General features: G+C 44.7%; 1 long non-coding RNA gene across 1 annotated transcript; it reads left to right on the top strand.

The window, feature by feature from the left end:
- The first annotated feature begins 40,666 nt into the window (after positions 1 to 40,666).
- LOC118160918 lies at positions 40,667 to 46,543 on the top strand. The gene is made up of 2 exons (XR_004747755.1): positions 40,667 to 42,047; positions 45,330 to 46,543. It is a non-coding gene; the product is annotated as an uncharacterized LOC118160918 (long non-coding RNA).
- The last annotated feature ends 25,546 nt before the right edge of the window (positions 46,544 to 72,089 follow it).

Here is a 72,089-nt window from a genome sequence, read left to right as displayed (position 1 = left end):
GGGTTGAACCTGAGAAGGAAACAAGGCTTGCAGGGAACTGGAGAAGCAGCATGCACCACTGTGGGTGCTGGCTTCCTCGGCTGGGGGATGAGCCTGCCAGAGGTCTGTGATGGTAGTTCAGTGCTGGCTGAGCTGTAGCCACTGAAAGGTAAGGGCACGCAGGAACCTGCAGGATGGAGGTAGCAGGGAAGTCAGACTCCCGCACAACTGTATTGATTGCATCAGGGCTAAATTTCCTCCTTTAAGTGCTGAAAATGCATCATGATTATTATTAGACACTGCTTCTTTTCTTGTCGCGAATGGCTGCATACATTAATACTCCTAAGAACTGGACAAAATTACTTGCCCACAGCTTTTTATAATATCTAGAGTTTAAAAAAGCATGAGGTGCTTTTAGCCAGATTGTAACATTTTTTGTCTCACACAGCTGATAGGATGTCTGCTCTACATCCATCCATTTTCCGCTTAAAAGGTCATGTTTAATTTTCTAAATGAGCCCACCTCCCCAAGCGCTCGGCTCTGCAATGTCTTTCCTCTCTCTATGGCAAGACATCACTGCATTTTTCCTTTGCTACTGTGCCGAAAGGGTGTTCCTCCTTACGAAGCTTCTGTGCAGTGATGGAGAAAAAACATCTGCCACCAGTGACTTCCTAGACATGGTATATTTACAAACCTTGTTAGTTGCCATGAATACGTCATGGCTGGTTGATGCCCTTATGGGCAAAGTAAAATTCTACGAAGGGTATTCTCTCTTCTCCTCCAAGGAAAAAGGGCCTCATTTTGTAAAGGTAGCACATAGGTGTAAGAGCCCCAGGGGATGGGGAAGAACATCCTGTAATTCACTTAAGCAAAAACAGTCGGCCAGCTTTAAAAGTTCTGTCACAGCTAGATGACTGCAGGCTCTCTCCCCAGTCCCACAGCAGCATGGGACCTGACACATGCCAGTTTTGCTCTATGCTCCCGCCTAACAAAGTGTGATGACAGAGGAAAGTTAATAAATATTTTCGGTGGTAGAGCTGTGCATCAGTTAGCCTTCACCAACAGAAGTAATTATCCAATGTCACGGTTGCTCTTAGACACCCTTACCCAAGGAGTACCCCTCCATGCTATCTTCCAAGGCTCTGTCACTGTGAAAGACTCTGTTGGGTACATCTGTAACGTTATAAATCTCCAAATACCAGCTAAGAACAGATATGGAAGGTGCATGAGTCTCCTAAGTATTCTTCTGACTTCTCAAAATGTATATTCTTTTTCATACAGCTTCTTTTTTAATGGGATCTACTTTAACTAGATCCTCTTTCTTTACTGTTTCCAGGAACGATTTCCTTCATTTCCTTCAGCTTATTAATAGCTCCTGACAACATCTATCTGCATTATACATTGCAGTCCAAAACTGCTCCTCTTGTAACTTGGTTCTGAGGACATCACAGAGAAGCAGCTAAGCCTCGGGGTCTCTGCAAGGCTGATTATTTTGTAATGAGGCAGTAGATTATCATTAGAAGTTCATGTAAGCAATAGTTAAACCTTATGTAATAACTCTTACTCAGTCTAAGCAAAACAGACACTGTGAGCTTGATGAACGTGCATGTGTCAGTAGTTAGAGGGCTGGAATCCCTTTTCCATGCCAGCACCTATTTCTGTAACAAGACCTTTATTAATCCTGATTCAATTTCCTCAGTGTTTAGCTGAAGGATTTGGAAATGCTCACAATTGCAAGCATTGGTCAAGTAATCCTCCCATCAAGACCCAAATAGTGAAATTTGGGGTTCACCGAGATTCAGAGAGGTTAAAGAACCATTCAACTGCTATTTTGTTGGATTTCTAAACCTGCAAATCATGCCGTGCCTCTGTTTTTTCAGGTACACCTGATGGTTCCTCTAGCAGCCTTTCTTAAACAATTGCCTCACACTTTAAGAAAACTTACTGCTACCTCCTTGCTGTTATAATACGACAGTAGCAGAGCCATTCATTTGTGGAGACTACTCTCGTAGTCTCACAAAGATTTCAGAATCTCCTCCCATGTGGAACAGGTAGCAGAGACCGACAAAGCAGCAGACCATTGACTTCAGCTTTCCTAGAGGAGCACTTTAGCGATAACGACTCAGACTTTTTCCCCTTGAACTGTGGAGCCAATCTCTGTGTGCCCGCTTGGATATGTAAGTTGCTCTTTGTTTGGCACACCACCTGAATGTCAATGGGCCCAATTACAGTACTTTACAATTCATTGGTACTTTCTGGCGCATCAGCACACAGACACATGCATTATGCTCTGAGCTGTGTTGTGGTCTGCCTCTAAACTTGCATTCCTTTTCCCTCTCATGCTTGAACTCTCAGGTTTGCAAATACTGTCACTCACTCTGTTAAAGAGTGCTTAGTCAGAGACTGCTGCATGTGAGCCCCAGCCCTACTGGCATACAGCACTGTGCAACAGACACAGAAAGCTGAACAAATGCATTTTCCTATCCCGTTTGCCTTTTAAAGGCATGCTAGGGAGCAGGCAGCTACAGCTCAAAGAAAAGCAAATGCTGGGAAATAGTAGCATATTATGGGCCCACTCCCATAAAGTAATGAGCACATTCAGTAATGCCATGTTCCCGAGATCCAGTTCCCAAGGTCCTTGCACAATTTTAGCTTCAGAGCTGAAATGCCTCACTTAAATAAGATGCCATTCTCTGGATTTGCAAGTGAGGAAAGGACCAAGCTTTGGAAACACAGAAGTGCAAACTGCCACAGGTCCATGGGATGGCAAAAAAAAGACACAGCCAGAGCAGAGACAAAGGATGTGATTAAAGCAGCAGTACCAGCAGGTGAAAGGCCACAGCACAAGCAGGGACAGAGTGCACCTCCGTGCAGCTCAAACGAAAAGGACGCTAATAGCAACTGAAAAGAGGCTGGAAAGAGGCTGTTGGTGGCCAGAAGAGAAGATAAATCTATAAGTGGCACAACCCACAGCAAGTCTGTTATCTGGCTGAAGCAGTCAGGCAGCACTCCCTGATAGACAAATTCAGGAGGCAATGACATTAAATAGATGTAAACAAGCTGTCTCAGCACTAAAATTTTGTTACTAACCAATTAAATTCCATCACCAACTCTTAGCTGGCAGCCCTGGCTCACAGCCCCTTTGCTCTCATTGTTTCACAAAGATAAAACATGTTGTATACTATTTCCATCAAAACTGGGAGACGGATGGAAAGCCCTTCCCTTCTCTAATGAGGCTGAAAGACACCTTACCCTACATATCAGAGAATCCTGTCACATTTACATTAATTGATGCTGGGAGTTTTAGGGTTGTTCAGAAAGTTGTTCAGGGCAAAAGAAGGAATGGGAGGCCCATAAAAACGTGGTTAAAATGGATCAGATTATGTATTAGTCTGGCCTGCAATTTTCATATCTAGTGTTCCTTCCTAAGGTTTAACATTCATGCCACACCGAACAGTGTTGTGTGGGGAGCCAGAGGCCCTTTGGCAAGCAGATGTTTCATCTTCCAAGTAGACTATTTTTATTAATGCTGGGAAAATCCACAGAGCAGAAACGTGCTGCTGCTGCTGCTGCTGCAGCTCTCACCTGCCTCATTGTGCCAATGATGTTGTCCACATCAGAGTTTTTGTAACCATGAATGACAATGCTGCTTCTAATTCTTTTATTTCGGCTTATACCTCCTTTCAATGTTCTCAGAGCTAATGATTTCAGCACAACTTTCATTTTGCATCACACTCACCATTTCCTGAAATGGATCTTTCCTGGGGACAATTTCTTCTTTTTATAGCAGATTTTGGATGGAGCTCTTCGTTTCCAGGCATTGTCTGTTGTGTAACGAGTTTTCAGTAAAGTTGAGAAAGAGGGGGAAAAATACTCATTTTTTAGGGAAAGCAGAAACTTCTGAAAAAGTGTAAAGCTTAAGCATTTTGGTGGGCCAAATGTTAATGTTCTTTATCAACAACACCACTAAACACGGAGTGATTCCTATCCAGGCGTGATCGGGGTTTGACCTACATCCTTCCAGTTCACTGTTGCCTGCTGTAAAATGTTGCCTTTAAAACACAGCCACAACCATTGCCACAAAACAGAGAGCTTCTCCTTGACAGAAACACACATAAAGCCACCCGCTAAAGAGAGCACTGCCTGGTTAGGAGGGCGCTCAGCGCTCTCCCACTGCCCTCCCTCTGAAACGGCATTTACTGTGCAGCAGGCAAAGAAAGACGAGGAGGAGGGGGGGGGGTTGTTGCACTAATATTAATCACAGTAATAAAGCCGCCCGGAGACGCTCCAGGCTGCAGCTCGTTATGAAGGAAAGCCAGGCTGCATGCCCGCTGTGCCGCGCTGCGGCCCTCAGCCCCGAGCTTCCCGGCAGGCCCCGGCGGCACAGACATGGGCGGCATTGCCTGGGGGAAGGCTGGGTGGCAGGGCCAGGGGGCCTGCCTGCTCCTCCTGGGCAGGTTAATTAATGGTCACCACAGCTCCTGACAGAGCTGCCATGCCCCCCGTGGCTGCAGGGGCCTAAGCGGGCAAAGGCTGGTGTGAGCGAGGTGCCATTTTGGACGCCTCTGCCCATGGGTGCTGTGCTCCCCCGGCTGGGGCAGCCTCTGTTCCCCCTCCGTGCCAGCCGTGTGGGGTCGTGGCAGGGAGATTTCTCAGGTGGCGACCACAGGTAGCCCTGCATTTTGCACATGGGTTGTTGTTGCACATTTCCCCAGAAATGAATTCACCTTGGCCATTCATCATCACCGCAGGCAATCTAATTACAGCCCTGTCTGGAAAGGAGAGGCTCATTTATAATAGAGACTTTGTTATGAAAGTGTAATACCTCGAACTACATTTTTACAACATTTTTTAAAGGAAAATTAATTAATTGTCTGGTGCATTTTAAAATAACCAGCCTCCTGAGGTTGCCGCAGTGGCACCTCTCAATGTATTCTCTCCCCACCCAGATCGCCTGCCGTGTGACAGTGAAATGCTAAAATTATTTTGGCAGAGAAATAGTCTCAGAGGCTGTTGTTTATTTTCTACGGCAGAGGAATATCTCAGAATGCAGCCTGCACCTCTGCCCTGTGGGACTGTCTCTAATTGCATACGGTGCACTGTAAAAGCATTCAAAATGCACAGTTCAGAAAGCAGAATTAAACGTGGGGGGGCACATTTAGCATGCGCCCAGCTTGCTGTTTAAAAGAGCCAAAGAATACGCTTTTCTGAGAAGCACAAAAAATGGGTAGTGGAATAAGGCAGCTAATCTCTTACTAACATGCATGCAGCAAAATTACAAATGAATCAGTTTAAGAGCTGAGGATCTGGGCCAGCGTGCTTGCCTCCTCCCAGCCTTTCTCCCTCTGCTTCTTGTTCTGTTATTTAGCAGTCTTGTTGATGGGCAGCTCAGGTAACTGCTACTCAGGAGTGGTTTCAGACCCGAGTGGGGCCAACTGCAAAATGGCACGAGGTAGAGAAAAGGTGTGAAACCTCATCACTGCCAAGGATGCATTAGAAAATGCATTGTATGCCCCTCAGCAGCCTTTTAATGTGAGCCAGGTTCCATTCTGAACTGCTGCTGTTGCCCAGATAGATCATTCTGGGTCACTCCAAGAAAAATGTGGATGCAGTGGATGGATGCCTTTAACCTATCTCTGTTTTTCATATCTCCAGGGCTCAGTGGATAGTTGTACCTCTTCTAACCACACTTTTTCACATAGAGAGAGTGAGTATTAGATGAGGCTTTGATGCAAAGGAGCAATCACAAAAATGGTAAGTCAGATCCCCAGGCAGTATCAAAGAAGAACAAACTGCAGGAGAATCTGGTAGGAAGGATACCCTGGAAGCTCAGGAAGGGATCAGCTGTTTTTGGCAGTGAACAGTAGGAAGTAGGCTGTGGAAAAAAGAGAAAGTCTTTGTAAGAAAGAAGGGAACCATATTGCAAGATGGTACCGAGGGAAAGATTTGCCATCTTTCCTTTGCAGTAGAGGACAAATGGACATCTATGGTTCCTGCAACCACAACAGGTAAGAAAGAAAGAAAATTATCTGAGGACAGGGTGAGAGATGGTAGAACTGCTTTTGAAATCTTGTTCATGTGACATTGTTTTTTATCTCTTAGATGGAGTGTTAAAGAAGAGATAGAGCTAGAATAGGGACTATTAAGAATAGGACCTCCCAGAGACAGAAAAATTTGGATGCTTTTGCCAGCTGAAGCTTTATTTTAAGCGTGCTGTACAAAGTGCATTCTATATTAAGGTTGTACACATCTTACACGGCATCACTCTACGTTACACCAAGTCCTTTGTTGCTCCTCATGCTCTCTCAGGTAATGCTTTTAGGGCTAATCTGGTATCTGGACTTGGCCAAGTTTCTTGTTCAGATTGCTTGCAAGAATAAATCTCAAGATACAAAAGATACTACCCCATGCAAGAGCAACAGATTTTCTCAGCATTTTGCCATGTACTGCTCTAGATTCTGCCCCAAACCAAGTGTAGACAGGCACACTCTGCACAGAGCAGCCTAGCCTCCCAGGTGTATGGATGGGTGCTGGCAATCATGGGTTTTCTTTTTGCGAGCCCCACGCTCACCAGCACAAGCCAGCCTGGGCTGGAACTGGCGTAACCGGATTAGTTTGATGCTGGGTCTGAGCTGACTAACCAGGTCAGTGCTTTTCCCAAGAGGTCTGCTTTGGGTACACCTTATGCCCATGCATTCAGTTCAGCGAAGACAAGCAGATGTCTGTACAGGTTGGAGGCCTACACTTGCTGGGAGGACAGGGAATAAATGCATGCACCAAAACAACTGCAATGAAGAGGTTAGAGTGGCTGCACAGCCTTCATCGTTGCAGGACTCTTTTACTCGACTGCTTAATGGTTCTTACTTCACAGGGGGTTCATTGCACATTCGTGCCTACATCTTTGCAGTGCTAACTGTGGAATGCTGCATGCTTTAACCCACAGCTTTGCTGTTTTGATGTTGAGCTACGTTTGGTCTAATTAAGCATTCACACAATGATAAATACTTATTACTTGCACACATTGTACCGAACTTTGCAGGTTTCCCTGGATTTTCTTTTATTTCTTTTGTAATGTTTAAAGCAGGACACAATTTGTTTGAAAGAGAAAAAAACATATATATAAATTTATAATAGAGCCCTGCACAAGCAGAAAAGAACACAGTATTGGAGGATAGCACAGACCTCAAGATCTCTGGACCTTTAGCTAACATCTACTGAAAAGTGTCATGAAGGTCCACTAGCTTTCTGGAGGTTTATAGTAATTTTATGTAGGTCACCCTAGGAGGAACCTGTCACTTGCTCCACTGGAGTTCCAGATCTGCTAAACCAGCCAGGTGCTGTATTATTGTCTGTGAGTTTGGCAGTGGTGGCAGCTGCTTTCCAACGGACCCCAAGAAAAGCAGGATCTTCTTCAGCAAAATGGGGAACGTCACGTATTTGGGGTCTTATGAAAATCTGGACAAAATTTATTGACTCGCTCATTTACTCATATAATTTACTCACCTGGATCGTACTCTGCTGTTTGCATATCACTGGGCTGATCTAAAAGTTACATCATTCGTGGTATCTTCCTGCTTGCCACTCCTTCAGTTAACACTGCTGAAATGTTAATTTATAGCAGTTGGCTTCACTGTTACATGGTGGAAGCTTAAAGGCTAGATGGTAAGACTTCACAAATCCCATTGCATATCCCTATTTTGGCCACCTTGATATGTATGTTTTCACTCCTGCCATGCAAGTTATATCAGCGCTTTAATGGCAAAGCTTCGGGGCTTGATTTCAGTCTCATGTTTTCTGGTATCCATTGACAGTGTTTTCAATAAAATAATAAACATGCAATAATATAAACGTGGTATGAGCTAGAGAAAAGTCAGTCCTACAGTTTTTAGAGGGGAAAAAATTATTCTTGAACTTGATAAAATTTTGAAGCTCAGCGCAGAAACTTACTGTTGTCAGGCTTTATTTGATTGATTTGGTTTTGTTGTTGTTGTGGTTTTGAGGGAAATCCATGGGGACACACACATACAAAACAGCTATGTAAATGGGTTTGTGCAATAAAAAATGGATTCATTTGAAAAAAAGTAATGTAACTGACTGTTACAATATAACATGTAATATAGCCTCAAGCTATATGCCATGCAAAATGAAAGAGCATGCCCAAAATAGTTTGAAAAAATGTATGCTGTGCACTGCATTGTTTATTGTTAGGGTTTTCTGAGCTAGACAAAGGATACTATGTCAAAATGCAAAAGATGATTTTACAACATTTTCCATAAAAAATCATAGATTTTACAAATCTATCTGCCAGTCAAATCTTTCACTTGTTTACACTGTATATACAAGTAAACAGTTTCACATGATACACATTAATGCAAAACCAGGTGCTGCATGTATTGTAAGCCTGGAAAGAAAGAAAGACAAAGATAGAAAGAGGGGCACAGAGCTCTGACAATTTACATTTTAGATTGTATGGTACATGCATTTATTCTAAAACCATCAGGAGAAAGCAGGGAAGCTACAACTAAAGCAACCCTAATCTTTATACCTGTTTCAGCTTGCAAGCCCTCTCTGCCCAGTAGGGCCCTCTTGCCCTGTGTACCAATCAGCCCAGGCATTAACTAGCACCACAAAAGTTGCTAGATTTGCCAGGTGCATTTTTTTATGACAAGTTTGGCAGTATGCTGTGCTTCTTAAAGTTCCAGCTTCTGGATTCATGGTCTTCCTTCAGCTTCGATTTAAAAGACTTGTAGGGAAAAGCTTGAATATGTAGCTTCAGGGTTCCTAGAGAGGTCAGAAAATCAGTGGACCTCCTTGTCACCTCCCAAGTATGGGAAGTTTGATGGTAAATCTGAGAACCCATGGGACCCATGCCTCTGCTATCGTCCTCTCACATCATGGGGCAGAGCATCAGTGGGCTTCATACGCCAGCTTCTAACTAGGTGCTACTGGGGATGCTCTGTACTATGTCTGCTCCACCCAGTTCTCTTTCAAAATATTTCTTATGCTGTGACCCTCACATCTCTTCCCTTTGTTTCATTGTTGTCCGCCATACTCAGTTCTTTTCTCCATGTCTTTCTTTTTCTTCTAGCCCTTCCACATCCTGAGGAACTTTGAGGTTTTGTTAGGGCCAGCTTGGTCTCAAAAGGAGAATTGCACAAGGGAGTAGATGGCTTTCCAGGACAGAAGCCAGGTCAGCACCAGCAATCAGGGAAGCTGTGCAAGTGTAGTGCCTGTATAGTGCTCCTACTGTCATGTGCTTTGTGACACAGCCACATCTGGCTGTGCCTGTAGCCAGGATGGAGAAAACATGCAAACATTTCCTCTCCACAGTTCTTATGGTGCTGAGTTGCTCCAGGACCCTTTCCCCTCAGCTTCCCTCCATGACTGATTTTTGGGTTCTGTCTGTCTCTTTCTACTGAAACTGGAAATATACATGTAAAACTGCCCCATTTCACTTTTGTATTGCAGACTGACAGGTGCCAGGGTAGTAAAAGGCTTTTCTTGTCCAGCAGAGCCTGAATGTTTCAAACTGGGGGAACCTTATAATGTTCACTGGAGGAAGCAAAAAATGGGGTTGGTGTGAGTCACCCAGAGAAGTCAAGCTCTACTTTTAACGTGGTTCAGCTTCAGAACACATTCATTTTTACTTGAATTTCCAGGAAATTAGAGTACACTTTAAAGTTTCAGAGCTAGACAAGCTTTAGCTGGAGCTTCCAAGGCACCTGCATAATCTCTGTGAACACTTTAATCCATCACAGAGATGACGTGTCAGATGTTTGGAAGCACAGAATGATGCTGCACAACAGTTGGGGAGAGGCAGTGAAAAATGCCGTGTTCTGTGGAAGCTGTGAGAAGGAATTAGGTAGACTGAAAGCATTTACTCAGCGGGGACGTGGCTGGGGCATGTGCACCCCTTGTGAAAAATGCTTTAGTAACTTCCTTCAGCAGAAACAGCCAGAGCCCTAGTAATGCATCTCCTTCAGACAATAAGGAGAATAGCACTCTTTTTTGATACCCTGAAGGGAGAACACTGCCTGCTGAATACTTCCAGCAGTCCCTGGCTATTTAGTATTGGTCTCCCATACAGCCTTTACAAAGCCTACACATCTCAGGTGATCCTTGGGGGAGTGTGGGCTTCCGCTGAGCTGTACCAGGTCGACGTGTGTCCTGAAGCATTGTGCTTCTTCCATTGTTGGTTCACAGCTGATCTCCTCTGATTTTGCATCTTTATTGATGTGGATGGTCAATGAACGGAAGTCATGTTGTAGGAGTCCTTATAGCTGCTCATGGGAAGACAGAAGCAGAGAATACCACATGTCCACATCTTTTTTAATGCTAAAAGAGACAGAACATGGAGAGTTTCAGGGGAACTGAGTGTGGGACCAGTGTTGCACTGAAAGAATCCAGGAATAAAAAATAATCAGCTGTTTAAGTTTTAGCTGCCATGGTTGAATTCTTATATTAGAAAACATGAGGTCTATCATAATCCGTGGGCAGGCTGATGAATTTGATTGTGTGAGATTCTTCTCCGACCTGAAACAGATGGACAGGAAGTGATGGTACTATCTGTGCTGCAGAAGCAGACTATAAAATCAAGGGGAGGAAAAGTTCCTGGTAAGCATACTGGTGTAAGAGAAGAAGAAAAAGATTTGCCTCTTGCAGCTTTGTTGTGGTAAGCTTTTCGGTAGAACAGATTGGGGAAAAAATAAATAAATAAATAAAAAGAAAGGATCAGTGGAATGGTCTTCCCTTGATAAAAGTGTTTATGTCAAAGTGTAATTATTCTATAGGAAGTGTCAAAATTTAAAATAGGGAAATGAGAAACAATTATCTTTTGACTTTCTTATTTCACTGTGATAATGTCAAATTGTTTCATTTGTGCAAGTAAAAATGTTGTATTATGATTTCCTTGTCTAGATCTGGACTTTTCTATTGCAACATTTGCTACTGTATATACATATTTCTGTATACATATTCTATACCATAGTGCCTCGGTATTGCAGAAGTACAGATTTTCTGGTTCTGCAGAAATGTTGCTATCTTATTTTTTATTTTCATTTGAAAATATAGTTGTTTTTTTGTTTGTTTGTTTGTTTGTTTTTAAATGGCAGTCTTCCTCTTACCCCCAAGCAGACATGAAGACTTTTGTAGCACCTCTGCTTCTAAAGGAGAATTCATTTTGCCCTCAATTTTGGGTGCAGAGCAAAACCTTCTGATGCCAAGAGGGTACTTCTGCTTTGGATTGGTCACTGTTCTTGGCTCATGTTTGATTCTGAGGAATCAGGTTTGATTTCTTGGTTTCTTTGATTTCAATGTGACTGAGTAGTTGTAAGCAATCCTGGAGTAACTTGTGTCTTCCTAATGCTTTCTAGGGGGATTCAGATTACTTTCAGCTGCTTTCCACACTTTTTTTAGGAGTCCTTCATTTCATGCCCAGTGGTGCCACTGTCAGTTCTACCATGCAGTCAAGTCACAGTCACTGTGCAAATGTATGCCACAGAAAGAGCACCTGTCCAGGAAAAAATGGATTAGCTCTTTCTTACCATTTCAGCACTGTTTCCATGTTGTGAGGCAGGCCGGTGTGCTGTGTGCATCCCTATTTTCTCAGGCTGCAATATTTTTCTTTGTATTCTGTGCACCACTGACTTGTTTTTTGGGTTGCCATTTAAAATGTTGTAATTATTAACAGCAACATTGGGAGGAATTAAACAGTGATCAGAAATCAAGCGTTTTAGGAAATAATTGGTTGTAAATAGCAGTTCTTTTGCCTTGCTTCAAATTCTTTGGCATGAGTCTGCAATTAGGGAAAGGGCAAAAGAGATTCCGGAGATGGAGATGTTTTCCACAAGAGGATGTGTACGTGGAGAGGGGATGAGTGTTTATTGTCCCCCCTCTGCTCCTCGTGTCCAAGCTGACCTGGCAAAGAAATTAAGTGGGATTTAGTGCAGATGTAAACCAGAAAGGCCAGAGTGTGTTTCCCAGCTACCTCCTCATATTTTCCCTCCCCACTGGGACCTTGGGAGGTTGCTGCTGCATTGGTGGAGGATGACTGAAATGTGCATTCATAACAGCAGAAGTCCATTTTGAAAAATCTCACATCAGGTGAACATCAGCATGCTGCTAATCAAATTGAGGGTTGATTGCAAAACTAGAAATGAGGTAAATACTTCGCATAATTTGGTAGACTGCTGCTGCACGTGTATGTGTATGTGTTTGTAGACTCTACCTTAAGCATTGTGAATTGAATTAATCATGGAAAGTGTTCATATTCTTGATGCAGTTCAAGAGCTGTTTTGTCTGTTCTGGCTTGGAGTAAGGAATGTGTTAGGAAATATGGGAGAGGCTGGACCTTGCTCTCAAACTGCTGTATTTGCGGGGAAGGTTTAAAGGCAATTCAATATACTTTGCCTGACTTGAAAAATTCTAGACTGCATTTCATATTTACTGTGCAGAAAGGGAAAGAGCTGCTTTATTTCAGTTTCTAGGAATGCTTACGTTAAATGCCTGTGCCTATTTGGGTAACCACAGCTATTGAAATTAAGCACATGACAGCCGGGATCCAGTTGCAACACCCCAAAAATGCAGCCTTAGTGCTTCTGAGAAGGCCGCACAAATTGCTAGTTCTCATCAAGCATCAGTCAGCGCCCCCAAAGCCAGGCTTATTTACATCAGCCTGGAGTCTGGTCCATGAAATAAATACATGTTCTTTCTTTCACTAAGGCCTCAAAAATTCCCCGGCCCTACCTAAGCCTACAGCAGCTTTCTGTCTCATTTACATTGGTTTGAGTTGGATGAGTTATGATTAGGCAGAGGCACTGGCACAGTAGGGAAGGCGGCCAACCATCTGATGCCGTTCAGTAGGCCACAAATAGGCCGAGCTAACCCCCTTCCTCCCTGTGAAGACTCATGAACAGCATAAACAGCTTTCTGGCAATGCAGAAGGACTGCTCTGTTCAGGCCAGCCCTGTTCCGTTCTGCAAGATGAAGCAAAATGACCACAGCTTATTTGACTACCTCTAGACTCATTGTTTTGACATGCTTTCTCAGTAGCCATCCTGTGCCAGTTACCTGGAGCGCTGGACGGGACCCATCACTTTTGTTGCTTTCCTTCCTGGAGGGAGTTTCTAAAAGGTTCCCTCATTTTCCCCCTGTACTAATCCTGTCCTTCAGGATCTCACTGTCCGGGATCAGGGGAGGGAGCTTTTTCCCCGTGTCATGAGCCTGGGGAGGGACTCATGCTGGGAAGGCCAGAGCCTGCAGTAAGCACGGGACAGCACATGGTCACAGTGATGTGAGCTGCAGAGCACTGAGAAGACACAGGGTGCTGTCAGTCAGTATTTTAGGTGGTCAGAGATGTATTGTTATCAAGGATGTGAGGCATACTTTGGTCACATCTGGTGTAGAATGGCAGCGCCAAGCAATGAAGGCAGACGAGGTTGAGGAGAGTGTTGGATGAGAGAGAAGGGAGGCTTCTGGGCTGCCTGAGCACATTGAAGAGGGCACGCTGAGCTGGTGCTTTCCATCTGGCTGTCATTCCTTCCTTGCTCAACCACTTCTGTCGTTCCCTGACCCAGTCCTCCGCTCCAGGCAGTACTTTGTATTTTTTTCTTTATTTGCCCCTCTCAGCCTCTCATCAAGGTGTAAATAACCCTTCTCCTTCCATGTGGATCTTCAGGGTTCTGCTACTTCCCTGCAGGGCTAAAAAATTTCTGCAGTGAAGCAGTTGCTCTGTAGAATTTGTCTGAGTAGAAGATTAGACTCCTTGAAATGCATGTAAGGGCTAGATCCTCACAACTGGTATAAATCCTCATTTGCAACATAGATCATAGCTATAACCAACGTGTAAATCACAATGCTCCCTTCTGACTTGCAGATCTATGAATCTATGAAAATTGCCGTAATTGCATTGATTTCAGGAGGGCTGCTGTGATTTATGCCAGCTGGGGACACAGCCCAGTGCCCACCCGTCCTGTTGGAACAAACGAGGACCCCTCTGTGGTGTGGAGATTCAGCATCCAAACAGGCTGGGTCAGATCTTCTGCTTCTCCCAGGACCCAGAGGGTAAGAGGACTTTGCTCCCCTCTGAATGCCAACCCTTTGCCTCTCGGTTAGTCCATGTTTAAAAAAATGCTATTGCCCAGCAAAATGCTACGGTGTAGAAAGGTAGGAGTGGCAGTGTTTTGGCCAAGAGAAGCCTGTGGGGGTTTTCATAAACCGATATGTCCTGTCAGACGTAGTTCAGGAAATGCTTTCTTAGAATGCTTCCTGTGCTTCTGCCCATAGACCTCTCTGAAGCTCTCAGTGCTGGTTCCTCAGCATAAAGGATGCTTGCACAATAAACATCAAATCATATTAACAGCAATTGAGTCTTTACAAGAGATCTTGCTTTCTGGATGCTTCATAAGCAGAAGCTGCTGCAAATTAGAAGGGGGTGAAAAAACAGCAAAGGAGAAATATGAAGAAAAATCCCACGCAAGGCATTTTGTTCTGCATGTAATCTTTAAGGAAGCTCAAGATTGCTTACCATTAATTGGGTTTTCATGGGATTGTTTTCAGGTAGAATAGCAATTCACCATATCATCAAGAATCAAAGCAATTAGTCTCATGTAGCATGTACTAAAGCCTTTGTTGATAGTGAAAGTTCAGACTATACTTGCACTTATCTTGCAATGGTTTTCTTGTGCTTAAAATTTCCAGAAAAAAATATTCCTCTGGATCAAATTTTCTATGCTGGCCTTTGCCTGAGGCAAAAATTTGTCGTTTTGGAGAAAAATATATTTATCAAGTTTCTGGAAAAAAAAAAAAAAAAAGAGTAGAAAACAAACTTAGAAAACAAACTTTTATATTATCAAGTTACACTTGGATTAATTTGCATATGATTTAATACTGATGAAATCTGCAAGTTAAAAATACTTAGTTCACGTAATTCTCACTCAGGACTAGAATCAAGGTCAATTGATTTTGGACATGTTCAATGAGCAATTTCCACTGTGCTAGAGTCATGAGAGTGCAAGTCACAATGAATAAATATTGATGGAACTATGCAAGCACAGAAAGTGGCCACATTCGTCTTTTGGCTACAGTTATATCTCTGCAGGGATGTTGATGTTGCATTTGCATATTTTCAAAATCCAGAGTTTGAAGAACTTTCAGGTTTGATTTTGTTTTAAACACTCTGATTGTGGATGTTTAATTTCTCCAAAGATCTGTGTAAATAATAGATCTCATTCTGGTGGCCAGGCTAAAACCTGCAACTCAACCTGTAGTGAATAAATAATAGAGCCATAACATTTCTCCCAGCTCTGTTGCAACAGCCACTTCCAGAGTCCTGAGATGGTATCAGGGGTATGAGTCTGCCACTAGTTTCAGTCATTAGCAAATAAAAGAAACAGTGGCTCTAAATGCAGGGTGTGCATGCTCCTCCTCACTCTTTCTTCCAAACAGAGCTCTTTGGCAGGGAAGGGATGTTTGGTCATCCAGCCTCCCTATCACCTGAACTGCAGTTTGTTACACTTAAGTGTACCATGGAGTTCGTCCCTGTGCTGGACTGCCTAGCATCCCAGCCACCATAGCAAAAGACAGGCCTGTGCTCTAAAGTCTCTTGTAAAAAATAAACCCACTTACATGCCTTTCTGCAGTCTCATCTTCCATTACTTTGGAAGGAAATTCAGCCCGGACACATTTAGGATGAATCTGCAGCTTTTATTGGCGTGTACCACAGCTGGCTCCAACTCAAGTTTCTGTGAGCTAGGTGTGGTCCCAAAAGCCTCCATCCCACTCATGCCAGTCCTGTCCTGGCTTGCTTGCATGAGGAAAAAGAGCTCGTATTTGGTGCAAAAAAACCTCCTATGGGTAGGATCTCGACCTAGCTACAACCAGGAAGAGGATGCCTTGTGAGGCAACGCACTTTTCTGTCCTCCTTTAATCATCTGCTGCTATGCTTTCTCCTCATCTCACTATTAGGGAAACCCTTTTCTTCTGGCAAATGCTGTTCCGATGATGAAACTGTTTATCTGGGACATCCCTGCCTCGTCAGAAACTCTGATTTTGGCAGGCCTCCTGTCTGGCTTGCCTGGGAGGGTGGTGACTCGATTCATTTCCATGTGGGTGAGTAAAATCACTGCTTGGCATCTGTAGCTGTCTGTCTGGGGAGTGGCCGTGCAGCTGGATGTCACCTTCTACCCTCCCAGTGATTTGGGGAATGAACTAACAGGGAAGCTAGGCAGGTCCCTGGCTGCCTCACAAGTTCCCCTGTTGGCTGGTGGAAGGGTGGGCTGGTGCCTGCCACTGAAGCAGGTTGCTCATTGCTGCTTAGTGGTTGCTTTTATTGCAGTGCAAAACGAAGCAAAATATAAAAGCTGGCTGAGACTGTGTTGCGAGGAAATCCTCTGATCTCACTAGCTCTGCTCAGTGCTTAGCCTTTCATCAGGACATGTACTTGTTCATGTTTCAGGCTAAAGACAGAGCTTTGCATGGATGCTTTGCTTTCACTCTTGAAATTCTGTTTGACTTGCAGTTTGTGTCAGAAAGGGCCTGATCACAAAAATAAAAAATGTTAATCCTCTCACCAGAAAAGTTAGCAAGCACTTATGCATCACTCTTCCAAGGATACAGGTGTGTAAGCAGAGGAGTCACACATCTCCCTTTGAATCAGGTTCTCGGAGTATCTGTCTAGATACTAATTATCTTCTGCAGAAGATCTCCAATTTCTTTTATGTCACAGAGAGCTCTAGTTGCCTGGCAATACGCAGAAGCATCCAAGTGCCTCAGAGGACTGGGTGTAAACTGCAACACTGGCGCATTGTAAATGGAAGCAGGCGTATTTCAAGATTTTTACAGAAGAAGAGGTGCACAGAAAAGTTTAAAGAGACAGCTGAAATGAGTTCCTTTTTATTCACAAGATATTTTATTCCTTCTGATAAGCAACTTCTGCTTTTATTAGATAAATTCCAACAAAACCTCCCCCAGCCTTTATCTGATGTTTTATTTTTCTGTTGCTGATCTGCGTGTCACACTCGTGGATCTGTTTCTGCCAACATTTAGACAAGGGGGTGCCTGGCTGGGATATCCAGAGCCTTGCCAAAATGTGCAAGGCAGGACTGAGCAACATGGCCTGAGGTTTCAGCCTCCCATGGTGCAGACTGGGCCATCACGGGGTGTCCCAGGGCTCCCAGCAGGTAAGCATGGGCTCGCATGCTCCATGACAGTGAGCGTGGGCTGTAGGAGCTGATGGGCAGCTTACAGCAGGACCAAATGGCCAGTGTGACAGTTTGTGGCCATGCCTCTGCCCCAGCACAAACTTATTAACTGCTTATTTAAAACAATCCACAAGACTTCGTAATATATTTAATCTCAACTTCCAGACGTGGGAAAGAGGAGAGCACGCTCTGGCAACTCTTCCATCATGTCTGGTCTACTTTATAAGAGGCACTAACCCTGCTCTGTACATTTTCCCTCAATATAGCCCCAACCTAAGCAGTGTAATTGCCTCCACCAAGCTTCTCAGGTCCTGTTTCCAACCGTGAGCCACTCAGGTTGTGCTGCACAACCAGATGGGGTACCTGGAAGACTTCTGTTATGGGAAGACTCAGACTCACCAGGACCAGTCAGAGCATTTAAACTACAATTTATGGTTTAAATCCAGGCTCAGCAGCAGGCAATTGCATGTGCTAGTGCCTGCCTTCAGCGTTGTAGCTCTCTGCTGCAGAAGCAAGAGAAAACTTCAGAAAGAGGCGGCAGAGTGTCAGCTTTGTTTTGTTTTCTGTTCTGTTTGGTATTTCATCTAACTGTCAGGAGAGTATATATATATATATAAATATATATGCATTTGTTACAGGCTTTTTCTTTATAGTACTTCTGAACACAGGCCAGCAAGTAAATGCTGTTCTTACCACATGGCTGGGGAAATGCGTGTTCCAGTCAACTCATAGTTTCCTTTATTAGTAATAGAAATCAGATGTCTGTTTGTGTGTATTAATAAATAAATAAATAAATAAAATCTTGTGCTTTTAAATTCAAAGTTATGTAAAATGGTTGTGTCATGGACAGTGAACCCACCATTCAAGTGGTTTTTGTTGTTGTTGTTGTTTTGTTTTGTTTTTGTTTTTGTTTTTGTTTTCTCTGATTGCAATTCCTCATAGTCTGGGGTAACAGCGTTCCAGAAGATCTGTGATAAAATAATCTCAAGCTCTTTCCTGGGGAAACTGGGTTTCTAAACTGATTTTTTTTTTTTTTTTCTTAACAGACTTAAAGTGGTGTCTGTAGTAGGAAGAGGAGCTGCTGTATCCCAAGTGGAAAGGAGACCCTGATGCTGCCTTTACTGTCCACTGAAGGGCTCATCATTGTGTGAATATTCCATGAGTGCATGAATAACACTTTGGCACCTCTTCACACTTCCCATCATCATTAAAAGGAGCGTGGCCAGCAGGTCAAGGGAGGTGATCCTCCCCCTCTACTCTGCCCTGGCCAGGCCTCACCTGGAGTACTGCATCCAGCGCAGTACAAAAAAGACAGGGATCTCCTGGAAAGAGTCCAGCGGAGGGCCACAAAGATGATACGGGCCTGGAGCATCTTCCCTGTGAAGAAAGGCTGAGAGACCTGGGTCTGTTCAGCCTGGAGAAAAGAATCCTGAGAGGGGATCTCATCAATGTGTATAGATATCTGAGGGGTGGGAGACAGAGGGATTTGGCCAACCTCTTTTCAGTGGTTTGTGGGGACAGGACAAGGGGTAATGGCCGCAAGATAGAGCACAGGAAGTTCCACACCAACATGTGAAAGAACTTCTTCATGGTGAGGGTGACGGAGCACTGGAACAGGCTGCCCAGGGAGGTTGTGGAGTCTCCTTCTCTGGAGATATTCAAGGCCCGTCTGGATGCCTACCTGGGCAGTCTGCTCTGAGGAACCTGCTTTGGCAGGGGGGTTGGACCTGATGATCTTTCGAGGTCCCTTCCAACCCGTACAGTTCTGTGATTCTGTGATTCTGTGATTATCACGAAGGTGATGCTGGGGAAAGAATAACCATTGCATTTTGATTCCAGAAAAGTATAACACAGAGAAGGATGTGCTCTCTCTTCTGTCTCTTTGAATGCCACTGTCAGCACTAGTCTCCCTGCATTCCCTTTCTTTTCCTTAGTATGAGGGAGTGGCTATCAAGAAGATGTTGTGCTCCATGACTCTGGGTGGTACTTGGTAGAAGTCGATGAAAATTGAATTTTCATGGCAAAGTAATTCAACTTGCTCTCATTGCACAGCTCTGCAGGGGCCAGGCTTCAACCTTTCTCTTTGGTGTGGGCGCTATGTCATTTTTGTGGTTAACATTGAATCTCCAAGTTTCTGTCACTTGCTTGTTGTTCTTGCAGTAACCTAAGGAACGAATGCTGTTGATCAACAAGCAGGTAGCTTACATATTAAGAGAAATGTAAGAAAGGTATGCCAGGGTATGGGGACTTCAGTCTGAAATACCTTCCATAAATTAAGGATCATACAATTATTGTACCTTCCCAGCTTTAATTAATTACTTTCCTTGTTTATTTTTTAACCTGCTAATTTAGCTCTATTTTAGGTACAGGTGATGTAAGTGATTTGTAAAATTTACCATAACACTTTTATTAGATTATGAAAATCAGTGTTGACCTCATTGATTAAAAGCAAAAAAAAAAAAAAAACTTACTAGAAGTAATAAGGAAAAAAGCTAGGTTTGTATTTCAGGCTCTCAAAGGCTTATCTCCATGAGAATGTTATATGTAAATCTGAAGCACGTCATCTAGATCGTGCTTAGTCCCAGCATTTGGACTTCAGTTCTCTGGCAAGTGCAAAGTATCTCTCCAAGGCTGAAGTGGAATGAGCTCCCTTGGAGTTGCTGAAGGTGTGCAGGGTCAGCCTCAAACAGGCTAATGTCCTGTATGTCTTGCTCCATCTCATCTTGCAGCAACTCTGTGTACCTTCAGTTAATAATTTTGCTTGTAATTAGACTGTTGGATAAATTAGGATAGTTAAGACTGTTACTAAACAGGTGGTGCTGCGAAGAAAGCAGCATTGTGCTGCTTGATGTGAAGCCTGTTGCAAATCTTTTCAGTCCTTCACCTTTCCTCTTCCTAACAAGTTAGCTGTCCAGTCTACGCAGGAAACATTGATTACAAAATTCTCTAGTACACAAGTCTACTGAAGCCTCCCTGCCAGGTGTACTCTTGGCTACTGTGTCTGAGCCAGCTGCTTGATCCTTTGTGCTTTTAAGTACCCACCCATTGGTCTGAAGTGGCCACTGCACTCTTATATTTGCTTCTTCTTGCACACACTTTACAGAAACGAGACTACAGAGCTGCACTGATCCTAGAAATCACACCCATTTCCTTCAACTCTGCCAGAATTTTGGAGTGGCATAACCTCATGTTTTGTTAGATCTCTATTCACATTTCTTATCATAAATATTAGAAGCCAAGTTTTTCTTTAGTAATATGATCAATAAGCTAAGGTAGACAAAGGTGTGGGTCATCAGTTCTGTTTCCTGCCTGCTTTCTTTAGCATTCTCAAATGCTCTTTGAGTTATGATCAGTTTATAATAGCTGAAGCTATGGCCTTATACACAATCACAAAAAATGTTTAAATGGTTTTCCAAAGTACTCTTTTTTAATAGCTCACCTTTTTCCTCAGAATAATTGAGAACTTTTTTTTTTTTTTTTTTTTTTTTCCCACAAAAAAATACATTGTCATGATTGCAACGTGAGAACTTCCATGGATGTAAATTTTCACGAGGAAGGAGACACTGTTGTTGCACTGAAGCTGATTCTGTACTGCCCCATGTATTGTGCAACCATTCCTACCTTTTCTATATTGGGCATGAGACATCCTTGGCTTAGAACAGTAGAGACTTAAAGTCACTTAGCGTGGGTCTGAACTACTATGTAAATTGCAAGAGGCAGATAATTAGATTCTGTACCTAGAAATTTTATCAAACCAGCTGCTTGTCAAATTTCATTTTTGCTTGATTTGATCATTAGATATTACTGGGAGAAAACTGTACATTCTGCTCTGGGTTCTTCTGGTGTAAATCTGGAATAAGAGCCTAATTCGTATCTCCTTTGGACAGGTATCAGTGGAAATCAGTTCTGGTGAAATTTCGATTTAAGCTACTATATTTGTAGCATAACATGGTCATTGTGGTTCTTAAAACAGATGCATGGAAATGTCTGTAGTTGTAAAATGATCCAGGTTAGCTGATTTCACGTCATACTCTATGCTGTACTGCATTGTGTTGCACAACTCTGAGCATTGGACATAAAATTGGCTGGCTTTTGAGCTACCTATACTCAAAAAGAATAGAAATTGTTACTGGCACATACTGAGTCAACTATCAGGCTTCCAGGGAGAGGCAAAACTGCTAACTGTTGCAATTGCACCTGACGCACAGGTGTGGCTAAGCTAGCAGGTATCTACCACTCAAACAGTGATCAGCTTCCACCTTGACGTCTTGGAAAAGCCTCTTCATGTGTTATATAATTCCTTCCTCACACTTTTCCTGCAAATTCATCCTGGGAACAGAGAGGGTAGAAGGGTGATGTGCCCCGGTCAGTTGATCTTCGGTGTGGCTGAGCCCATTGTAAAACAGCAGAAGAGGTGCTTGAGATCAAAGGTGAGAGTCAGCAGCTGCGAGCAGTGGGGACAGGAGCAGCCGTGGGAAATGCTGGAGCAGGGCAGGTTGTGCACAGATTGAAATGAAGCCCTGTTTCTCCACAAGAAAGCGCTTTGTGTAACAGGGGAGAGGCATAAGTTATCTTAGAACAGACACATACTATGCACACACGGAGCAATGCCGGTGCCTTTTAACACAAGAGATTGTAATGCTGCCATGGATGAGGGGCAGAGGATCTGCCCGACAGGGAATTTACCCAAAGTGGTGCCATTTGGCTTCTTCCTGGCACTTCCCACATAAAAAAGCATTCAGAGAAGGACATCTAGCTAAAGGGTGTTAGCTCTCCAATTACCCTTGCCTCATATAATGGTTCCCAGAGGCCCATTCTTTGCTGCTATAAATTAGAATAACCCTTAAGGTTGACTAATTTGTCCGTGCCCTTTACCAGGGATGAGGGTGATACACAGGAGATGGAGAGCTGCCTTCTCCCCCATAGCCTCGGGGCTCTCTTATCCCAGCCGACAGTGAGGATCAGTGATAATCCTGACTTGTAAGAAGAAGCTGCCTAGGCAGGGATGTCACACGGGCCACATGAAATCCCTGCAGGAGCGCAGTGCCGTTCTCTGCCACGGGAAACCTGCACAGCACCGCGTGCAGCCTCACTGCTCCACCCTCAGCACCTCGCTGCCTCCCTCCCCATTAATCCCGCATTTCCCCACACACACCTCCTTACTGATGTGCTCCAGGCCTGGGGGGGACCATTTTAAACTGAGTTTTCGTGGTCGGCTGACAGGTATCACGGCAGGGCAGGTGTGAGCAGGCAGCAGTGGCGAGGCAGGTCTGTGTTTAGGGAGGCCCGTGCTCCCACACGATGCGGGGCAGCTGCACGGAGGCACTGCTGATCGCACCGCATTCGCAGCCCGTAGAGAAGGCAAAGTGAGCCTTGCTGTCCTCCAGCTGCAGCAGAACGGCCCAGAGGGGGTTTACACAAGCTGTGAGCATGGCGTCCCCTGTGTACAAGTGACAGTCTGGTCTGTGGCGCGGGTAAAAAGGTTTGTTTTCTTTTTAGTTGCAAACAGGATTACCTCAGCTTTCCTGAAGCTGCATTTTCAGCATGGAGAGATGCTGTCGGGAGCCAAGTGCTGATCCACATGTATAACTTACAAGAAAAAGAAAGGACCTTGGGTGAGGAAACCTCCACCTTAAAGGAACTGTTTAATTCTTGTTAATCTCTGTTGTCTGATCGACCCTTTCTGGAGATAAGCTCGGAGCACCGCTGCTGTACCTTTGAAGCCAGGCAGCAGAGGTCATTCCTCCTGGAAATGCTAATTTTGACAAAGTGCTGGAGGTGAACATGCAAGACAGGGATATAACCCCTGCCTACAAGTTCCTTTAACTCTAAATTAGCTCAGATTTAAAATGAAGTCCCAGAAGGGCCCTTGCAGCCACCACCGCTTGCCAATGGAAGATGGCACATTCATTTTGATGTGGCAGAGCCAGGAATGGGGGTGCCTACATTGGGTTTCATGTAGGCACCTCACTCACCAGGCTTTGTTAAGCTGTGGTTTGGTACAGCTGAAGATCCTCGGGGTTTCCTGTCCCCTCCTTTGCACTCTCCCCGCAGCAGTGTGATCCATCCCGGAGAAACGAACCCCTCAAAGAGTGACCTTGGGAGGCTGGGGGGAAGCTGAGTTATTTTTCAGGCAGATCAGACCCACTTCAGTCCAGTCCATCGGCTCCCCATGCCACCTCCTATGCAGCAGAGCAAGCATTTGTCCCAGCACTACAGGGAGGGAAGAGGGGAGAGATTAAGCTTGCTAAACTAGCACTGCTACCAAATAAATGTACTAATCTGTCGGCGTTCCCCATACAGAAAGGTGCCTTTTCATGGGGTGACAGGGAACAGGAGCCAAGCTTAGAGAAGCAAATTTATTTCAGTTAAACCTAAAAGAAGCCAGATATTCTTTTGTTTACGTTCACCCGGCCAAGCCACTGTCAGCTGCCCCATTTCTCTTTGAATTATCTCTGACTTTGCTGCAATGCCTTGAATTTACTCTGGTAAATACAGAACTGAGCTCTGGAGGTTTCGTTTCCTGTGTTTTCTGAAGCAAACGAGCCCATGACATGGGGAGCCCCGCGTGTTACCTGCTGACTTAGTCATAAGGTAAGTGAAAAGGTCTGAGTGCTTGCACCCAAGTGCTTGCAGTGACTGTCATCTGCAGGCTGAAAGGGCAGGCGTGATGGCAGGCAGGAAGGGAGGCTGAGGGACAAGGAGACTGAACCCCCTTCGGGTGACACCAGTGTTTATCAAGGACTTCTCTGGCGTTATTGTAATTACCCTAGAGTAAACTGAGCAAACAGAAGATTCAGGCCGAAGTTCGAACCAGCCTGGTCCTACGTGCATTCACCTGGTATGACTGCTCTCACCCCTTGCACCACAAGTTTTATGTCACAGCCATCGCTGCAGAACACCTCCTCTAGCAGGCCTGCACCCCAGCCAGACCTCAGCTTCCTCCTCTCCCCTCCCAACCCTCTCTCACACACACCTCTTCTAGGGCCTGCAGGAGCTGCAGAGAGACAGCAGTTAGGGGAACACACTGATGAACACAAGGCTCATTTTTTGCTCTCAACTGTACCACTTAAAACAAACCTTTTATTTTTTTATTTTTTATTTTTATTTTCTCGCAGCCTGTTTCCTCCTGTTGCTACATCAAGGCAATAAGCAAGCCCTGGCCCTCACAGCGGCTCTGCCAGAACACAAGTGTACTCAGCCACCCTCAAACCTTGTCCACAACTTCAATAAGGTGTGATCGGGTTTCACGGCAGGAAAACAGCCTGCACCTCTCTCTGAAGATGTGGAACTGCTTAAGGGAACGTGATGAACAAGAATGTTTTCCTTTCTCACCATGTCTTCTGAAATCCCACCGGACAATTTGTGGGACGAGGAAAACTCTCCCCTAATTCTCTGAATGTTGTGGCCCATCCCAAACCTTATCTCTCATTAAGAGATTAAAGAGCAGGGGAGGTATTTCTCCACCAAAGGTTTCCTAAAACCCTGTGTAGAAAGCCTCTGCCCCTGTCACTCTCACCAGCTGGGAACCAGCAGTGAAGCAGGAACCCCTAACTGCAGCAGGTTGGATCAGTTCTCCTTCCCACCCCTCCCTGCCCTGGGGCTGCCACCTCTTTCCCCAGCAAGGCAGACTTTCTCCAGCCCTGCCTCGGGTGTCTCGGGTCTGCATTTGCTGGTGCTCCCAGTTCCTGGAGAGTGCTGTAAGGCACTGGGGCTGACCTGCAGAAGAAGCCAGCAGAGGTGGGACACATCCCATGCACCTGGCCTGATGCCGTGCTCCAGATTGGTATAACTCGGTGAGGCTGCTCTTTATCTTCTTTCTTGAAATTTAAGGGGGAAAATGGAGTCTAGAGACCCCCCAGTGCCTTACCAGCAGATGCATCTTCAGCGGGTGCAGGTCTCCAGGATGTCATTGGAATTAATTCCAGCCAAGAGCCTGGCCTCCCACTCTTTAAATGGAAGCAATACTCAAAAGCAGCATAGAAAATAAATGTCCTCTCTTTAGATGTAACAAATGACTGCCCCTTTGGAGATGCTAATGCTGTTTAATTCTTTTGCTCAGTGTCCTGCCAAGGAGTGCAGTACTGGATAATACAAATAAAAAACATTCCTACCCTGAAGGGCTGACAGCTCGAGAGATAGACATACTGCAGACTGGTTTTGTCTGGCAATAAAGAGGTGAGAATGGTTTCACTGGTTTCACGTTCAGTACTTTTACCCGTGACAAAGTGCAGGACAGATTCGGAAATGACTAAGTCCAAGAGAGTTTCTTTTCTGATTTGTTTGTGGAAAAATTATGCCATCCAGTGAATTTAGGAGAGTTCAAATGGGGAAGTAGCTAGAAAGCAGTACTTGGCAAGTGAGAGGAAGACAAACTGTTCAAATCTCCCCACAGGAGGAAAATAACCTTAGAAATTCCCTGTTAAATAGATCAGCAGGTTTTTTTTTCTTTTTTTTTTTTTTTTCCCAAGTGATCCCATTTAAACCACGTGTGCTGCAAACTGCCTAATTTGTTACCCCTGTAACTAAACTCACATAGTTGAACCACATTTTCTAATTTAACCAGAGTATCTGGGAGCAAAGGGCCATTCAACAACTTAAGTACACTTCTGAGGTCAGAGACAATTGACCAAAACATACCTTGCTCTTCTGGCTATGTGAAGCCTGTATTTCTGGCCATGCCTTACCTGAAAAGAGCTCTCAGCTGCACAGATAACTAACAGAGCATCAGTGCTCTGATCTTTTGATTGCATAGCTCTATACATCTGCACAAGCAAACAAGGTACCCAGAGCACTATACCGTAACAGAATTCACACATACCCATGCATAACTCTAGGTTGTGATTCTCTTAGCTATGGGTTATTGCTCTGTAAAAGTTTTCAAGCTTGGGTCCAGATTTATAAATGCTTGTGAAAACTTTGCCTGCTTCGTGCTCAGAACTTGAACAGTAGGGATTTACACCTGCCCGTCACACAGTCCTGGAGATGATATATACTTTTAGCCACATGTTTTTGCAAGCATGACTGCATGGCTATTAACAAAATATTTGCAACATATGTTTTCACAAAAATGAATTACATTTGGTTATCTGTTCAGAGATTTTCATGTGTCACAATCCATCATCAAGCATATATGGTAAATGAACAGGCTAAAAATTATGTAGAAAGCTCTGTATTAAAAGGTTAAACACATGCACAAATACAATCAACTAGCAAATTGATTGCCATGGGATCAATGATTGAGTGTTCTGGTATTTCTAAGAGCCTTCAAATCACACGGACATTCGTACAAATTTACTATGAGTGTGGGATCGGGCCCTACTGCACATTTCTGTGGTGTAAGTCTATTAGGGAAACATAAGAATAAGCAGAGAGTACATGTGCAAATTTTTGCTTTAATCTCTGGGCGGGCATGAACAGTTGGTCATTAGTTAATGATGACATAAGAGCTGGCATTCCTGATAAGCCCACAGTTCCTTCAGGCTTGCTGGAAGGCTGCAATCCTATTAGTCAGATGCTATAAAAGTTGTTTTTTTTAATTATCTTGGAGTCAAGATAACTCTGCCCTTACTGAGCTGCTAGGAGCTCCTCACGGATACTTGTCCAAGGGAAGGATTTGGCCTCCATGTTTTAATTAAGATCATGTTTAGATAACTGGCTAAGCCTGAAAGGCTACAAACCTTTTTCTATGGTACCCACCCAACCTCTTTCCTACTTGACTGTTCCCAGGCTGTATAATCAGACTTGTCTCCTATGTCTTTATCATCCTCCTTCAAGATTCAGGGTTCGTGTGACTTACCTCACATCTCACCCGCAGCCTCACACCTGCCCTCACTGACACACTCGGATTATCTGGAGAAGCAGGGGACCTGAGAACAGCCAGGGGACAGGTCGGTACCACAGTTTGATTGTGTCAAAGTCAAAAAAGACTGTGAGAGGGGATCTCAGGACAGCAAGCTGGCAGACAACCAAGAGGAGTGTGTCAGCTGCTGTGTTTTGTAAACTACCAGCAATCCTTTTGCCACTGTGGATTGCAAAAGCGGCAACGCTGCCAATGTTTATATGCCTTTGGCATCCTGACTAAGAATATTTTAGTTACATCATAGGTATGTGCAATAGGGTTTGTTTTTTGCTAGCTAGCAGGGAGATTTGGGGTAGATGAGAGACATGTGGTGGCACATGCACCTGTGCATCAGAATTACAGCTGGGGCTGCAATGGAACCAAAGGAAGATAGCCTTTTCTTAGTAGTGATTGGGGTAGTAATGGGGAAAGAGGGTATGATGGTCCTCTTAGGTCATAAGCCTAACCAGGAGGGCTGTATTGTTTTGTAGCTTTCTAAAGTACCAAATTTTCAGCAATCTTATGTACCTTTAGACATTATGCTAGATACATATCCGCCTAATTCACTGCCACTGGAAATTTCTTACAGAATAAGAAGAATGTCATTAGCAAAACCTACTGCTTTGGATATATGTTTTACTGTTCTCAAGCCTCCCAAATACCAAATACCAAATACCAAGAGGGTGAGCACAGCTACAACTTTCATGGAATCACAGCATCACAGCATGGCTGAGGCTGGCAGGGAGCTCAGGAGGCCACCTGCTCCAAGCCCTGCCCCATCAGGGCCACCCAGAGCAGGGTGCCCAGGGCCAGGCCCAGGCGGCTTTTGGAGATCCCCAAGGAGGAGACCCCACAGCTCTTTGGGCAGCCTGTGCCAGGGCTCCTCACCTGCACAGCACAGAAGTGCTGCCTGGTGCACAGAGGGAGCCTCCTGGGCTCCACTTTGTGCCCACTGCCTCCTGTCCTGGTGCTGGGCAGGGCCTTGGTCCATCTTAACTGCACCCTCCCTTCAGTTATTTGTGGACATTGATGAGATCCCCCTGAGCCTTCTCTTCTCTGGACTGAACAGCCCCAGCTCTCAGCCTCTCCTCACAGGAGAAATGTTCCAGTCCCTTCATCAGCTTCATGACCCTACACTGGACTCCCTCAGTATGTCCATGCACTGGGTTGGGGGGCAGAACTGGATACAGTACTCCAGGTGTGGCCTCACCAGTGCTGAGGAAAGTACATTTTCTGAAGGGAGAAGTGGCCCCAAGACATTCAAGAGTGAAGTTGGAGGAGATAATAGCTGCATGTATTCTAGGACGGAGGATGGCCCTGGGGAGATGCTCAATTTCTTCCACAGAGGGGAAGATATTCTTCTAACTATGGCTAATTTTACTTTTTCTACATTGTACTGTGCAACAGGATTTTGTGTAGTGTCTCTCCTTTGCTATGGTAGAGCTTGTAGCTAATAGGTGTTACATGAGAGCAAAAGACTATAAAGGAGTTTTTTTTTTTTTGGGGGGGGGGGGGGTTTTGTTTGTTTGTTTGTTTTTTTTTTTTTTTGTTTGTTTGTTGCTTGTTTTTCCTGTAGCCCATCTCTGGAGTTGTGAGATTAAATGCATACTGGGTCTGTTACTGCTGGAGTATGTCCTTGGGTGGGCTAGTTGTCAACAGCGACTCTATCTGAAGAGTATCAAATGGGGTCTCAGTCTAATACCCTACAGAAGTTCAGAAAACTTCCATCAAATTAGCTGAAAACTCAAAATTAGAAAGACCACTGTTTTCAGTTCTAGAATATATGGACAGATATCATAATTTAATTCTTCTACTGTATGTAATTTACAACCCTGAGAGTGGGAACAGAAAGTACAGGTACTCTGCCACTGCTGACCCAGGCAGACCCATCCTCTTCCTAAGCCAAGATCCTACACTAACTTTCAACTCTTTCATATGTAAAAGGGGGTAAGAGGATCCCTATGCCTGACAGACATGAAGTTTAATTACAAGTGTGAGATGCTGAACTACTACGCGAATAAAGTACCTCAGATGATGAGCTGTTGCTATGTCAAGGCTAATGTGATTTTCTCCAGTTTGTCCTGTTCAGTAGGATTCTAAAAGGCAGGAATGTGTTTTTCTAAAACTCTAAGGAATGGTGTTAGAATTCTGTTTGTTGGCATTTCTTTTCTGTAATAGTCTACAGGGCTTTTCCATAAGGGATCAAAGCACCGCTATAGACTTTACTCACCACATCCTTCTTCTTCCCTTTCCTTCTCCTTTGAACTTGAATGTACACTCCACTGCAATATTGTCATAAGTAACAGAAAAATCCATCTGAGCTGGTACTACTTTTACATAATTGAAATTGCAGAGCTGCAGTGTACCACCTTCTCTGGGGAAAAAGATGAATCATCCTAAGGTGGGCACAACACCCTCCAGAATACGAGGTTGGGTCCTAAACTGACAGGTTTCTGCAAGGCAAACTGAACTGTTTAGATCTCATATCCTTCCCACTCCTATTTTATAATAAAATAAGGGTCTTTTCTCAGTTTAATATCTGAGCTTCTTCCCACCTTCTTTGTCACTTTCCTGAAATGGCTGCAATACTAAATGAATCTTTTCAGATATGAGTCGATACTGCACATCACATTTCTTGTTTGCATTCAATGAGGGCCCAGTGGTTCTAGCAAACTTCAGAAGGGATTTCAGATTCTGTAAAATACTTCACATTTCTCTGTACCAAAGTTTTATATTTTTTCCAGGGCCATACAAGCTCATGCTACCTGCCCCATCTGTCTGTCCACATCACTTTCATCTGTTTCTGAATCACGAATGAAGGCTACATGGGCCTCAAAGCTTGTGAGGGGCTCCCTTTGGTTGGGTTTGCAAAACCTGAATTATTTCTCCTCCAGAAATCCCAGAGTGCCTTGTCCCTTTTTCCAATTCCTTACAAAGAGAATTTCCCTTGATAGTGAGAGTGAGGTCTTAGAGGCAGCAACAACATCAGGGACCAAAGTTTCTCACTTTTGCTTTGCAAATTATTTATAAGGAAACAGAGAGGATGCAGAATCTGGAGAGATATTTGCAGCTGAAATTCCTACTTTTGCTCTGCCTTCGCTCTGCTCTAGCTGAGGTTAAAGTCTTATTGGAAGATACTGAGCATTTATTTGGGAAGACTTGAACACTGCTGTTTTTTATACAGCACCACAGAACTTCAACATCTGACTGGAAAACTGCTGAAATTTCCAAATGTGCACTTTGTTTACAAATGACTACTATTGTGACAGTGGTAGAGTTGTGATTTTTCTCCCCTTTCCTTTCTGCTTGTCCAGTTTAGCAATACATCTAGTATACTTATTTCTGGAGGGAATGGGAAAAGGTGTCTCTAAAACTGTCTCTGCTCCTGAGATGGGACAGGGGTGATATCTGTGCTACTCTACTGCATTGCACATTCATGCTCCATCAGGGAACTTTCAGACCTTACTGCCTGCATGAGACATACAGCAGTCTGTTCATAGCATCAGTTGTGTTCTGTTCAGGTTAAACTCAGGTTAAACTCCAGCAAAATGTTGTATCCATTCCTGTGTTGATCCCTGTCTTTCGTTGTGTCTTCATGCTCAGAATAGATACCTATTATTTTTTTCTGTGCAGGACCAGAGCTTCTTTGTGAAGTGCTGGTGACTGAAAAGTCTGCCAGAAGGATCAGTTAGCAGTGGTTCAGAGTTGAGCAGGAATGAGTGCTCAGCTCTAAGAAATGATTACTTTGTGACCAGCTATCGTCTTCTAACAGATAACAGCAGATCTGTTCTTTGTTCCTGGTCTCTGCGAATATATGGCAGCTCCTGCTACTCAGCTGGAAATCACCAAATGGCATCAGTGCCCTGGTGCATGGTCTCCTTGTCTAGGGTCATGCATTCATCAGTGACTAGAAGTGATGTTACTGAGCAAGGAAAAAGTAATTTCATAGCTGGGAAATAAACTGTTAGTAGAGATTTCTCCCTAATGATAGGCAGCTAAATGTTTGCTTATATCCTTAAGCGAAAGGTTTAAGAACACATTCAGTATGCTAGTTACTGTTTTTTACAAAAAAAAAACTTCAAGCTTTTATTATTATTATTATTTTTAAAACCTCCAACTTCTTTAACCCCAAGAATGATCTGTGACTGTGAATGTTCTATGGTAAAAACATGTTAATGGGGGAAAGGGAGATTTGCCTTTATAATTTAAAATTCTGTACTGAGGAGAGGAGGAAAGCATGAATGTACTCTCCAAAGGCAATTATTTTCTATGCAGGTTGCAGAAATGATCCTGAAACCCTTTCTGAAAACAGAACGTGAAAGAAGCCAAAAAGGCATGATCCCAAAAAGGACCTACAGACATAATATGGCATGTAACTGAAATGTAGGTGCCTAAGTGCAAAACTGCATACCTGAAGGAGTCCGCCTCATCTTGTATGTCATAAACCTTACTTTAATATTCTTCAGCTGGCTGAAACTGTACTCTGGCTCATGCCCAGAAACACCTCAGTCTGGAGGAAACTGCGTAGGGCGATACCTATCCCATCTCTAACCCAGCAACTATGCATGCAGTGCTTATTTCCCCAGGGAGATCTGTGGTGCTAAGTATTGTCATGGCACATCTGGCTTGTAGGAAGCAAACAGAATGAAGTAAAAACCTTACTTTTCTCTTAAGACTTGGCAGGAGAAGGTGGCAGGGGCAGGCACCTTCTATACAATAGCCTACTGAGTTGCAGCATTTATTCACGAGGCTCTGCCAAAGTGTCTCAAATCCACACTTTCCCAATAGTAGCCAGTCGACCAAATTAAAAACTAATTTGGGCAGAAAAGTGCATATGGCACGCCTGTTGTTAAAGCTGCTGCAGTGTGAAGTCAATCAGTCCAGAAGGGAGGAATGAACTTATGCCTGACTTATTAGACTAGAAACTGGGGCACTCACCCAAGAGACAGGAATTCTGGGTTCAAGTCCCATCTGTGAGAGCTGCTAAGGTATATCTAACCCAAGATGTGTTCAATGTATAACGGGGAGCACCTCTCTCCTAAGAGCCATAGCTACTAGGCCTGTTTTCTCTTGATGACCTAACACATCTTGTATTTTTATCTGGGCTAGCTCAGAGCCTGGTGGGTAGCACACCTCATATAGGACAGTGGAAATATGAGTTTGTGTCCCCTCATGCAGAGCATACTCATTCAGAACTAGTTCTGCTAAGTCCTAGGTGAAAAGGTTATTTGCCCTGAGTGAAACAGTGACCGCTCTTCAAATTCTGCAAGGCAGAGATGTTTACCTTCAGGGGAGGAGGTGAAATTACAGGTCCCAGAAAGCATGCAGTGCCTAAATTTCAGAAAGGGGTCAGATTTAAAAATAACCCTGTGGTCACTTTTCTTTGCTTAATAGGATTTGGCATCTCTTCTACTCAACACAATGGCTGTTTGGGGATCACCCAAATGTGTCTACAGAACATTATACCCAAGGACACTGTGCCTAGCCCAAGCAGCTTAAAGAAAAAAGAGCTTGATTTTGATTTGACACTATGAATAAAGCTGATAGTAATTTGGTGGCAAAGACTAAATGATCTAAGAGGAATGAGGACCCGTGGGAAGAACACAGTAGCCCTATAAACAGAGATCTGGTTTGGTAAGTCTGTATGTATGGCTCAGTGTGGAGATATCAATCAATGCTGGCACAGGGTGTGGAAGCTCCAAGTGTGTTGGAGTTTCTTTCTGTAGTGCCATCTTAACATGGCTGTCTACTTCTGAGAGCAAGCTTAGTTGTGCCATGTCCTAAATGCCCTAAATGATGTGTTTTCTGAAGTCTGGGAACCCTGACGGAGAGATCAATTCTTTCTTCACATCATCATCAGTTCAAGTTAATGCAGTCAGAGCAGTACAAATCGGAGGAAATTCTAGTCCACAGTGTCTTAGGGACGCTCCAGTTATCAACCAAACAAGAAAGCAGTGTACCATCAGAAATAAATTTGTTTATATATATATATATATGTGACCCTCTATGTTATTCTTTACTTCTGCAGTATTTTTCTTACATTTTCCTGAAAGCAGAACAATTAGTAACATGGGTGGCATTTGTTTGCTGCTACATGGTTATAGAAAAGGTGCCAGAGCCCCGTAATAAATTATTTCTCTGAAACATTAAATATCTGGACAACTAACTGCTGATGATTTTCCATGCACAGATGGAAGCTGAAGAAGAGCAGATCTGTGGGGTCTGAATCTCATGCAACACAAAAGAAGTCTTTTCATGGTAGATGAAAACACCCTGCAGTGTTTGAAATTAATTCCTTTGGATCAGGGGGAATCAATTTTGGTCAAATTGCCTTCAATCAAATGACTAATGTTTTTGTTAAAAATCTCATTGTCCGTCTTGAAGAGAGATGTTGATCTGGATAAGCTATGCTGAGCTTCCCTGTGCCCCCACACTGCTCATGGCTTGAGAAAACTCTTCAGAAAAATATCCCATGCAGCATATTATTATGTTATCATGTGTTAGCACATCTCATTCAGAGCTACGCAATTTGATTTTAAATTGCACATAAATCTTCAACTAAATATAATCCAGATTTCATATTGTTTTATTATTCTCTTCCTCTATACCTCTTTCCAGAGTGTGTTCAAAAAGACACTTTTTCATTCCTCTATCATGAGCATGCATTATACTCAGGGTTACACTTTGGGATCTGGGATGGGTGGTGTTTCTTTCTTCTGAAATCTGTTTGGTTGGGGGAGTTGTGGTTTCTTAACTCTCTAAAATTCAATATCAGGGCAACACTACATCTCTTTATCTGATCAAATTTTGATGTGGCATTAGGTAAAAAAAAAATATGCCATTATGCGCCTGAGATTTAAAGAAAAAATTGCCTCTGCCCAATTGTTATGTATGCTATTTTTGTGTGCAGGTCTTCTATTAGATGTGCCGGGGTTTGCTTCGGTTAATAAGGAAGGGATTATGTGAAAGATAAGTTGATTATTCAATAATTCCCCAGGAAAAAAAAAAAAAATCCGAAGCAAATTCAGGTAATAAACACCATCTGTGTAGGGAAGAACAGTCTGTGAATGGATGTGGTAAATCTCTCATATGTGTGTGTGCAATATGTTCTACATGTCACAAAGCTGAGGCAGTCAGGTCCACACACTAAGCCAAAAGCCTTCCACCCCAGCCTACACCCAGGCAAGAAGCACATGAACTTACCATGGACACCCAGTGCTTTATTTCCAGATAATTCTTCGGGCCAAGGAGAGAGTAAGCAGTGACTTTTGCATGTCTCTGAGTACTGGTGAGCTCCATTCTTTTCTTCTTTGCTAGCCCAGCTCACCTGAAGATTTCTTCTCCAGCTTTGCTTTGGCTAATTGTAGTGATTTTCTTGCTTCTCCGAATAGCTTCTCACACCTCTGTTTTGGTTGCACCATGGGTAAGGTTCTTTTAGAAGACTTTTTACATTGGTTTTCTTTTCTGCTTCTTCATATATATTTTTTTCTAAATATACATATCCAGTGGGAAGCTGGTGCCAGGATTTGGCTTTGCAGTTTCTTCACATGAGCTATACAACAACAAGGAGGTGCTCCAGACTGAATTTTCCAATGTCTTGGTGTCCACTGGTGGTTTCACTGTTTCACTGCTGGGCTGTCATGTGGAGAATCTCCACTGTTTTGTCCCTTGGTTAATTACACTGTTGGTAGCCTCCAAACTGTGGCCATGATGGTTAGGGGAGTCAGACCGTGACCTGTGGATTACACTAGGTCTTGTGCTTTAAAGGGCTCCCTAAAGTGCTACCTGCCCTGACTGCAGTGCAGTGTAACACCTTTTTAGCCCACCAACATTAGCCTATGCATGCCACAATAAGCTCTGGTGCTGCACAATGCACAGCACTCACCCACAAAATTTTAAGAAAGCATTATTTATTCTTATGCAGAACATCTACAAAGAACATAGATAATGATGTAGTGACACTTGCAACGTTGTACCTTACTACATCAGAAGTAAACAATGGAGAATTGGGCCCTTGATCTTTCATGTAATGCCTTGTTGAGTCCAGACTTAGTACCACAATCAACTTTATACTGCACATGTGGTTAGAGCGTATGAAACACTTTACTGCTTTTTTAAAGCTGCTTTCTCCAAGGTAACATTACAGTATGAAACACAGAATGTTTGGATACATGTCTTTGAGTGATTTTTCCAAATGCTCAGGAAGTTGATATAAATTTTCTTTAAGGCTTGGCTGTCTTCCTTCTTTTGATTGAAGTTAATAATTGGAGACAATATTTCCAAAGAACTGAATGTGAAACTGATTCCAACTTGCTAGTAACACAGAGAAGAGGAAAGATTTGAAAACTGAAATGTCATAAGATTTTTTTTTTATCAGTGTGGCAAACTCTTTTTGAACTGATACCTTATCGAGGGTTTAAAAAGCATAGTGATAACAAGCTCATCACATAGACATTTTCAGGATTAATAAGTTATCGTAAGACTGTCTGCATTATCTCCACAATTCAGTTCACCAAGCTTTCTGCATCTGAACATTTTGGAGAGGCTTCAAATGGTTTTCAAGGGGGGATTTTAAAATTCAGAGCATGCCATGACGAAGGGTAGGTTTTCTACAATGGTTTTGAGGTGACCAAGTAACCTACCGACTTGCACTATAGTACACAGTTCACGACATACTGTCCTCATGAATCACTGAAATTGCTCTTTCCAGTCATGCCCAAGGCTCTCCTCCTGCCTTCCTTCACACCGCTTTCTTTACCTCTCTCCAAGAGCCGCTTTTATCACCCTGACTCACACAAGACACTAGCTAACAAATGCTTTCCAGCATTTGGGGAAAGGTGATTTCTCTTGTCTAAACTCACGTACACCCTTGGAGGCAGTAGGAATCCTAAGAGCCTCCTGACAGCGGGATAAGAATTAGGTATGCTGGGCTCACCATTTGCTATGCTAGCACCTCCATTCCCTCCTTTTTCCATTATTATTTGTTAGGGTTTTGTGCACTTCTCTTTGAATTGTAAGATTTTGAGGGAAGAAGACAGGTTCTTACTGTGTGCTCATCTCCAGCCTAGCAGGGTGGGCCTGTGATACCAGAGCTATCTGTGGCAGTGAGCGGCTAGTTGTTTGGGGGTATTTTAAGGGGTGTTGTAGATGCAAGTGCTGCACCAAATTCCCACATAACAGGGGACTGAAGAAGCAGGGGGCACTACAATAATTTCCACTTCCTCTCCACCCCGATTTTCATTTAGCTCCCAATGAATGAGCCAGCATGGGGTTAAGGGTCCTAATTCCTTTTCTGTAATGGGCTTCAAAAAAGGGTAAGATTTTTTTTGCCTTGAAGAATGCCCAAGACAAATGAACAGGCCAAAGATTTTCCTTGGGGTGATCCAGGTTCTCACAGGAAAAAAATGGGCTGTGTGGTCACCTAGTGTAAAGCAAATAAAGATCCTCCTGAATAGATTGTATTTATGTTAACTAAACATAGCAGATGGTGTATACTGTGGATATCTAGCACATGGAAGAACTCCTCATAATGCCTTTCCTTTCTTTTCTCTCTTGATTCCAGGTAGATGCGAAGCAATGACCTGTGTTATGCTGAAATGCTCATTTCTTTCCTTAAAATGGCTGGGTGTGTAACAGTGAGAGCGGTGAGAACAGTTACTTCAGAGGAAGGTGTATTCCCTCCAGCACTCCTGTGGCTTTGTCTGGAGCCACGCTCTCAGGTGCCTGCCTGCTGGGCCAGGCTGCTGCCCGTGACAGGCTGTGTACAGCCCATCCTCAGCTAGGATGTGTTAATGACGTTATTGGCACTGACATAGCTGCATTGGCAAATGCCTTTCATAAATTCAGCCTGTGAGCCCTTTCAGAGCAACAGGAAGGGGAAAAAGGCAGGTTTGGGTGTAACCACAGAAGAGGTTGAGAAGATGACTAGCAGGACACATACATGAGCAGGAAGAGGCCAGCACGTGAGGTTTTCTGGGGATGTGTGTGGGGAAGGATGCTTGGGCAGATACTACAGGCAGAGAACAGCCCTGCCTGCCAGCCACAAGAAGCTTTGAGGAATGGAGGTAGGAAGAGGTGGTGATACCTTCAGGAGGCTCTGAGTTACTGCAGCAATGGTGACCCAGGCCCTGGGCTCAAGCAGTCAGCACCTCTCTCTGCCTGAAGTGGGAAAATGTGGAGGAGGACTTTCCATCCAGACATCCCAGGGCACTCTGCAGAATAGGCTGGCCCTGCTAACTCAGTTTTGCAGAGGAGAGGTCTAACTGGAGCACAGCTGTGTCATTTGCTAAGGGCCGGCAGCAGTACAAAAGCAGGGACCTGCTCTCCTCCCGCTCATGTACCACTCCCTGCAGAGGCCTTATTCTCTAGCAGAGCACAGAAGAAACTTAGAGAGAAACTGGTGGAAGCAGGATGGCTGAAGAAGTGATGTTGGAAAGGAATTTCTGGGGTTGTCTGTGCTCTCCACTGGGTGGAAAATGGAGGGCCCAGCCACACACTGCGTTGGAGGTCAGGCCCTGACACCCCACTGGGAACAAACTGAGCTCAGCGTGCAGGTTTAACTTCCCAGCAGCATCCCTGAACAGATCGTGGTGTGGATGCTTCGTGCACATGCTGCAGGTGAGCTACCAGCAGGCAGGTACACAGACAGGGGAGATGTCAGACAGCTCATGCACCTTAACCCAGGGCTCAAAGCAGTGCTTCAATGAAAAGTGCAGAGAAACAGCTCGGAAGAGCCAAAGGAAACAGCGAGAATTTGGATGCACAGAATTGCTGCTCTTCCATCCTCCCTTTTCCCTGTTCTTGAGCCCCGCACACTTTCTTCAAGGGAGCGCACTCGTGGGCAGCTCGGAGAGCATTTGCAAACATCCCCCCCTCCCCCTCGCCTTTCTTTTTATTGCCTCGCTTCTACCTGTAATGAAAAAAGGTCCCCGCTGTGGTCAGACTTTGTGTTGTTTGATTTCAGCACGGATCGCGGTGATGAGGGCTTACCACCGGCCTTTTGTGTGTGTTTAACGCTACAGCTGCCGGGGTGAAGGGAAAACTCAACAGACTAAGCAAGACGATCTAAATACTAATAAAGTCTAGGGGTGATTGGAATGGGAAAGCCCACAATCCAGGTAATTAAGCTGTAAAGCCCACTGGGGAAGGGCTGTCACCAAGTCATCTGATGTGGGATGAAGACCAAAGCACAGCGTGATTCTTTGTCTCTTAATCCCCTCCTCCGCTCCCCAGCATGTTCTTATTTCCCTATAAAGTCTTTATACGAAAGGTGGAAAAAAAATGATTTAAAAAAATCCTGAAGGATAAATCTTGTAATTCAGAGCCCTGAACAGCTGGTAGTTTAAAGCACAGAACAGCAGTTTAGTGATTAATTTACCTCTTTAAAATGCTGAACAATACAACGCAATAAAATATAAAATTTCATTTTGTATGGCCTCCTTCAAACCGCCTGTATCCTGGAGTGCTGTCTGAAGTTAAAGTGCAGCTACAGAGTTAAATAATCGGTAATACCAGAAGGGAGAGGTGTAAAGAGAAATGTGCGAGCAATAGAAAGACCTGCTCTTCAGGAACCCCCCTCCAGCCCATTTAATTTTACTGAAAGAGAGTAGCCTTAGCGATATTTTTTTTTACATATTGATGGATTTTCGCCTCGCGTGCCCTTTCCCTCTCCTTCCATCTCGCACAAGCGTCTCCACGCTGCTCCTGCTGCTGCTGCTGTTGACACTCCCTGGCGGCACCAGCGTGCAGCTGATACCGCCGCAGGCGATCTGAGGCTGGAGAGCTGCCAGATCCCCGCTCTGCCTCTTCCCCTGCCTCGTCATTAAACGTTACCTCCGGTGGAGGGTTTGCTCCCTGGCCACCACCAGAGGAGGTGCTGCCCTTTTGTCCCGTCTCCACGTGCGGAGGATTCCGGCAGCCCGCCGTGTATTCGCATCGGCGATTTGTGGCCTGTCTGGAGACACCGAGGGATGAAGTTCAGCCCTCCTGCAGAGATAGCTGTGACTGACATGCCAGCGAAAGGGAGCGCGTGTGCGTGCGGGTGTGTGTTTGTACGTAGGGAAGAGAGAGATAAGAGAGGTGGAGGGGAAATTGGGTGGATAATGAGTTTGGTTACGGGGAGAATTGCATTAGCGTGAGGCATACGTGGGCAAATTCATCCCCGGCGTAACATCGCCGAGCTCCCTGAGACAACATCAGGGATTCATTTTTGCCCACAAAAATCAGAAGCCAGCCTAGCCCCATTTGTCAAATGCAGCACAAAGCAGAGACTTGAGGAGCCCCGTCTGGGGTGGGGGTGGAGGGTTCTGCATGTTTTGGGAACCCTTCGTGTCTGCAACATTCAGGCTTCCTGAAGTAATGCGCTGCTTGTCTGTGTTTTTCTTCTTCCACTGGGTAATAATAAGGGAGTTAGTTAGCAGACAGATGCTAAACCTGCTCTTACTGCATTTAGCATTTCAGAATAATGAATAGATTTGCAAATGATGTTTCAAGGCTGCTTCTTTTTCAAACAATGACATCGCTAATGTTCCCAGATCTTTTGACTTCGCAATTGTCTTCTTCTAACAGTAAAATATTACAATTAGCTTTCCGGGGAGGGCAGAGGGGAAAAGTCATTTTTAAGTAATTTCAAGAAATGTCTTTTATAGGGAGGAGTATGTGCTGGTAAACAATCTGCCTGAACTCCCTGTCGAGTCACACCATGCTGGTGGCACTGCTCTGTATTTACAACTGAGCAGCTTGGGAGCCGCCCTTCCGACTTTCGTGGAGCGATTCCTTCTCCAGTGGGCTTTTACCCAAGCGCCAGCGAGCCCAGGCTCTGCTCCTGACACCACAAAGCAAGGCTGCCAGCTTAACACGCAACATGGAATTTGTCAGAACTCTTATGTATTCAGCGCAAAAATCTTGACAAATCTCATCCCGGGGTTTTGAAGGTCACCCTCCCCAGAGCCAAGCGTACGATGCTGCAGCCAGCAGCTCAAAAGGCACCTTGTGCTTTTCAAAACCTGACTGGTGCTTGCTGCTCCTGCTCTCGCTCCCTCTCTCTCTGCTAACCGATCTTTAATATGGATCTAATTCTGACTACATTGCAGAGCGGCGAAATCACATTAGGCAGCGCAAGGAGACTCGCAGCCCCTTCAAGCATGATAAACTTGTGATTGCTTCCCCGAAGCTCTAATGAGCCCGCGTGGGCTGGGCGTGATGGAGAGCTGGCAGCCCGGCTGCGTGCGCTGCAGAAGGGGCTGCACCACCTCCTCCTTCGGCTTGCTGTCTGAAAAGATGCTTGTAAACGCCTTGAGCATAACCCAAAGAGCAGGAGAGCGCAGCTTTCCCCTCCCGCACCGTGGCTGGGTGGGCAGAAAGAGCAGTACCAGCAGAGACCCTCGCCTTGCCTTCCTTTTCCCTTCCCTTGCCTTGCTCTCTCGGGGACCCTGCCACCGCTGCAGGGAGCAGAGCGCAGGGCTTCGTGGCACTTGCGGGCCAGCCAGGCCGAAAGGTTGCTGCAGAGGTGGGATGACTGAACGATTGGTTGGCACAGAACAGCGCTTATCTCTTTAAGAAATGGAAATGAGGTCTAATTAGCATATACTGGTTGCAATTAGCATATAAGTCCCGTTCAGGGACTTGGAGGAAGGAAAAGGACCAAGCAGCAACTTAATGGGATTTTATTAGACAAAATTAGCCACCACTGAACAGTCATAAAAATATCTAAATTATTAGTAGCTCGGCAATTTATCGTGAGAGCTTCCTGGACATGCTAATATCTATTGGATCTGCATCGTGCCTGCTAATCACAAAAACAAACTGTGGGACAAGTATAATCTATCTGCTGTGTGTTGTTATGCTATTGCAGGCACGGTATGACGGCTTTATACAAATATATACGTGTGCGTGCGTGTGACTTGGTTTGAGGGGTACGTTTTGGCTAACGCCTTATGAGCTATGTAAATAGGATACGTCTGAGCAGAAATGATGAACTGGTCGCTGGAGAAACGATCTCACCTGCAATATGGGGGAGAAGAGGGAGCTGAAACATACAGCTTTTGTTGAGTCAGAATGAAATGCAAAGCCCCTATGGTCATGGCAATCAGGTGCACTCAGAGTCCAAAAGAAAAGCCTTTCTGTGTAAGATGATGTTCTCTAGAGACAAAAAGGATTCTAAAAAACACTCAGATGTATGTATTTTTAACAGAATCATGCTTTCCTTCATCCTCGCACAGGTTTAATGCTCTTTTTAACGAGCACAGACTACAGTATCTACTTTAGGTGGGGCCCAGTCTTTGTCTCTGTCTCTAAATGTGATCAGCTGGGGATGGATGCTATGGAGGCGATGTGGTGAAGAACCAACATTTTTAATTTATAGTGAGAGGTCAGGCAGGCTGACCCAAGGTGGGATCTAACAGAATGTTTGCTGTGAAGATAGGAAAAATCCCAATGATAAGAATAATTGTATGTCTCTTTCCAAGCTCCTTGCTCAGTGTTTGAAGAAAGAAGTAGTTCCTGTGAGCCTTTTCTATTGAACACCTACCAAAGTGGGACTTCTGTGCTGGGTCCAGCAGAAACTTATCTAACCAGTAGTTCTGGGTACTGTGGCACTGGGAGTGGCATGGCCCCAAGGATTCTCCTCCTTACCTTTTTATGAAGCAGTGTGAAATTGTCCCAAACATTACAAGGAGCAGCTTGATCTCTTGATACGTGGCTGTGTGTTCACTGCAGGTAGGACCAAAGGACAACGGGGGGAACACAGTAGTGCACTCTTTAGGGGTCAGGTTCCTAGTGTTTATTTATAAGAGCTGCATGTTGTCATGTTATATATGTGCGTAACTCTATATAAAAGGTCAGGTTTGTTTTAGGTTGGCAGAAGAATTGTAGAGGCTAATTTAACATAAGCTAAGATTAGAAAAAAGAAAAAAAAATAAAACAGATAAAAGTAATCTTAAATGGTTGGTATAGCTCAACCTGCCACCCATTTTGGAATAGGATTTTGAACAACTTCTACATTTCATCTGTTTTAATATGTTCAGAGCACGGTGAGTGTCTCTGAAATGTTGACTGTGGTGCCTGATGAGGAGCCCAATTTACATATTCTCAATTTAATCTAAAGTAGGTGCTAATTGATTACTGCTGAATGTCAGCACGCTCTGATTATCTGTTCAAGATGCTCTGGAAAAAGAAAAAAAAATCTACAACCCGGAGCTGCAAGTACAAAGAAGGGGGTTGAATTCAGCACACCATGGAAAGACTGTTTACTCTTTTACCTGATATTACGTAAAGGTTTTAATTATCCAGGCCAGAAGCTGCTGAGTGACTACTGCTTTACCATGTCCTTCCACAGCAAGTGAGACAAATACAGGATTGTCTTTGCTTTCTGACCTGGATGATTTTTTCTCAACTTAGACATCTTTTCTAGAGTTTTTTTTTTCCCCCATCTCATTTCAATGCTGTCCTGAACAGCTTCAGATTTTAAACCTGAATTTCCTTTCCCTGACTTTGAAGGCACAGTGTGAGGTTAGAGAAGGAAGGTTGACCTTACGTCCAGCGTGCCATGCTGAATTTCGGGAGTCTGTAGTTAATTCCAAAAAGCTGTCTGTAGTTAATTCCAACCCTCCATTCAACTTGGAGCAAATCCCATGTCTTCTTTAAATCTCTGATTCCTCTTTCATGACTCAGCTGTCTCTTCTTTGTAGGTAGCAAGGAATGTCTCCCACAACGTAGGTATATGAGGCTTATCATAAGAAAGCCTCAATATTTAGCTGGAAACACGTAGGCTGATGTTATACGACCAATCAGACAGTCCTGTACAGGTTCATTACAGCTTCCTGACCCTCCTACCTCATCCTGGGACTCTTCTCTTCTACTGAGACCCAAGCTTTTAAAGGCTGTAGTTTTTTGGGTTTGGTGAGCTTTCTTAACTGGGCACCAAGCCCAGCATTAATTTGTTTACATGCTTTGTAGCATGCCAGATTCTGTACCTGGAGGTAGGTATATATCTTTTATTTAAATAAATACCTACACTCTGCATGTGCAATAAATCACCAAGAGAAAAAAATAAATAATAATAATAATAAACTGATCTAGACGTAGTGAAGAAATGCTCTCTTAGTGTTCCCTTTTTTTCTTTTTTTCATTTTCCCTTTTTTATTTTTCCTTTTTGTGGCTAGCTACAATTAAGTAGCGAATTGCTGTTTCTTTGGGTCACGGTAGGATTAATCAACAACACCCCAGCGAGGCCATTTTTTCCTGGCTCAGTGTTGGCATGTGGGGCTATTTCCCCAGTAGAAGTGCCTTCCAGTTTAAATGCTGTCATGCAGAAAGCTTTTTCTTCATGCATGCTCTCCCCCTGTGGTTTCCACAGGAGCTCTGCCCTCCAGCTTTTCCAATTCAGCATTCACGGTATGAACTTGTGTGTTTGGGAAGCTGCCAGGGGATGGGGAGCTGAGGCAGCAGCCAGCGCCGTGTGGAAGTGTTGGGTTTTTTATTACTTTTGAGCAGTTAATCTCCATTAGATTGCCCAGCTCCTGTTATGCATCTCTGGTATGGATAAAGGACTGGGTAGGAAATGCTGTCATTAGGAAATTTCCCTTTCTGTTCTGGCTGTTAAGGTCTGAATGCTTAAATGCTGTTTAGGTCTTTCACATAGTGGCTCTAAAACTATTAAGACTTTTTTTTTTTTTTTTTTTTTTTTTTTCTCCTTAATCCTGCTGTACTTCTGCCTCCTGCCATGCATGCATTTCTGATGTGCTTTGCTCTAACCCAAACACTTGTCTCTGCTTCCAGCTCTTCATCTCCCCTAGACAGAACAACCCAAATTGCTTAGAGCCCGGTGAAAGTACTGCTGCATCCCTAAGTCCAGCAAAGTAATCAGCTCTGACCCTGTCTGCAGCTGCCCCCCATTTCTCCCCCAAGGCAGGTTTTTGCATCCTATCACCACCTTACAGCCTGCTCGCTCATTCCTCTTGGCATCCCCAGCTCCCTGTCACGTTGCTGTGCTTCCATGGTGTCCAGGTGGTATGGGGGCCCGCTTCCACCTTGCCCCTGGCCAAGACATCAGGGCTGGGTTTTCCCCAGGGACACAAGGCACAGAAATGCCTGTGATGATGTTGTTCCCATCCCTGCTCAGCTAGGGTCACCAGGAGAGAAGGACAAGCCATCCCTCACCAGGAGGGACACCTACACTTGGCAACGGCCTTTGGTTCTGCTCTCCTCTTGCTACCAGAAGCACAAAGCCAGCGGCTGGTGGAGTTGGGAGAGCAGAGAGAAGAGCAGAGGTGAGGGCTCGGTAGTGATTCTCCGATACTCTCCCCATCCTCATCTCCATGCCTGCTCCCCTGGGTGACCTGCCTGAGTCTGGAGACTGCATCTTTGGAGGGACCCCAGAGAAGGAAGTGCTGGGCCTGTGACTCTGGCCATAGGGGCAGAATGGCCCCATGGGCTGGGGGAGCCCTCCTGCTTCCTCTGTGCTCCCAGCCATGAGGAGTGTGCTGCGAAGGTATGCATCCTCTTCCTAAAGCCATTTTCCTACCTTCCTTCTGGATCTTATTCCCCTTTAGCCGGGACATCTCAACAGGCCCTGTGCAGCATCCTGCGTCCTCCCTTTGTCTTGGCAAGGCGATGTCTCCACATGCTGCCACACCTCTCTTTTCATTTGTTCCTTTTCTTTCCATCCCTTTTCTTTCCCCTTCTCTCTCTTTTGCCTCTTACATGCCCTTCTCCCAGCCTCCTTAACCCCCCGACGACTCCTCTTTTCTCCCTGCTGCATCCAAGCACATCCCCTCTCTTCCCCCATGGCCAGCACCCCCCGTATCCTCTCGTGTTTGGACCCCTTTGTTCCTACGGTTGTCTGTCAGCGAGGCCTTCATTTTGAAAGCAAATCAAAGGCAGTCTGTTGTGAGAAAATGGAGAAGTGGTGAAATTACTGGCAATAAGAGGAAACTGAGATTAGAAAAAGGCATTTATTTTTCTCTCTCTCTTTTCCTTTTTCTGTTTGTGCCAGAGAAATATGCTGTGTAGATTCTTCTTTTCTCATCGTAGGAAAGACCAGTTCCTATTTTATCACAGGGAAAAAACAATCCAATAAAAATGGGAGCAAGCTATATATCGCGATTGTAAAATGCTGCATTAGAAGAATTAATACAAATTTCAATGCCTAGGTGATGATTTCAACAAAATACCAGGCAGGAATTGCTGGAAAGCATAATTAATAATTAGTTATTATCCTATAACTATCACAATAATTAATGTGCAGTGTTTTGCTTCACCAGTCTTTTTAAAAAAATATTTGATTATTTCTGCCTTCGCGGTGTGAATTTCAGGTGGTGAAAATGAGTTGCTTTGCACCGGTAGATCTACTGAATATGCAATGAACAATCCCGCAGCAGCCAGGAGCACCAGCCAAGACGGAAGATGAGACGGTGAGCTGGGAAACAAAGGTGAAGGAGAGAGGCAATGAAAGCAAAGCGCTCCGTACGATAGCTAAAATACAAATCTCCGGAGACTTCGAGATATTGCATGAACATCAATTTCGCATGCCTATTGTCTGAGTGGTATTAGTGTGTGTAGGACTCCCCGCCCCCGTCTCTCCGGGCGAGGGGAGCATCATGGCAAATCAAGAGATGGCATAATTGAATCAGCTCCATCACATGATGAGGTTACAGACCGGACTGGACGAGGCACTGAAATGACCACGTATCACGAGCACCTGGGCATCCCCCCACCCCGAAATTACTTCTGCGAGAAAAGGATGCGAGTTTTAAGCTGCAGCGGGAGACAACCTGGTCGTGGGTTTCATTAGTGGTCCCTTTTGCCATCTGTGAGACTTCATGGCTAAGAAGCCAGACGAAAGAGCTTTCTAGAAAATTCTTCAGAGAAAATACAACTCAAAAATGCGAGTCATGCTTAGGCTGTTTATGGAGAGTTTATTTTGTGCTTAGGAGTAAAACAAAATGCCAGTCGTTCACAGCTGTTTGCACTGTGAGATAACACACAAGTCAGAGCACACAGCCGCAGGTTGGAGGGGTACCGCTCCCATCCCTCGCTCCCACATAAAAGTTGACAATTAGTTTTTACTGCACATACATGAAGGGAGATACATGCTTTGGCCTCTGTGTGAAAGCAATAATTCTCTTAAATTGATGTGTCAGCGAACTAAAACTCAATATTTTTTTCGCACAGTGTATTTTGCAGTCAGAGGACCTTCACTAATCGGAATAAAGCAATTTGGCTCCCTGTCATTGCTCACTGAAAACATATGAGCTGGTTGGCACGTATGGCCTCCCAGATTTATCAGTGTCTCCCATCTAGTGCATGGGAGGTTCAGGGCTGCAGCTCAGAGAGGAGTGAATTTTTATGAATGCTTTTTTCCCCTCCCTGAGAATTCCCAGAGCTAGATTTATTCCTCAGTTTCAGAAATGTTTTATTTATTGTCCGTATCCCATATCCTCTTTAGGTCAAATCGAAGTCATATTTTACATTTTTGATTTGTATTGCTATGTCTTTATTGCTTTGCTCATTTAAGAAGAAAAAAAAAGACACCACAACCCCAAATCTGGGAGAAACACTATTCCCATAGCTCTCTTTTCCTTTATCATGAGAGCACTGCGATATGAACACACACAGCTGTCCTTCCAGAGGAACCTGCATAAAAAGGATTTGCTGCATCTTCTGTCAGGTTCACCAAGGGCCAGCTTTGGTGTTGTGTCTTTGTCATGCTGCCTTTGAGGAAGCCCTCACCTCGCTCCCAGCTGGCCTGGTGCAGCTTACACCAGTGCTCTGCCAGGACAGGTGGGATACCCATGTTTTACAACCAGCCTGTGCAGCCTGATGGCACCAAAGTGTGCCCTTTTGTGTCACTGGTACCATGCTATACTACTATAGTAACACTATACTGTGTGTCTGGACAGCTCTGCCAGCGTTTGCTGATGACTGAACTGAAAGCAGCACGGCTGGGGCAGCGCTCCCTGGGGTGAAGCAGTGTGGTTGGGTTCCCATCCCTCCCTGGCAATGCACACCGCCTGGCACGGGGCTAGGACCAGCGCTGTTGGCACCATCGCAGTGATGTTCCTGTGTCCGTTCTGATGGCACCAAAGGCCTTGTTCTTGTCCTCTATAAATGAGCTCAGTGTTGAGAGATCAGGATTTACCACGGATGGGTCCTAAAGCACAAGCAGTGCTCCAGAGGGAAACAGGAGGGAGAGAGGTCTGCCCTGTGCACCCCTTTCAGCCCTTTTCCGAAGGTGACCTGCTGGTCACAGCAGCCAGCAGAGGACCTGCTATCCTTGGCTTTGCCAGCCTTTGTTCCCATCCAGCTTGGCATGTTGTGGAGGGAATGCTAAGAGGAGTGGTTAATAACCAGAGAAAAATGGCCCAAGCCTGTGGAAGTCCATTTATCCTTTTAATCACGCTCTCTCTAACGAGCTATATTTTTCTTACTTATCATTTCCTTTGTTCGTGCCCATTACAGTGTTATTCACAATTTTAGCTCAAACAATACCTCTTAAATAAGAGGATAATATTAAGTGCATCAGCACAAGGAGGGGAAGCTGCTTTTAAAAACTGAAAGTACTGCTTGATTTCCACTTTCAAAGCATTTAATTTCACCTGGTCCACACTTTTAATATTTTCCAATAAAATAACTAGATGGGGGCACATTAAAATGGTCTCAGTTGAGCTGTTTTAATAAAAGGAGAAAGTTTAAAGAGCTCGGCCATGGATGAAAAGCTATTTAAAGCAAGCAGGTTGGATATTTCTGGCATGGATGCATGAGGTATCCGTCTCCACCTCTAATTAAAAGGTCTATATTGTTCAGCTCTACATGACAGACATATTGAAGACCCAGGAGACTACCTTGTTGTCCTGTGTTGCTTCTCACTCTCGTAGTGATCCTGCCTGCACTCCCGGGCAGTTTGGTGATTCGGGCTTTGCACCTCACAGTCCCGCCAGCCTGGCAGGGCAGCTGCACCCTCAGAAAGAGGGTTCCCCTGGGTAACACTGACGTCCTGGAAAAGCGATGCCACCTTTTTGTGGCACAGGTGGAACTACAGAGTCCAGAACTGGGAACACACCATTAATGACACAAAACTTTCTCACAGGTCTGTCCATGCAAAATTTTGCCATTGGTGTTTCAGGGGGGATTACAATGACAGGCAAAAGAGCAAATGGGTCCTTTTCCCGCAGTCCAGTACCAGCAAGGAGCTGGATTTGCTGGAAAAGGGAGCAGGTAAGACTTTATCTACCTGAGAAGTTCCCAGTCTGTGGGATTCTGCTAAAAATGAAGCTGAAAAGCATGGCCAATGTGCTAATAAACTGAAAACCCACATAAAGTATTCCTGTGTCAGTCTTGGTGCTGCCTGTGACTTGCAACCCCACAATCCTTTATACAATGATACCACAGGTTTGTGAGTTGTGAAGCAGCTAGAATGCTCTCTGACGGTTTCCACCTCTACAAAAAGAGACACCAAAAATGATCTTTCTTTCTTTTTGAAAAGCTGACCTAGAAAGGCTTTGAATGATGAATAGGTATCTTGCTATTTCACTATGCATAGCCATTGTGTACCAACAGGTGAAAGGTATACATAGTGTTTTAAGGTACAGGTGTCTCAAAGTGCAGAAGCACAGTTCTTGCTGAACTTAGGCAGTGAGATAAATATGTGTGTGATTATAAACCCACACGGGACTCCTATAAATTCTGCTTTCACTGAGGATTTCCTGGTGAAAGAGTTTGGGATTTTCCCCCAGAAGGTTTCTTCTTCTTGTATGTTCACAACTAATGCAAAGCAAGACGCTGTTTGTAGGTGATGAGACATCCTTTGTGTAACAGCAAAGAAACAGTATTCTCATAAAATGCAATTACTGTCGAGAAGGAATACTCTGATGCAGCATTAGAAGTCTTCACAGACAAAGGAACTAATTAATTCTGGTATCAAATAAGAAGTGTGGGTAGTTAATTATTTTAAACCCCATTTCACAGCTAGGTGTAGGAGCAAGTAGGACTGTGTATGTCAGTGATATTATAGAAAGAAAAGTCAAATTACTGGTGTGATGCTAGACAACCAAGCGAACAGCAGAGGTGAGGATTTGGACATTCTCAGATTCCAGTTTGATCTTGTGTTTATTAGATCATATTAGATCTTGAAGACTGCACAAGTATTGGATATGTTTTTGCTGGCCATTTCAACTGCATGTTATCTCCCTATGGTTTTTAATCATATCTTTTAAGACCAACATTTGTTGTCAAAAATTCTAACAATGTACAACAGATTGCATTTTAATGGGGATTCCAAAGCGACCTGAGGTGTGTTTGCTCCTCCTGTCACTAGTCTTATTGCTTCTGGTGCAAAGTCTTGCAGGATAAGAACACTGGGAATGTTAACACGGACAAAATATTGTTGGGATTTTAATCACACCATCAAGAAAAAGTAGCCTACGACTTTGCCTGTGTTGGTGTCTCTAAGAAGAGCTGCACTGGTGTGGGAACCTGTGGGACAATTTCTCTGAAAGCACAGGAGGGAGGAGAGAAGGGTAGAGTCAGCATACAGTTGAAGCAGGTAGGCATCTCTAGAGATTGCCTAGTCCCAGCCCCCTTGATCAAATCAAAGTCACCAAGAGCAGGTTGTTCAGAGCATGTCCAGCCAGGTTTTGAAGATCTCCAGGGATGGAGACTCCACAAGCTCTCTGGACAACCTGCTGCAGCGTTCAAGCACTCCTACAGTAAAATAACCTTTTTCTTATGTTTTAATGGAATAACCAGTATTTCAGTTTGTGCCTGTTGCCTCACCTTGTCACTGGGAACCACAAAGAAGAGCCCAGCTCTGTCTTCTTTACACTTCACATCAGATACTTATACCTACTGATCCCCTCCGAGCCTTCTCTTCTCCAGACTGAGCAGTCTCAGCTCTCTTAGTGTCGCCTCATAGGAGAGATGCTCCAACCCTTAATCACATGCATGGCCCTTTGCTGGACTTGCTCCAGTGTGCTGCTATCTCTCTGGTGCTGGGGAGCTCAGCACTGGACCCAGCAATCCAGATCTGTCTCACCAGGGCTGAGCAGAGAGTAAGGATCACCTCCCTCAGCCTGCTGGAGACACTTTGCCTAACGCAGCCCAAGATGCATTTCAGAAAGGCACTCGGGCTGATTTCCAAAACATGAGAATTTCCTCCACCATGCTGTCTTGTTAGAGCTTACTTATTTGTGTGCATACACTTGGGATGGGCACATTTCAGCCCTGTTTTTGGATCATGAGATTCCTCTTGCCCACATCACCCTGCAACCCTTGCTTGCCATCCTCTTCGTCCGCCTACTCACCTGATTGCAAGTGATCGTCCCTCTCCCATGGAGCATCACCCCTTCAGCCCCAGCCTCAGCAATGGGCTGTGGGCACCCCTTCATCCCCAGGTCTGCAGAGCTGCCTCCTCCTTGGGAGCTCTGTCTGCGTTGGGACCACATTTCTGGCTGTGTTAGTTCTTTGCTCCATTTAGCAACGTGAAAAGTAGGAATGGGAATGCTTTGAACAAGTCCCAGGGGCTTCAGAACAGAAAGCAGAATATATCAGAGAAACAGAAAGTGTCTGAGAAGAGAAGAGTTATCAGTATGAGAGACCACAAGCTGAGTGACTGAGAGCTGACATTTCTTCTATTTATTTATAAAATTTGTAACTGTGGAAATTAGCCTTAGAAGTTGTAGACCCATTACTGTTAGTTTTATCGTCCTTCTAAGACATACCTGGAGGCATTCCTGGAGACTGAATCCTATTGTACTTTGCAATAAGCCCATAATTGATTATGCTATGGAGCTTTAATATGGGTTGAGAAACGGAATCCAGAGTAAATACATTCAGAATTTTGCTAGCAGGCCAAATTTAAAGCTAGTTTTCTGAACCTACCAGGATTATTCCTTCTCAGCTAATGATTTAATTTGAACTAGCCACCCTGGGAGGTGCAGTCTGTGAGTAAGTCCAGGCTCTCTGCTGTCTGGGCTTCTTAAAAGAAGTTTATCCTCTCTACTTCACCTGTAAGGTTGTAAAGGTAAAATTAGCTTCTAATATTCTTCATTATAAGGTATCTTAGGTCCTGCCTGGTGCTTCTCTCTGTAATGCTTCAGATGCCTGTCAACAATGTCAGAGATAAATTTGCTGATTTGTTTCAATTCTGACAAAAAACACAAGTGCATTACGCCGTATTCTCAAAAATTAGGGAAAACCAAGTTAGGGGGGTGTTGGTGGTAGTTCATCATTATATTTCTCAGCTTGAAATATAGCCCATGTACCTTCCTAGTCTTCATTAGATATTTTTTTTTCCAGTTCACTCATTTGATTAAAATTTATCCTTCTAAAAGAAGCTTGTTCACTTTGTTCCTTAATGAGGGATGAGAGAGATGCTGGTCTCTCCCTTCCATTAAAAAAAAAAAAAATCTTTCTTTTTCTCAGTTACTAAGGACCATATTACTTCCTTTGATATACAGGTGGCTCCTGCTGACTGTAGCTAATTCCATGGCTTAACATGGGCTAACTTGTAGATCTGGCATAAATTGAAGCTTCTAAAGCTACATCATTTTCTATCCAGGAGGCATTCTAAACAAGTAAATCCAAGATATTTTTTTTTCAAGCAAAGGAAAATTTGCTCAGAAGTGGCAGAATTAGCACTATTTTCTGACCATTTAAAATCCTGAATTTGCTTCTGAACTTGAAATCTGTAAGAAAAAATTTGTTTGTGAGATTCAGTCTTTAGAATTAGTTTGAGGTAGGGTTTTTTGATTCACAATATAAATTTATTTGAAAATACTTATGAAATGTTGTTATTGTCTGTGCACTGTCTTAAGAGAAAAAACAATTAGTTTCATATTTCCCAGATGGAAAAGAACGTCTCTCTCTGTGTTTCTTTTCTTTTCTCTTTTTCTCATCAATAATTACAGAAATTGAGTATATTCCCAGAACTACTAAACCGCTGGGTCTGCTCCATTAAGAAACCATTCACTATGCCCAACATGCTAATTCTGTAAAATCTCCTTTTGCATGTTCTCACCAAACTTGTTGATACTGTATTTTTTGTTTTCTACGACCAGGAGAGAGGAACAGGTGCAAACTAAAGAGGCAAAAGTTCATCGTGTCAGACTGGAGAGATATGCAATGAGAGATCAACTCTATGTCATGATTTGAGCTTTTCTTCACTCAGTGCCTCTGTAAAGGACACGCGGTATCTTTGGTGCATAATGTTTGCAGATGCACATAGCTCAAAACGCAACAACAGATTTATATAGGAAGACGACGCATAGGACATGAGGAGTGCAGAAACAGAAAATCCTTAACATAAGCTTCTTTAGAAAGCATAGCAATATTACCTTAGAATCAAGCTTTGGATCCATTGGCAATTTAAATCAAAAGAAAAGTGAATACTTGGTAAATTTTGTGAGAAAGACCTGCTCCTCCTAACACCAAACATAGTCAAACTATGGAAATGCACACCTAGAGTTATGTAATAAAGTTAAGCTTTAATGTTATCCTTTCTGAATTTTTATCTGCATTTTCATTGCCCCAGGGAGACCTTGCATGCAAACTGCCTAATTTTTTGCTCTGGCACTGGGAGGTTCCTAACTCTGCAGACAATAGCCCTCTGCAAAGCTTTGCCATACTAAAAACATTTTCCTCTTCTGAAAACAACACCTAGAGCTATTTCAGACAGGAGAGGAAGATACAATCATTAAAACCCAAGGTTTTCCTGAGGATTAAGGGAGTTTCTGTCTCTGCTGCAATGGAGGGTTGACTGCAGAGATTCTAGGAGAAGAGGTTGACCGGCGTGAGCAAACGTAGATCAAAATGCAAAACCGCTGCTGTCTGTTTTGCATGAATGAAGAACTGGGATTTGGAGAGCAAAGCCTAGCAAAGTTGTTCCTCGTACATCCTTGGAAGGAGTGAAAAAACACTGCACAAAGATGAGGCACTGGGATGTGTGACTGGGCTAAGCTCCACCTGAGACAGGACCTCCCTAAGCAGGGCACATCTCTCCTGGCCTGCTACACACAGACCCATTTTAGCTCTCCAAAGGGTCTCGATACAACCCCCTGCAGTGATTTTGTTACTTGACTGTGTCAATGGCTATTACCAAAGTGGAATGTATTCCCCTTTCCTCATTGCTTTTGCATAGAGGAGAAAAGCAACGCCTCCAGCACTTAGTGTCTTGTCATCTTGCTTGTGTGGGGCATAGATTTCCTACCCTGCAACAGCCCATAGAGGGGCAAGGAACTATTGATGGTCTGGTAGATTGTACTATTCTACCCTGCGTGAAACTCTGTTGGGAAAGGAATTATGCACTTCATTCACAGGACAGGAGTAGCAATGTATTTATTGATGAAAATAGTGATTTAGTGGGGCTTAACCATGGATGAGACAGAGATTTAACAAAGTCCTAATGGTAAACGCAACATTAGCTAGATTAGTGATGGCAAGGTACCTTGATTATTTACTGCTGAGAAGACAGGGTCAGACTAAAAACATCAGGGAGACCCTCATGTTCAGTCAAGAGGTTCAGAAGGGAGTCCCTTTTGCTGTCCATACTCTGAGGAGACTAAACACAACCAGATCCTGTCCCAGTCCCAAACTCAATGGCTTACACCTAAAGGACTATATACACAATCAATCCTTTACATCACTTAGTTAAGATTACAAAATCTCAGCATGGCTAGCAAATTACTTGCAGTTTCAACAAGACAGCGATTAGTCACTTACTGAGTGTCTGTCACAGGCAAGGAGTCTCTCGACCTCGAGAAGTAACCTTGAGAGGCACCCCCACTCAAAGGGAAGATCATGGCATGCAGCCTACTGCAGAGAGCTCAACAGGCTCTGGGCTGTCCCCTGTTTATGGGGTAGGATAATTGACTACTAATCATATTTACATGCCAGCCATATGTGCTCTGTTAGCCCTTGGATCTATCTCCCACAAAACCATCTTGAGCCCAATTCAGCTGCCACGACTGGATGCTTTCATCACGGTTGCCACTGACGGTTATCACCTGAGCAGGGACACAGCTCAGGTTGGGTGGGGGGCAAGGGGAGTACACCACCACAAGCTCTAAGCCTCAGACACCAGGGGCTACAAGCACACACACACAGGGTTACGTATGTGTATATATTAATGTTTGTATTTAAAATGCACAAAATCGGAAGGATAGTGAGTAGCCTTTACTGCTTGATATGTTTTTTGTGCATCTCCAAAGGTGCTTAATAATGTTCTTCCTACCAGCATCAAAGAGTAGCTTCCTTGCTTCTGAAGGAAAGGACTTACTGCTAAGAATTTTGATTCTTGCTCTCATTTGTAACCTGGCTTATTCACTCGCACTCCCGCCCTTATTTTTTTGAAGTGGGAAAACAGCACTGTCTGATGAAAAAGCCTGTTTTAGACTGATATCTTTCCAACCTTCATATATCTCATTGTAATTCATCAGTAAATTTACGAGGTCTTTATTAAGACAGGCCAGATTTATTTTTCATTTGTGCTAAATTGTTTATGCCCTTTTTAAAGTGCACCGTATCCTCAGCACTGGGCTTTCGGTTATCTGCCTGACAATGATGGAGTGTTATGTTCTAACAAGTGCGTTAAGATCTTGTCCTGTTGCATATTCTGTGCTGTTTGTGAAATGACTGTAATAAGGAGAGACAGACAGACATGGAATAGATCAGGTGTACTGTTACACTAATTTTCGGTAAATGGCTCAAACCAGACCAGTTTGGTGGTGACCAGTGATTCCTGGCTTTACCCAGCCAAAGAGCCTCCCTTCCTAAAGAAGTTCCCTCATGCTTAGGCAATTAAATCAGGGTCATATTTACAAAAGGTCTCACTGGCAGTTTGCTCTGCTTTCTCACTTTGGTGCCTGGGTGACAGCTCTGATTCACCCAGTGGAAGGGTTGCTACCAGTCATATTTCCAGCAAAGTAATACCACAAGTAGCTTCTAATTGGTATTCAGTCTGAAGCAAATTCGCTCATGTTAAGCATGCTGGGCAGGTTCCTGGGCTTGTGCTTTCTGGCTAGCCTCTGGCTATCCAGGGAATCAGATAGGTACCTTGCCTGCATGCTGCAGCTTTTCCAAGGGAATTTGTCAGAGTAATTAACAAAAGCCTCCGTCTGCCTGTATTAGTAGGATCTGTGCCTTTCCATGTCTCTCTTGGTTGATGAAAAATCACTCATCATGGAGGCTAGCAGGCTCAGCAAAGAGGTCAGAGCCTGGCTAGGCGTGGGGTCTGGGGTATGTTGTCCTGGAGGGGAAGGGATGGTTGCATCCTAACTCTGCTTGCATTTTAAGTACGATCCAGCCATGGCATGTGAGCTCCTGAGGAATGGGCAGGGCTGTATCCAAGCCCTCAAGTCACAAGAGGCATCATACTGCACGAGTGGGGAAAACCAAACCTATCATGTCCTGGTGATGTGAGCCCTCCAGATGTTGCTCATGAATATTTCCTCCTTTGGGAAGAACAGGAAAACTTCCGTTCCTAAGGGGACTTCCTCCATGTCTTCCTCAGGAAAACGAGCCCTTGAACTCAGTGACAAGGGCTTCCAAGGACTATTCTGAATCTTTTCTCCACGTTAATGAAAACAGCCTCAGGATTTTTTCTCTCCCAGTTCCACACTTTGCCTTGCCTTGTCATCATATTAGAGAGCAGCACAGCATGGAGAAGTAGAAGAAATGTCACTATGTGAAGAATGCAAAGGGAGGGTAACGCAAGTTGGAAGATGTCTATCAAATCATTTGTCATGGAGGCGAAAAGGGAGGCACACTAATTTGGGAAAACAGTAGATGTGATTTCCTGCTCCAGTATAATGTTTTCTGCAGCATACCCTCTATTAATTTCAGGAAAGTTGTTTTTGATTTACAGAGAGAAAGCAAGAGAAGAGTGGAGGCCATTGTATTTAAACCTCACCTGAACACAACATTAGATAAAAATTTTGCAGGCCTTTGGACTCTGGTCTTTGGTTTCCATTACAACGTCTCACTAACAGCTACTTCTTTGAGGTCCCAATAAAACAGTCTATGCTATTTAGCTTTTTCTTTGCCCATAACATTCCTAAATACATGTCTAGGAATCACAGAATTATCTAGGTTGGAAGAGACCTCCAAGATCACCTAGACCAAATTCTGACCTAACACTAACAGCCCTCCACTAAACCCTGCTAAGAAGCAGCATGGTGGAAAATGCCTTTGCTATACAGAGAGCTGCAAAGAGGTATGTGAGCCTGAGAAACCAAGTGGTTCTGCTGCTGCTCACTGTAGCTGCTCAGACAGATTTGGACTTACTAGGAGAAGAAGAGAGAGATGTATGTATAAGATGTAGGAATGAGATGTCTAACATGCCATGGGACAGGCTGGGTGATGCCTTCAAGCAAGTGTCAGTAACTTTATTTAGAGCTGCTAATAGCATCTCTTACTCTCCTTGCAAGACTAGCAAATATGGCCACTGATCAGATACTCATTTCAGTGCTAGATTTTGTCTTTTTATTTGCTAGTTTTCATTTGCCCTGGACATGCACCAAAAGAGCCTGCCTGTCCAGCTGAGAAGATGACATGCATACCCAGATGACTTTCCCCAGGCCCATATTACGCAGTCTGTGCTGTTTGTGATGCTGCAGGTGGAGAGAGTTGGGGCTATCCTGTCTTCTCAGCTCATGTCCAAACTACAGAGGGAAAACAGCAGCAGAAGTAGGGGTCCCTTTCAAGACAATGACCAGAGCTTTCATGGCCATCAGTCTGGTGGAGAGTTAATGCCAGCTTGTGATCACTTAAGCTATTGTATTTATGGCAAAGTGACATATGAAGCAATGCTTGACACCTCCTAGTTTGTCAGTGAGATAGCTGAGATCCTTAAAAGCTCCATCAGCTAAGCTGCAGAGTCATCATCCTCATTCCGATTACCCGTCAGAGCTGGGGTGGGTAGGTGACGCACTAGAGAAGACACCTTGTGTCTTACCACGTTGTAGTTTGGAAACTCTGTGCTTAAGCTGCCTTCGCAGAACTTCACGTGGTTGAGAACGTAATTGAATAATCTGGTTCCAGGGCAAATTTGAAAATTAAGCAGGGACTTGAGGGAGTGGCCCCTATGGAAACCATGTCAGTGAACAAACAGCATCGGAGGGTTTCTGTGGTGTTTGTATAAGGAGCATAATGTTTGCTTGGTTCTTGTGGGCTTTAACTGGCTGTCATCCTTGTACAGAAAGGCAAAAAAAACTAATACAAAGAAACTGAAACCAAACAGAGATGTGATAAGTCATTTGGAATTTGAAATTCAGGTAGTATGGTGCCGTCGTGATAGGATACATCACACCACATGGGGGATTTCTCTTTGTTATTGGAGCAGTATAGTTTTTAGAAGATAATTTCCATTGCGGTCACTTTTATTTGCTTATTTAGAGCTCACTGTTGGAAATAAAGTATGTTAAAAATGAGCAAAAGTAGCAGATTCTTATTCTAAGATTTCTTTTTAAACTTATTTTTAACTCAAGCCACTAGCAAAGCCTTGAGGTCTGTTGAGCTGATTCTATTGAAAGAATTAATGACAGTTTCTTCCTGGATGCAGTTCTTTTAATTTAGAAGGACTGCCCGAAAAACAGTCTGCTTGTTCCCAAGGGGAGTCACACACAGACAGTAGCCCTCTTTTCCAAACCTCCAGGCCCTTTTCAGACCCTAAAAGCCTATTCTCTAAAATATTTCCCAGGGTCCTGCACTCAGCAGTTCTGTATCCACCTCTGAGGTTTTATTTCTGCTTCTTTTTGTTGATTTTTTTTTTCCTGCATTTATATTGTTATTTTTTTACTTCTCCTTTGCATCTTTGTATCTACAGACACAGAGCCCTCTATTAAAGCTAAATCTAGCAAACCTCATCCTTCCACGCAATACACTTTCCTTAGGAGCTTCACACACGTCTTCATCCCAGCCTAGATACGAACCCATGTTTTGGCTGGAGGGAGCTATTGCTTCAGCAAGCTAATTTCATGGAAGAGTTTATGGCTTCTCACAATTACCTTAAATGAAGGGTGGATGTTTCACCCAAATATGTTTAATCCAGTATGAATGCCGTTACAAGTTTGAATATGCTTTCTGAAACTTAAACTGTGAGTTAAAAATGGAGACTACCTCTAATTCCTTGAAAGTGCCGTGCCTGCAACAGAGGGGCCTTAGTCCCACGTCAGGTACTTGGGTGCTGTTTGCACCTCTGTGTGATAACGAATAGTGTAAAATGTTTTTCAGAGGTGAGACCAGAACCCACAGCCCTTGTGAAGGAGAAAGCATTTGTGTCTGGTTCTTCATGCCCGTCCTCCATGAGCATGAATTCTGAAGACAGATGGGAAAATGTCAAAAATTCCCAACAGAAAATCTTACGTGAAAAAGGCCAAAATGTTAAGGATGCAGGGTGAGGAGTTTCACAGCAGCGGTCCTCACTTCCACCCAGGCAACCTCGAAGGCTGTCCTCCACCCCAAAACTTAATTGCATCTTCTCCTAGTCCTTCTCGAGCAGATCATTAGCAGCACCATTCTGCATGTGCATGGCCGTGTGTCACTGAGCTACCGTGAGCATTTTCCGGGATTAACTCATCTCTGCTCCTCAGTTGGTTTCAATGGGTTTAGCAAGCCTTTTTTTAGCCAGCGTGGAGAAGCTAATGCTCTTAGTTCTCAAGCTTTTTACAAGTGCATGAAGCCAGATCATCCCCTCCCAGTTTTGCCACATAAGGGATGTAGCTAGCAGAAAGCCCCCAAAGACAGTTCAAAGTCTCTTGTAGGAAAGGGAATGGAGCTTAAGAGGCCTTGGCCTTCACCTTCCTCGTCACCTCAAAACCCTCCCACATACAAACTGCAAAGCAAAGGATGGGCAGGTATTCGCGAAGGGCTCTGTCATACCTCAGAGGACTGCACAGGACGGCCCCTTTGCCAGGACAAATGGAAGGAAATACCTCCGGACACAAAACTCTTGATTCACAGTGAGACAAACTGACAGTGTAAAATTCTGGCTGGCCTGGAGAAGTAAAACTCCCATTCCATGGGAAAAGAGATTGAGAGAAAAGCCCAGGAGACTGGATCCATGCACTATGTCCCCAGCAGCTTCACCTAATAAATGGTGGGCTTCCTAGCCCAATTGGTGACATCGGTAATGCTAGACAGGTCAGCTTTTCGTTCTGCAAAGAAATACATCTCTCCTTCCCTTCCCGATGACCTCTCTGACCAGAAAATTATTCAGGCACCACCAGGAATACTCTGCAATTTAGCAGGAGTCTCTTCAGCTGCAGCTCCCTGCCTGTGATACAGCCTGGGGGGGTAACCTCTGCAGACCTCATGTGCTGCATGTGAGGAACGACGAGGTGGAACAAGTAACCTTCTGTTTGTCCTCTGCTGCTGGTGGTACTGCTGACTGCAAGCCACAGCAGCAGAGCCTCCCAGCCAGCGCCAGCCTGAGCAAGCTGAAACCAGAAGTAACTGCAGTCTTCCAGGTACCTGTATGCCAGGTTTGCTCTTGCACGGCAGTCATTTGGATCCAGATCCTGCTTTGCCAAAGCCCAGGGGAAATATATATATTTACATATTTGTTTCCAAAGTAATGCACCCATTGCTCACCAGGAGCAGTCCTGAAGTAGTTTGAAAACTTCTGCAAGATGGGAAGACTACCACAAAGTCATCAGCAGAGATAATTTTCTGATGGCAGCTTGGCTATCATGTAGTTTTGACCGGCACAAAGGTCTGGAGGAAGACTGTTTGATACACGTGGACAATTTGTCTCTTTTTCCTCCTCTCTAGCCATTTTTAGACAAAATAATAATAATAATTGATGGCTAGTTTAAGAGCAAACTAATGGCTGGTTATTTAACCTTGTTAAGTACATGGCAAAGCCATGGAAAATGGCTTTTCATTTCAGCTTTCCACTGACTCAGAGATTTTGTGTTTGTTAATTCCGACCACCACGGAGCAGCAGTGGAAGGACTGATGTAAGCTAATCGAGTTTGGGCCGCTGGAGCAGCTGGCTGCCCGACCCTCTCTCTGCAGCCGGGTCACACCATGCACACCAGGCTGCCCAGCTCTGCGGGATTAGCATCGGGCTTTTGTGAGCAGTTAATCCCCGGTGCGGGGCTGGAATCACGTGAAGCGCTGGACATGTGTACAGCACCCAATGGGGCCTGCAAATCGAGCGGGGCAGAACTTACCAGATGCAATTTTGTTAGAAAACATCTGCTGAAACCATTTGCCGTTCATGCGCTTTTTTGTATCTGACCTGGAGATATTTGTAAAATATTTTCTGGTTTAATCATTTCTGTTGTCTGTGGTTTTGGTGGTTGTGGTCTCTCGACCTGAGAGTGTAGGTTTATCTTTCCCATCATCCGGACAGGAGGAACAGCAACTCACACGAGCCGGATGAGACTTTGGCAATAAACCCCGACTGCTTGACAAATGCAGGTGGTCTCATTGAGGTCTGGGTGTTGTGCTGAGGGGTACAGAAGGGTTTGCTGGGAGGCTGGTAATTGCAGGAGGATTCCAGGCTGTCCTCCAACTGGCTGTGAGTGACTGCTTGGTATCAGGGGAAGTGTCCGTCAGTCTCACGCTTGCAGGTTGTACTTTCCCTGCAGCCCACCCAATGCCCACAGCTGTGGGCTTCTCCTTGCCTAGATTCAAATGAGCAAGGGAGAGGAGTCAGAAGCATGGGTTTCCTTCACCTGGATGTGGGATGACAGCACAGCTATGGTGCTTAGCCTAGCAGAGGGCATCACTAATGTTTTTTGCCCCTTTTTGCCAACAGCAGCAGAGGGGGGCAGCTCCTGCCATGGGCAGTGGCAGCTCCCAGGTCTGCAGTGGGTTGTGTATTGCCTCAGAGGATTTAGGAAACCCCTTACTTCCCATGCTGGTTGGTTTGTGTTTTTTTTTTTTATCTTCATGACTAGTACTTTAGGAAATTTCCCATCCCCCTTAAAATATAGAAAACCCATTTTATGTAAAGAGCCACAGCATGCCCAGCCAGCACCAGGATATATAGCAAAGAGGGGGTATGGCTGGAGAGGGATCCCCTGGGTGAATTTGCACAAGGTGCAGGCCTGTACCAACATGGGGGAGGCGGGCAGGACACCACAGTGTCCCCTCTGAGGCCACATTGGTGCACCACAGGGACCCGACAGCGGTGGAAGGTGATAGCTGTGGCACCAGCAGCCCTCAGGCTTGCTTGGCAAGGGGTAAGTGGTGTCTTACGTGGGCAGGAAATGTGCCCAGCATTTGCTTACACAAGGAGGGATGGGAACATGTATGTGAAACAGGATGGTCTCTCTCGACTTTCTTTGTTAACTCCAGTCATCTTGATGGAAAACAACCTCTCAACATGAAAGTGGATGGCTTCTCTTGCTCTTTTAGACTGTGGCACCATGCAGCTAGATGTCTGTCCTAGGGGAAACAGCTGGTTTTTACCCAAAGCAATCTACATATGGATTTCTTCCCATTTTCATTTTAATTTGGAGACTGGAATTGAACCAATTGTATGCATGAAAAGTAATATATTCATCATGATTATTTCAACATTTTTAAAAAATGTATTATTAACTTCAGGACACTTTCCTATTCTTATATGGTAAGAAGAAATCAGTGTTTAAATAAAGTTAATTGTCTGTTATAAAGTGGCAGGGGCCAAGGAATTCTGCCCCTCGTTCCTCTGAGCTACTTCAGCCTCATACAGAATGGTGTTTAAAGCCTTGTCTGGCAAAAGTTCAGTACACATCTCCACTCTCTCCACGCAGCTAAAGCTAGAAAGGGTGCCATAAGTTCAGTAAAACTTTTCCTGCAGTCAGATTCCTTGTCTTGTCTTGACAGTGTTTCTGAGATGGGTTTCCCCTTTACTCCTGGCAAAATTTTAAAATTAATATAGCTTACATGTCAGTCATTCATCCATGCAATCTATAGCGAAGAATTATCTGGAAAAAGACTTTTGGCATAACTTCATTACAGAAATAACAAGGACAAAATTTAGCTCAGCTTTCAGCTCTTCCTAAATCTCCCACATTTTTTAGAAGGAAGGGAATGGAAACTTTGCAGTAGGAGATCTGCTCATTGTTTGCTCTCCCCCTGCGTTCTGCAGTATTTGCATATATAGTGGCAAGTTTGCCATATACCTCTAGCTAGAAAGCACTGTGAATTATGTATGGGGGTATTTTTCACCAGCACGCAGTGGCTAAGTGCCCAGGCAGGAGCCTTTCCTTGGCCCTGCTGCACCAAGGTTTTCTGGAGGGTTTCATTTCCCTGAAGCGCCTCTGGATTTAGATGAGCACAGCTGCATATTCGAATCCACCCCGCTGTCTGCTCAGTGAAAAGACTCTGAAATGGATTTGCGAGTCTCAAATCAGTCCCTGGGGCATCCTAGCCCACACCATAAAACCACTGTATGTAAATTGCCGCGGTTAAGTAAGTTGCTCGGGAGAGAGGGAGACCGGGAGGGGAATTGGACGAGGCTGGGTGCCCCGCTGGCTTTCAGACAGGGCTGCCCTCCCAGCTCAGAGGTCGCTGCAACAGCGGGGAGGAGACCGTATGGCTGCCATATGGGCCGCGCACGGCAGATGGGGAAGTTGTCTCCGTTCCCCTGCTTTCTGCAGAAAAACAGAAATCAAAAATGGGACGTAAAAAGCAGGCCCCTTTCCGTTCAGCTGCAGGAGCGGGGTGGAACAGGAGGGCAGGTCCCCTCTCAGGGTGTTTCTGGGATAATTCATTAGCCGATGCCCTCGGTTTTCCTTCTCTTCGGGGAAGTCCACTGAGAATTTATTGCTGAGCCATTAATGGATTTTTAAACCGTCAGGGAGTAATGTAAATAAGTGGGATCCCTGGTTGTCACACAGGCGTTATTAGGTCAAAATGCATGTGCTGGAATTGCTGCTTCAAGTAGGGGGTAAATCTTCACGTGCAGCTATATAAGTGACACAACAGCTCTCTGCTCTGCATCTCCCCCCCTTCAACCAAAGCCCAGCTTTTGTCCAAGCCCTCTCCCCACTGAGGACTGATCAAGGACTTGGAGGGGGAAGAAAATGTCTCTGTTCCTCTCCTGATGGATATTTGCAGCTCCCTGCCCTCCCACCCTCACAGTGGGTGAGTTGCACAGGCACCGTGATGCTTAAGCACAGCAGACATGCTCCTTGCCAGCCAGACGGGTGCTTGTGCCATTTCCCCAGTGCTGTACCCCCAAAACCACCTCCTTCTGCCAAAGCCCAGGGACTTTTTCCCATTCCTACAGTGACGGTAGGAAATAGGAATGGTATTTAGCAATGGTTACAAGAGCCAAATACAGCGGGGTTTAGTGAGTATTAACTTAAAGTTTTTAATTTTGTTAAAGGCCTAAGCGCTTTAAAGATAACTATTGCCTACCTTTACGAACATAAAAAAAAAACCAAAGCTGCAGGTTTAATGATGAGACCAATTCTAGGAAAACTTCTCTCCAGCACTAAGGTTCATTTGTCCAACAACACTGTCTGCTTGTGTTTGCTTTTTGCCTTTTACAGACGAAAAAACACCTTTCCTGCTCCAAAATAGATAATCGTGCATGAAAATCAGGCATGTTAAATATCACAAGCAAGGACTGATGTGCCCAGGTGCCTGAAGTCCAAATAAAAGAGTCACATTAATGTCAATGTGCTTTGGATCATTAGCTCTTAAGCCTCTAACGATGTTCCCTAATGACCCTACGCTCTTCCTCCTCCATCAGACTCTTTCTAACCTGCAGGAGCTGTTCTAACTTTTCAGGGGGTTGCTGTAAGTGTGCCTTTGAAAAAAAAAAAAAAAAAAAAAAAAAAAACAACCATGCAAGTATACCAGTAATATATAAGAGACATTACCCGTTGGGAGCCTGGAATGTAATTTATAGGAGGTTGTATCCACAATATTCATTATGTGAAGGCTCAAGTTCTTATTCATTTTTTATTTCATTCATTTATTCTGCTACAGGGACAAGAATAAAAAAGAACACCTGTCCCAAGATTAAGACAACTTGCCATTAATTTAAAACTGCAATATAGATGCTGGTTACAACATCAGCACATCCCCCTCCCCTCACACACACGCTGCCATATACTAACCAGCAGTCAGCATTTTCTCTTGGACAGGTCCAAGGCTGGGGTGGACCAGCATCATGACACTGCCTCTGGCCTTCCCTGGGTGAGATCTGGTGCCCGTACACTTTGCTCTGCACTGGCAGAAAGCTCCCTTCTCAGAATCCACTATAGGGGTAACACACACTTTGTTTCAAGTCTGTCAGCTCATCTTCCACTGCCCTCCTGACATTAATCCCTGTCCTCCAGGCCCTATACATATCCCTATACGGCCTGAGGGGTCCTTGCTCAGACACTCTTCCTGCTTACACCAGGGCAGCCCAAGCTGTCATGTGGAGAAATTGCTCTCAGTTTAGCCGGGAGCTGAGCACAGCCCTCTGAGCTGACTGTTGTTGCAAGAACACAGGGAAAACTTGTCAGACTTGCTGGCTTTAGGAAATGGGTACTTCCCATTTGAATCGTATGTTAGTGAGTCCTCAAGCTATTTAGAGGGCTGATAAATTAGCTTACTGATTTGTGATGCATCCTTGAAAATAGTCCTAGCAATAGGACAGAGGTTACTAGGTCTTTCACGTTTAGGCATAACCTCTGCCCATCTGAAATCTTCATGCATTTTTGTCCCGCAGGGAGCATCAAAAGCATCACTGTTGTTTTTTGTGTGTGTGTGTTTTTGTTTTTGTTTGTTTATTTGTTTGTTTGTTTTTTACGTTATTATATGAGGTACATCTCTCTTACTGCCTTCTAACGCAGATGCGGACCCAGACAGCCAGGGAACAAGACTTTCTCAGCATCGGTCTGGGAGAAAGCATGCAGCACTGTAGGACCAATGAGGCTAAGAGGATCCTCATGCTGGTATCCAGAAAAGGCACAAGAAAATTCTTCACAGAAGGAAACTGCTGGTAAGTGAGTCAGCAGAAAACGTTTAGCTGACTGCCCGGCTGCCGACACAGCATCCACTTTCAGTCACCTTGGGGAGACGTCAGCGCAGCCAGCTCCAGGCACCTGGCGGGAGGCAGGCGCCCAGCCCCAGCCTCCACTCCCTGCAATGGAGGCATCTGCAGTGCGTGGAAGGAATTGCCCTCTAGAGGTGCTTTTCTTTCTCTCTCCCTTGAGAATGCTGGGCAACCAGCCTGGACTCCAGTCTTTAAGCAGGCAGGGTTCACGGAGCTGACTCCTCCGTATATCTCCAGAAGCTCAGTCTGAGAAATGGATGGGAGCTCACCCTCTTGCAATCGTCCGTCCTCGCGCTCTGAGGTCCTGGCTGGGCACTGCAGGAATCATTGTGCAATCAATATTATTAATGCTGGCAAACTGACTCTGGCTCTAAATATGCACACACTGAGAAAACAAATCAAAACAATGAAAGAAGTCTTTGCAGTAACACAACTTCAAAGCCGAAGTTGTAATCATACAGAAAATAAGGAATGCAAATGTGTGCTAATCGGAATAGTGTAACTTATCCATACAAATGTTAATTGTATTTTCTCACCATATATTACATTAACATTAGTGTCTCAGGTTCAAATTCTGCACTGATTTCCACAATTATGACTCACTTTTCAGCTAAGGGGAATATCAGTGACGACCAGCATAGCAGGAGCAGGATTTTTGAAGGCCTATGTGAACATGTCACATGTGTGTGATTTTCCCCATAATGATTTTTGAACCCCCTGGCCAAAGCCCGCAAAATGTAAAAGCATGCTAGAGGCTGCTTGGGTAATTTGCTTCCTGCAAGGTCTGTGACCATAGGCAGTTGTGAAGAGAGGAGACGGCCACTGGAGAGGAGAGCAGGTTGTTGAATGAGCTCAGCCACTGCAAGATGCTGGAGAACTCACACTGGAGAGATCACCTTTCTCAACCAAGACAGAAATCCTGCTCACCCCTCAGGGTCCAAAGCCAGACAAGCCTGATATTTGCTCCCATCAGTGCCAAAGTCCACAGAACCGCTCTTTAGTTGAACAGTGTTGTTAAGCATGTGAAAACACATCATGATGTATATTTTAATGTTCCAAATACAACATCTATCCTAAAAGAAAGGTAAAATAAGCACCTGGGTTGCTTTGGGTGTACAAGCAGACTGCTGCCCTTCCAAACACCATGACACTGACAACAGGGCGCTGGTGCTCCTGGCACTCATCCCCACAGGGATGGCAGGTGGGTCTGTGTGAGGGGCACTACACAGATAAAATACATTTGCGTGGAAAGAAAGCAGTGGGCTGGACAGCCGCTTTGCCTTACCTTCATGCAGAGAAAGTTTGTTTCATCAGGCTTTCCCCACCTGCTTTGGGTTTTGGTGTTCTTCAGGTGTAAGGTAAAGTACACACAAAGAGGAAACTCCTGAGTTAATATGGTGTTAGTTAGTTGCAAAGGCAAAAAAAATATTGTGGGTTTCCACTCTGAGGGTTGTTTGGATAGACTTGCTTTTCCTAGGTTAAAAAAGGAGTACAGAATCAAAGCATGACTTATTGTATGTCACAGCTACAGTCATTAGCAAGGTGCCATAAGCCAGAGGGTATTGTCTTTATTTTAGTAGAAATAGCCCTATAAATGAAGTTTACTGCTATCTGTGTAAAACAAAGGCTGTCTCCAGTCCCCCTCCTCTTCCAACATAAAGGTCAGGGTGGTTGTGCTGGAGGTTTTGGTTGGTGCTTGTTCCTGATTTATTTTACAATTCTGCCGCACCTTGCATTTGTAAATCCCCAAGCAAACACACACAACTCTCAGAAGATCCCTGTGTGGGGATCTGTTTTAGTATCTCCAGCTCTGAAGTGGCTGAAGTGAAGTATGGCAAGAAGTGGAGCAGCCTGGCCCTGAGCAGGCCAGCGACAGGCCCAAGACCAGAGCGTAGGAGTCCCTTTGCCCAGATGGACCAATCCTTTATTGCTCTCACCTGAGTGTTTTCCCCTTGAATTTTTAGTCAGTTCTACCCCACAAAACGCTTTATATTTGGAAAAGAGAACAAGGCATGAAGCCCTGCTTGTAAAATGTACTCGCATTTTTCCTGATCACAGGCTTGTTATTCCTTCTGCCGTGAGTCACCGCTGCTAGGGTGGCCCAGTTTACCCTCCCTCGGCCCCTGCGTTATTACTGACAACGCGAGTGACTGCGCCAAGGCGGTGCTCGTCTGCCGCAGGATGTTCTCTTTGTACGAGCCTTCTCCTCTGTTTTGACATCTGAGAGTGTTCTCATCCTTTAATAAGCAGACAGAGACCAAATTTCAAAAGTACTTACTGCCTGCAGTGACAATGTCAGGCAAAGTATGGGTGCTGTGTTTTATACATCAGGCCCTCCGGTAAATAACATGGGGGTGGCATGAACCTTCACTCAGCCAGACACATTACCCAGGCTGCAGCCTCACTTTTAGCCTGCTTTCCAAGGAAAAAGAGGTTTCCACAGCTGTGTGTATGTTCATTCTTCCTTCCCATGACTCTTGAGGCCATTTGCTGATTTCTGCAGAGTTTGGGAGCATGAGAGATGTCTCGAACACAGTAAGAGCTCCGAGTCTTTTCAGGCCAGGCAACTGAAGAGACCTCACTAATTCCCCAGCGGGAAAGAGGCCACCCTGTGACTCAGTCTGTCATGGACACCACAAATCCAAGGGATTTGCTCGCGCTGGAGACCCAAGCTAATAGCAAACGAGACCTCATCTGCTCACGTGCTCACAACAGAAACTCATGCCCCAAGCAGACCTGCTCCCGTGAACTTTTATGTGTGCAAGCAGGTCTGTTCTCATGAGTAATCCCACCCTTGGGGCAAGAAGCAAGAAGTGCTCCGGCACCCTGGTGCAGCTCGGATTTATTTGAGGAAGCCTGAGCAGCCACAGCTGACGGAGCTCACAGGCTGTCGCGGTAAGGGAGAGATGAGGCTGTGAGGGAGAGGGAGCAGAAACACCTCAGCAATGGGTCAACCTTGGGAAAAAAAAGAAAAAAAAAAAGAAAGAAAGAAAAAAAAAAAAAAAGAAGAAGAAGAAGAAGAAGCTGGATTTGCTAATTCACTGAAGGAGGCCAGGGAAACATAGAAATGATTAAAAAAATCCCTTAGGTCAATAACCAGATGGTCCTTGGAGAGACACGAGGACTTCAGTGGGTGTAAGTTTAATTAAGCCAGCCAAAAACTGAAGGGAAAATTAGAAACCATTTCCAACAATGCTTTACAAAACCTTCCCATCGAAACAGAGACATTAATTGAATGGGAGCTGTGCTGCACTTTGATACACGAGCCCCAGACCAGGGTGCTTCTTGCTGCAGAAAGCAGCATTGTGAGGATTCATTTAGCAGCAGCAATCTCTCACTGTTATCCTTTCCTCGTTGGCAAACGTCAGCTCCCTCCCTCTTATTTTATCTTCTTTTTTTTTTGTCTCTCTTCAATTAAATGTTTAATTAAAGTAGCATGACTCCCTTTCATTTGGAAAAGTAATTGAGGACACTAGTGTGTAAAAAATGTGCTGAGAAGCGAGCTGGAGTGCTCGCAGCACAGAGCACCGGGAAGGCCTGCAGAAATGCCGCCCCTCATTCGCTTTGGTGCCACATCAGATTGCCGTGATGGTGAGGCGATACAGCTGCTAGAACATCTGGAAGGAGCTGATAAAACATGGGTTTGGTTGGGTCTGAAGCATGAGTCCAGGGCAGCTTGTCTGTTTTCTTTTCTTTTTTTTTCTTTTTTTTCTTTTTATTTTTTTGAATTCCTGAATGGTCAGCTCAGTGCAGCTGGGTGGGAGAAATGTGACATTCACAAAGATCCATTTTTGGTCAGTTTTCCTGTAGTGATCCAGGAGAGCTTGTTGAGTTGCTGATAAGCAGGCTGGCTGTAGGCTGGTGCCTAATAAGGTTTTTCTACTGTATCTTGTAGATCAGCCTCCGTCATGTTGCATGAAGTCTCACCACCCTGACACGTTCCAGCACCAGAGAATGCCTCTGCTCTGGCTGCTTTTCTTCCCAGTATCTTCATGAGGCCTTAGCAGAAGGTTCTATCACACACATTGGCCATACAGCCCATTCCCAGCTCAAAGGCACCCCAGCTAACTCTGATACCATTTTTTCTCAATCAAGCTTAAAATCAAAGTGCAAGATTACCTCATTTTCTATAAATGGGAGGAATTTCCCAGAATTTGAACTTTAATACCTTCAAATTTTTCCATACCGGTAATACTACATCTTTCTTCACACATTTTTAATAAGAAATCTTGGAGTTTGGATCTTTTTCCCTTCCATCCTTAATTGTTGGCCAGTGTCTTTTACACACCCATGCACACTAGAAGATTTCTGCCCTCCAAAGAACTGCAGCAATGGGGAGCTGCTCTTCATAGGCTGTGCTTGGGGCTGTTTTTAACTTGCTCTCTCCAAACTCGATGAAAGTTTGTGGAGCACCCAGGCTTGATTGATGGAGGCCAAGAACAAGCCCGCTTGATTCATTATGGGAACAGTACGTGTGTGTGTCTGATTGATAGGGGAGGGCTTGGAAGTGAACCTGGGTCAGCAGCCAAGCCCAGGGCCTCTCTGGCAGAGCAGGCATGAAGTGAAGGCCAGCAGGCCACCTCCCTTCTCTGCACACCTTGGCCTGGAGGCCAGCCTTCTGGGGACAGCACCAGCTTCCCGTGGTTCCAGCACCTCACTGAAATCAGTGCTGGGTGCAGCAGGGATGCTGCTATCACGGTGGGAAGGTTTTTTGCTCCCCGTGCCTCTCTGGCTGCTCATTTGAAAGGTGGGCTGGGCTTAAGCTGATGGTTTCTAGTGCTTAGTGCTTGGAGTGCAGCTGGTCAGAAATTTTCTGGCATGCTCGCCTGGCATAGAAAAAGCTAACACACCAGTAACAAAACACACTGGAAACATGTCAGTTTTGATGAGATTCTCCCAGGAAAGAGGCATATATTTGGGATGGCATCCCCCCTGCCAAGCATGGCTTGAAAGCTTGCCTACCTTGGTCCCCAGCAGCCCACCTGGCAGGCTGGGGACGGCGGCTGCCAAGCCCCCGGCTCTCTGGCAGTGGCAGTTCCCATGGCTTCCCTTCCGCTGGGCTTCCTGGCCAGCCACCAAGCCCAGGGAGTGCTCGGGAGTGCTCTGTATTTACACATTTTTTCTTCTCTTTTGGAATCAGTCTTGATCAAGGCTTGTTTACTTGGCTGTTATTTTTGGTGTTGTTTGCTTGTTATTGTTTGCTTCCTTTTTAATTGAGAATTTCCCAGGACACAAGAAGAGCAGATCCTAGTCATCCCCTAAGCAATAACCTCCTGTGAGAGGAGAATGGACATCTTGCACGTGTTTGGGCCTCCTGTAGTGCTTCTGCTCCTCGGGAGGAAGGTCTCACAGGGCAGACCCATCACCATCCCAACACTTCCTGGGGCAAGATCACAATCCCATTGCATTCTGTCCCAAATGAGGACCTTCTGGCGGTCAATGCTCCAAATTTCTGTTCATAAGTACTCTGCACATATTATTTGTTATGGATCAATTAGAGGATTTTGAGGAGATACAGAGAAATACTTAAAGGCTGCTCTGAGGCATTCCCATTTCAGAGTTGAACACAGTTCAAGTGTCTGAAGCACATGTCAGTGAGTGTTTCCTGGCTCTGCCCATGGGGTGGAAAGTGGGGCCAAAGCATGGAATGAAAGGCTAACCTGTAAGATGTAGCATCATGGAATGATGTCAGGACACCCTGGAGATGCCAGCAGGATTTCCCCTTTGGTCAGCCCTGAGGGGTCATTAGGTGATGTTTCTTTCTTGGCACAGCTGCAAACGCGGTCCGCTGCCCCTGTTACGCTCTGCTAGCGTTGTTTTCCCAGTGACTTCAGTGTTGATCTAACATAGCCGTTACCCCTCTTTCCCACTCTGAGAGGAGTTACAACCTAGGCCAGGCCTGTTTTCCATTAGCATTGAACTTGCAGCATGGGCACTTTCTCTGGCGCCGTTCACGCAGGGGTGAGGAGGCAGCCAGGAGGGCTGGCTGCTGCCTTTGTTTCTTCTGCTGGAGTGTGGGCTTCTCCTTGGAGCACCATTGCCTCTCCCAGGGACTGGCAGCTAATTCCTCCACACCCCTGCACAACGGAGCCGCTCTTCAGAAGAGACTTCCAATCATGACAAATTATCTGTGCTGATTTTGTGACATGAACTGTTACCCATTAGGGAATGAACTGACACCAATAAATTCATTTCACTTACAACCTCACACTGTGCATGAATTGAAGTTCTAGAGGTGAAAGACATAAATTTGCCAGGTGGGCAGACGCACAGCTTCCCCCTAAGACTGTGCACTTCACCTTTGCTACATGCGCTGCCTCTGCTAGGCCAGCCCACCATTAATTTTGCATAGAGTAGATCTCTCCCATACTGCGCATGGTCCGTGTGATTTGTCCTTGCCTCAAGTAGCTGTATGAATATCCTTACCACAGAACAAACTACTGGCTCTGTCTTCGCCAAAATAAAAACTTCAAACCCAAACGCCGCCTGTTTGCCTTTCAAGATAAGAACAGCTAGTATCTGCCTAACGTCTTCTGACTTCCAGGCTATGCCGAGTCAGTAATTAATGTCTTCCCTACATCCTGGTGGGGCAAGAAAGCGAGCATTATTTATTAGGCGGAAAGGAGTTCCCATATGTGCAGATCTATGTCTCAGTCATTCTGGTGGTGAATTCATCAAACTGTTCCAGCAGATAGGGCCCTCGTTCTCCCCAAACACTCTGTCTGTCAAGCGGCTGAAAGGTTCAGTTGTTTACCCAAATGATAATCTCCCAGTCCCCTGGCCAAACACAACCTTCCAAGCAATTAGTTAAAAGCCTCTTGTCATCTGATTCTGCAGAGGCAGGGTTATAAAAAACAGGCTTTCCAAAAGGGGCAGACGCAAGTACATACAGAGACGGAGAGGAATGCTGTGCTTCTGTGCCTCTCGTCCCAGGATCCCCTGGTCAAAATGGGGACTCCATTAGACGGTGGGGTACGGACACCGGGTGAAGGTGGTCCACAGCCTGGAGCACTCATTGTCACAAGCCGTGTGTTCAGAAAGGGAAGGAAAGGTGCTGCGTTGAACTGTCATATTTTCTGTAACCTGGCCA

This window comes from Oxyura jamaicensis, chromosome 1, assembly GCF_011077185.1.
Source record: "Oxyura jamaicensis isolate SHBP4307 breed ruddy duck chromosome 1, BPBGC_Ojam_1.0, whole genome shotgun sequence".
In the NCBI taxonomy this organism is placed as follows: domain Eukaryota; kingdom Metazoa; phylum Chordata; class Aves; order Anseriformes; family Anatidae; genus Oxyura; species Oxyura jamaicensis.
Note: the sequence above shows the minus strand (reverse complement) of the source record. Positions and strands in the feature narration are given on the sequence as shown.